Source organism: Catharus ustulatus, chromosome 2 (genome assembly GCF_009819885.2).
Source record: "Catharus ustulatus isolate bCatUst1 chromosome 2, bCatUst1.pri.v2, whole genome shotgun sequence".
In the NCBI taxonomy this organism is placed as follows: domain Eukaryota; kingdom Metazoa; phylum Chordata; class Aves; order Passeriformes; family Turdidae; genus Catharus; species Catharus ustulatus.
In genome coordinates, this window is record NC_046222.1 from 73746737 (window position 1) to 73818825 (window position 72089).

At 38.3% G+C, this 72089-nt stretch overlaps 1 long non-coding RNA gene across 1 annotated transcript; it reads right to left on the reverse strand.

The window, feature by feature from the left end:
• Positions 1 to 29114: 29114 nt before the first annotated feature.
• Positions 29115 to 41996, reverse strand: LOC116993109. Its single transcript, XR_004417186.1, has 4 exons — positions 41715 to 41996; positions 39168 to 39378; positions 38158 to 38441; positions 29115 to 29240 (listed from the first exon to the last, which is right to left on the reverse strand). It is a non-coding gene; the product is annotated as an uncharacterized LOC116993109 (long non-coding RNA).
• Positions 41997 to 72089: the final 30093 nt, after the last annotated feature.

The window sequence follows — 72089 nt, forward strand, 5'->3', positions numbered from 1 at the left end:
TTGGGAGCCCTCCCAAAAGCCAGCAATAAATTAAGAATACCAGGTTTTTAACATAAACCTTGGGGCTGGTCTCATAAGGTACCTCCTAGCAAGTACTAAATGCTGTTTAAGTTTCACCTACTTAAAACAGATATTGCTTTCACCAAAGCAGAAAAATGGCTGCTTTCTTCAGGGTTTGAGACCTTGGTGGAGAAAAGCGCATGTGCAAATAGTAAACTGCTTATGCACATCCACATTCCAAAGCCCATAAGCCCATTGTCATTAAATCTCAATTTCATAATTTACTCTGCATAATTTACATTTATGCAACCAAGATTTTGCATTCGTGCAAATAGGCTGTGTCTGGGAGAGTCCCACTGGGCCTGTGAAGGGAAACCCATAGAAGGCTTCACATTGACATTTCAAAGGCTTCAGCATCTGTGCTCTATATCTTTGAATAGATATCCCTTGCTCAAAAATTAGTTGCCCCTTCCCCCTCCTCATCCTGCCTTCTTTTCAACAATTCATAATATGACTATTTATATATGAAGACCCTTTGCAAATGATATTATTACTCTCACTCCCTCAAGAAAGCTTAACTAAGGCCGTTTGGCCCATTATGGCATGTACCTTATTCATACCAATTTCCATGTAAAAATATCTTTTCCTGAGGAGATTACAAATTTGAGATTAAAAAATACATATCAAGGATAAGAAAAATGTAGCTAGAATTCATGTTTGGTTTTCATTAACCATCCGTTGACCTCTGAGTCTTACAGTCACCTTTTAAATTAACACCCTTGGAGCCTGATTCTTTAGGCTTCTTTTAGGTACTTGGTGGAGGGGAGGGTGCAGGGGAAGGTAAGGTCATGCCTAGAAGCAATCAGTTGTCTTCTTAAAGAGCATCTGGGCAACTCTCTTGTCCACACACTGGTCTGGAATTCATAGGTAATGGCAGGGCTAGAAATGAAGCCCAGCTTGTTGCCTCTGAGCTCAGGCTACAGAAGGAAAATGCTTGGCTATAGCAAAGGAGCCTAAAAGAAAGGCAGTTTGCAACCCTTGAGTTAAAATGAGCAAGGCACTACAGATTTCCATCTATGGTGATATGCTCTGACAAACACTTTAAGTTTAATTAGCAGGACCAAATTTGGCTTTAATTTATGCAAGTGAAGTTCTATTGGTTTCAACGGAGTTAGTTCTTCTGTAATTGAGAGAAGAATTTGGCCCAGCATCTGTAATAAATCATTAATGAGCATGTAGTAAGATAATTTTTAATGATTAATTAACAATGTATTTTTTGGAGAAAAGTATTCTTAACATGCCCTTAATGTATCAAGTGATAATTACAATATTAAAAGCTTACTGATTAAAGCAATTAATTATATGCTTAATTTATTTACTAATTAAGCTTTAATATATGTATAGTTAAGTAATTGCTAATGAGTATTTCACATTTGCTAAACAGGTCTGGCAGTAATTACATGGGAAACACCATAAAATGATTCTTCTAGTGATTATATGAAAAAATACAACATTCTTTGGAGGTTTTTTTTCTTTCTTTTTATTCTTTTTTTTTCCCCCTAAATGAGTTTCTTGGCTTGTGTTTTCCTCCTTGGTGAGCGAAATGTTTACTAGGATGCAAGTTTCATAGGTCTGAAAGGTCAGTGTTTCTGCATGCATATGATGAAATGTGCTTCTGAAGCACAACTCAGTCATGCCTAAATGAAAACAGTGATCTTACCCTCTTGTGCACACAGAGCTAAAACCTGCAGCTTTCTCAGCCTCTATTCAGATCTTAGGCAAAATTCTGGCTGAGGTTAATGGAGTTTGCTATGTTAGGACCACAGCTCTTTGTTCTTTGGTTATGCAAGAACTTTTGCCTCCTGAGCTGGACTCTTACATCCTTAACTCTTACATAATGCTGGTAAAAGATACGCATTTTTCAGTCAGATGTGAGTTGCTTCAATCAGAGCATATCTGGGTATCTGTTGTTGCAGTCCTTACTTTAGGTCCTAAACTTTTCACAAAAAAATCTCCAAGTAAAAAGCTGATAAAAGTTTTGTCTAAGCAAAAAACAGGGCAATGGAATCACTTTTAGACATAGCTGACTACACACAGTGAACTCCCAAGGTCTTTATTCATTTAAATTCCTATTGCCTCCTAAGTGAAACCCAGAGCCCAAACTTCTGGTCCTTGTCCAAGTTGTGCCACAAACTAAAGAAGTACAGATAGTCCCTCTTTTCTCACCTCTTTGCCTTTGTTGCTCCACACATTGCCTTCAGCAAAATAGTATCCCAGGGTAGATTCTGAAATCCTTAAAATTACAAATGGCAGTGGCATACTGCACATGGCGTGGTTTGGTGGAAAGATACTGCAAAACATGGAGAAGTGTTCGAGAAAGGGTTAGCTTTAGTATGGCTGCAATTATTTCTTAATTCACCCGGAAATAAGTGAACAAGACATCTACATCTACCCATTGACTTTTCAGGGTGAAGCCTGGTTATGTTACCAACCACTAGATTTTGCAGCATAGAGATCTGGAGATATTTAAGCAGTTTTCCTCCCTTTCCTAATCTTAAGCTTGCTTCTCTCACTCCAAGCTTGAGTGTATTTCTGAAAAATCCCATCTGCTTCCTCTGCTGTTTTCGAAGTTTGGAGCCTAGGGACACCATCCCCCCAAGTCTTCTCTCTGGATACATCTTCTCAGTGCTCTAATTTGTAGCTAGCAGGTGAAAGTGCATTTTGACCCAGAGCACATTCCTGGGAGAGCAAAATTAAATAGGTTCAGTAGGTCTGGGATGCCATAAACAGGCCTTAATGTAGTGTGTATTCTCATCACATGCATTAATGAAGTCGGAGATGGACTGAATCTCACCAAAGCATGGGGTCTTTGTGAATTCCTTATGCTGTCAGCAGGTCAGAAATGGACAGGAGTGACACATGGACTCAAGGGACTACACCCCAAACACAAGCTTGCATAGAGCCTTCATTTGTGCCAAGACTCCACACATCTACCTAACTGGCAGTGTGTGACAAACCCAGCACAATCTGTGTTAAAATTCCACAATCATTTCCAAAGAGAGACAAAATTGCATATATGTCATACACCATTACTCAGTTATATAAGAATGCATTCTTCTGATAAAATTAGTGTTTATATTTATTTTTGTATTTATTTAAGAGATAGCAAACAAGGGATAATGACATAAACTGAAGATCAGGAGTTACCGAACAAAGATTTAAGACTTGAAAAAGCACATATCTATTTTTACAAGAGCATTAGAAACGAATTTCGGCCAAATGTCCTCCCAGAGGAATCAAGCTGGTGGCTGAGTGACTTCAGCACCCACTGACACCAGGGAGAGTTTTGAGCACCAAGTATGTCCTAAGCCTGACAGATGTTACCTTGAATGATCTATTTAGGCATGTTCTAGAGAATCAGAGATGTTGCCTTCCACATGGTAACACCTGCTGTCAGGTTGTGACCTAACATGATCAGGCAATCAAAATTCTTCCATCGAACTTCATGGATTCCACAAGTTTGGGAGGAGGAGAAGGCAGGAGAAGGAAGTTTATCAACATTAGGGCTTTATCCAGATTGCATTAGTGACAGTGCTGAGACTCATTTTCAGTGGTCAGGAAAGATTTATTTCTTCTTTGTCTTTAGGGGTGGTCAAGGGGTTCACCTTGTTCTGAAGAAGTCAAGACTGACTATGAGATCTACGGGATTTTATGCAGGTCTTAATGAAGTTAGAAAAGCATGGTAGGATCAAACCTTACCTGAAATATCAGAAAACATTTTTTCTGACTGCTCACATGGTAAAATCCTAATCAACAAAACCGAGACCAGACAATTCCACAAGTGCTCTGCTCTGCTGGCACCGCATGACACGTGGAGCATCCACTCAGAAATACCCTTATATTCTAGGGGTATAGGGTCTGCTATAGAAGATGGGTATGAAGGGTTAGAGTCCTCACCTCATTTTCAGACCACTGGAAGAAGCTGGATTGGTGCTGACACATTTAACGCAGTAGGAACATAGCACTTGTTCATCTCCTGTGGTTTGTAAATCTCTGCAGGTGAAAGGTTCACAGCTGGACTGCAGAATGCTTTGTCCCTAGCTGACTTTTGAAGTAAAAACATGTCTGAATGGCAGGCTGTCAGAATTGTGATCCATGGTTCAAATTGTTCCAAAGAGGAGTTTAATATTGGTTAGAGTATGGTTCTAATAACACCAAAGTTGTGGGTTTGGTCCCCATATAGGCCATTCTCATGCAAGTCTCTTTTGAGGTTTCTTTTTCTTTTTCTTTTTTTTTTTTTTTTACTGCAGTTCTTCTCTAATCGAGGTGCACATAAAAATAAATTACTGGTAGTAGGGTACAAAATCATGATGCCCAGAAAACTTGATAATTTCCTTAGAAAATTCTTGCTTTTACCTCACCAGGGCTTTTTTCTCAGTAAGGTCTTTGAAATGGTCACTAGGAACTGGAGATCTAGGAGAACAGAAAATGGAAAGTTAAACCATCTGCACATGGTCTTCTTCATCCAATCAACCTAAAGAGCTCATCGAATTTTTAGAACACCTTCATAGTCTTGGTTGGTACTAATAAATTAAATGGAGGTCTCTTGGACAGTATTTTCCTTGCTGTCCTGTGAAGTGTATTTGGCATCTGTAAGTTCTGTGAAAACTTTAAAGGAGGAAATTTCAGGAAAAGCAAAATATGTCGGGCAAAGTTTAGACAGCTTTAGATTTCTCCTAAAAGGCTGCAAGGAAGCAAGCTTTCCACAACTCTACATTTTTATACTTTTGTTCCATCTCAAGTTCGTACGGAGAACGCTTTTGTGCTCCCAACACATGTGTAACCCTCACAGCTATATGCAGTGCAATGGTCATTAGCAGAATGTATCAGAAATAGCTACAGAGGCTAAATAAATTTAGCACATCTGCTGTTAAATAACACAGGTCAGGCATTGTTCCTTATCTCTGAGGCCAAGTGTCATGGTAAGACTTGCATCTACCAATTTAAACTTTCCAACAAAAAAGGGTGACCATCTTCACACCTCCTTTAGGGAAAGTTCTGTAGTGCTTTCTGTCTCTTGAGCAATACCCAGACATTATTCAGCACAGCTGTAATCAACACAGAGCAAAACTATGCCAGGCTGAGTGTTAATGGTTAAACAGACTCTCAGACAGGCCAGTGCTTGAAGCTGTGCCTCATCACTCTTACATTTCCCAGTATAGGTGTAGCAACAACTATGTTATGGCGGAAGATATGTTGGAAGAAGCATGTAAGAAAATCTGCAGTGAGAACTGTACATTCATCGTACATAATTGCTCACATAGCCTTCAGAAATATGCTCCATAGGCAAAATGTATTTTACTTAGTTTGCTATTTTTATGCTAGTTATGTCAAGAACTCCTTTGTAAAAATCCCACTGATTTAAACAATGGACATTCCCTACAGATGTCAGTCTCATCTGAGGAATTAATCAGCTCTTTCCAGACAACAGCCTGAAAAATTACCTAAAAATTAGTAAAGTGGTGGTGATGGTGGTGTTTACCCACAGAGGAGAAACAGGAAAAATAGGGCAGAACAGTGAGAATTGTCTGGCTTAAGACCCGAGACCTCCACCTGATCAAAAATAAATCAAAGTGACCTTTTGCTTGCACATCAATGATGTAAGCATTTGGCACTGGGTCCTGAATTAACCTTGCAACTTTTGGGATTAAACCTAGAACAACTTCTGATTAAAATGGCTTAGCAAATGGATTGATTTGCCTTCATTTAAGTAGCTGGACACAAGGCACAAAACACATCCATCCCTGTTCCTGATTTAGTGTTACACACAGCTCTTTAAGACACTTTCCCAAAAGAGTATAGGGTGGCTAGCAGCCCAGAGCTTCAATACTCCTGGAGCAGCTTTGATGTGTGGTTTTATTGGAGATCTCTTTGAATGGAATATTGGTTGGGGTGTTATTTTAGCTCTTTCTGAGTCCTCTATAAGGTACTTTGGAAGCATTGGTCACTCATTTAGTATGTAATGCAAGCATCTATGAATTTCTTGAAAATAGCTTTTGTTTAGCCGGGGTTCTCTTTTGATCACTGTGCAGCATTATGCATTTGGAATATGAGCGACAGAAATCATAGAAATTAAAAGCCATCCTTGAGGTGTTATTTCCACTTTTTTTTCCTCTTAGTTTTGTATTTTTGTTCTCTCCACTAGTTTTAACAACAGCTCAGTAATTCAAAAGGGAAGGCTTTAATATTTGCATTTTCAATGATATAATTTTTTTTTTTTTTTTTTTTTTTTACTTTCTAATGGATTAATTTAAAGGCTTTATGCTCACACAAAAATTTTTTATTTTTTTATTGTTGGCTTGATTTAAGTGTATTAGCCTCTGGTTTACTACATGTAGGAGAAGGAAACATTCAAAGTTACCAAATATTTTACTTCCAGTGACTGGTTTACCACTTATTGCTGGCTTCAGAAAGGGTCACTGCCAGCACTGTTTTTCCCAAAGGCAAGATAGTAGTTCTCTCATTGAGTAGAGCCAGCTTTTTCCCCGTCTCTCTCTTTTTCACTGCCAATTCCACTACTGATCTTGTGCAATAAAATGTGCTTGTCAACGAAAATGTCAACTAAGTTTAAAAAGAATAGTCTGAGTAAAACTAAAAAGTAAATTATTTAAGTAGAGTTGTAGTTGAAACTTGAAAGAATTTTGTTTGGTGGTTTTCTTTACATCATTCTGCCAATGGAGGAGGAACTCTGAATTCCTAACTAGTGAAGCCCTGTCATAAGTGGGGATGACAGTTCACATTGAAAATTCTGTTTTCTTCTTTCCCAGGAAAGCAAGTCAAAGTTAAACCAACAAACTATTGTTGGCAAGTGCCTTACCTTTGTTCTGTGCTTCCTTATAAATTAACCACTTCTGTTTTCTAGGTTGCCTGTAAATGAAATTCCTAGAATTAAGGTCTCATATTAGCTATATTATTTTAAAATGCTAATGAATCCTTTTAGACAGTGACTGGATTTAGAATTTATAAGAATGTCTATCACAGCTTGCTCACAAATGGTAATGAATAAAAAGGAAATAGACTGTAAATTTTGGTTAGTAGATTATGAAAGCACTTAGACATTGGACCACCAGCTCTCAAAGTTTGTAATAGTGAAATATCAGTGAAATTAAGATATTTCTGTGAAGACATCAATACTGTGTCTGATCTATCAGTATGATGATATACTGAATTTTGTACTTGCTTGCATACAAAATTTCACTGAAATGGTCAAGACTGGACATTTGCACATTAGAGTTAGAATGTAACTAAATGTAAAAATTAGCTGAATTTACTGAAGAATTGCTCTTAATAGCATAGTATGCTTGGAACTCTCTATAACCATACATTTTTTTTCTATATATCTATATATACATAACCTCTATTCTCTACTAATTGACTTATCAGTATATACTACAGTATATACATGGCCAGTTCATTAAGGTTAATTTGTTCAAAAATATTAGAAGCATTAATTTCTGGCTTATAGCTAATGTCTGCTCCCAGCCAGTGTCTTGTTTCATCATTAGTGTCAGCTAAATTATAACTCACACCCAACTGTTTTTACACTATCTAATAGAATCAATTGATGCAATGGTTGACAAGATGCTGTTTTGCATTTTGTCATCTCACTAATGCACATGGCTTAAAGGCATTGGCATCCATAATGTGGGGCAGTTTTGTAGGAGGCACAGAATAGGCTGAAGCTGCAAGGGCCATTTTCATAAAATATTAATGAAATTGAAAAATACACTGGGGTTGAAGGCTTGTCTGCTAAATGTAAGGTAAAATCTATTCTGTTCTGCTTTCTGATGACTGTAATTAGCAGCCCTAATTAAAAATTCAAACCTTGTGTATATTTGAAAGCATGAATCTTAGCTCTCATAGTGTTTATTTCCTTTACAAAGTATTTTATTTTACAACACTAATTGAACAGGATCCTTCCTAGCCTGACAGCCGCAGCTGGCTGGAGCCAGTTTATGTATCCAGTCTCTCTAGACTACTTCCTTTTGTAAGCAATAAAACATCTTTAAAAAACATGTATATGCTCTCTATGAGCCATTAACTCTGTGTCACCCAGTGTGGAACTGGCCATCCGCACACATGCATTGTTGTTTCCTTCACTTAAAAGTGACCTCTTTGAAAAGGCAGCTTTTTTCTGATCTTCAATATTTAATGTGGATTTACTTACATTAAATGACCACCTTTCTTAAGGGGACTTGGCCCAATTCTGACATTATTTATGAACAGCATATGCTGTGCAAAACAACGGAAGGAATCACCATTAGTTCCAGTAGAAAAATCTACTTTCTATCATCACTTTGTGTAGTTATTTTGAAATTCATGGTCAAGATAGTAGGGCCCCACTCGGGAATAAGAGACTGCAAACCAAGTCCAAATTGATTATATGCATGTTACACTCTGAAATCCAATGTGCTGAAGAAGGTGTGAATGGGTTAAATTTTCACTGTTATATTTCCTCTTTGCACTGTTTTCCACTGTAATGGCTCTGAACTCTCCTATTTCCTATTTTCCTCTCCATTCTCTGTAAAGAAGACAACAACCAGAATTTTAATGTCTCATATAACATTCATAATCATAAGGAATATTTTCCCTCAGAACCTTGTATTTTTGAATGGGCAGACTTTCTAACTCCTCAAGTCAGACCAGTGGGGCCACAAGAGGAGGGAACAAGGTGAATTTACAGAAAAGGATAGTGGAAGACATTCTGTGGCTTTGTTAACTTAGTTCTTCACTGATTTATGTGAGAAAATGAAATTTGATGATGCACCCTCTTTGTGACAAGGATCTGATCTTGCAATTCCTGCTCAGGTAAAATTGACTTCAGTGGGATTTTAGCCTAAGTAAGGAATGCTGGATCAAGTTAAAAGATCAGCAGGAAAATAAAAATAGTCAGGAGAAACCCAAAATTAGTCATTTCTGAAGAACTGGGATCCACATGCCAATAGTTAAGGTTATAAAGTTACAAATGTAATTGTATGATACTTAGCACTAATTTGTAGTGAAAAAATGAGAGTTTAACCTGAAGTATATGTCTAAGTGTTAGAAAGTAATCTAGACCCTGTCAGCACTGTCAGTGTTTAAATTTCTGAAGACTGTTTCCACTCTGCATTGTCATACAGCTGAAACTTTCTAAATAGTTTTCACAAAACACTTAGAAATTTTTAAATTAAATTCTGTTTCTTAAAGTTATATTTGGATAGTTTATTTTTATCTTTCATGGTCATGCTTGCACAATCTGTAGCCAGTGAGCATGTGATCACGAAGTCTTTTAAAAACCTCATTCCCATAGATCAATCTCCACAAGCATTTCAGCTCAGGAAAAGCAGCACATGTCCATGAAATTTCATTTTGCTGAGAAACATTCAGACAAGTTCAGTTAGGTTATTCTGAAAAATCATTGTGAGATACAGAAAGGGGCTAGAAGGATGACACAAGCCATGTTTGTTACCATCTGGTCCTCCTGGTGGTAGGATGTCTTCCCCTTTCAAGCATTCATAGTTTTGGGCTGTGAGGCACATCCATTATTGGTGCTGGGATGTCATCCAGGCATTTGAGTAAATGATTCAGACATATCACCTGTTTATCAGAAAGAGAATAGGATTTGCAGTTTCTTTGTCCTTCCATGCTCTATTTTCCACAGGCAAGGCCAGAGAGAAGATGCAACCTGCTTTACCTGTCTGACAGACCATAGTCTGAGACACCCCACAGGTAGATCTGGAGGCATCCAGGCACCTCGTCAGCACACTTGTCCTTAGCACTTGTGTTTATTGCTTCCTCTCTCTTTTCTTTCACTTATCTGCCTTGAACTTAAAAACATGTCCAGGATCTAATGAAATAAACCACAGTAAGTTTTCATTGAAGTTTCACAGGGAGGTTCCCTGAATCCTTTCTAAGATTCTTAGCAAAAAACCCATACTTGGGTATTTGGGCCAAAATCCCCTCGCTTCCTAAAAGCCAAATCTGGATCCAGACATCAACCTCTCACTTCCTAGAGCCAAACCTGAAGTTTCTAGGTCATCTTTGATCTAATCATGGGCATCTGGTTTAGAGTAGTCAGCAAGTCTCCCTTTGTAGTCAAAGGGGAGTGTCCCAGGGAGCCCATCTTTACTGAGCACTTAGCATGGCTCAGCTGAACAATCCTCCCAAGAGAGTGCTTGCTCTTTCTACAAACATAAACCACAACTTCTAGATGATCACAGGTAGGTGCAATTTATCAACCCTAATGCCATTTCTCTGGATGAAAACCACAGCTTTCTGCTCTCATGACAGCTGAAAATAGTCCACTAATCCTTTAGATGCTCCTCCACTTGTAGAGGGCCTGTTCCTATAAACATCCCCATGACTTCTCATCTTGCAGGATCTGAAAATCACCAAAAAAAAATGAACAGTTCAAGATCAAGAACAATCCAACAAGTAGATAAACTGGGTAAACTGTGAGGATTTTACTAGTTTATTTAAATTTGAAAATTATAAATTGTTAACAGGAGTCGACCACAGAACTATCTTGAGTTTTTTGAAACCATTTCAAACATGAGAATATCTATAATTTTTTTCTGGTACTTGGACTGTGGGTTGCCCCAGTACAGAATAAAATTAAATGTATATAAGTACCCAAGAAAAATGCATTCATTAGTTTAAAAAAAGTACAGAGCTGTATAAGTTAAAGGATGCGGCAGTGTTATGAGTTAGGTGATATTTGTTAGGTGATTTGTTCAGTAAGCTGGATTGAGAAATCATTGGCGGGGTTTGGCACACCACTGTTAATAGGTAGAGTAAAAAGATTATAGTCCAAGTCACATAGAGTGTGCTGTCCATGGTTTTAGATGATTATTTACTGATTTTTGAAGAGGTGGCTGCCTCTGCAGAATTCAGTTCCAACATTTTATATAAAATTTTCTTGAAAATGATATTTTGCACTTGACTGTTAAATTTTTGTTTATTACAGTGTTTTTTGAGTAACTATTAGTGCACTAAAAAATTCCCATACTATTCTTTTTCCTACAGAGATTCTTTTGAATTACATTATAGTACAGCTGTTTATGTTAAAAATTATGGTAAACATAGAATAATATATTTCTCAGTGAAAGTCAAAATAAGGGACATACTGAAAAATTGGTGCAGGACACACCCAAGGATAAACTAGTTAAATGCCATAGTCCAAAGGGATGAAGCTTAATATTTTCAACACAAATGCCGCTTGTTCTTACAACTCAGCGTTGCGCACCTGTGCTATTGGTAGTAGAGTGGCCTAACACTTGCTCTGGTGGAACTCACATAAGTTTAGTTTAAAAGAGAGATTTTTGTTGTTGTTGTTGTTGTTGTTGTTGCCATAAGGGAAAACTAGAGGAGAAGACAGTGAAACTTAGTAGATTTTAAATTATGGTTCAGGGATTAAAGCAATTACTTTTAAAGAGTCGTAAACTGATATGTTGCTGAATTCATCTCTTTCCTCCCTCAAGCTGTCATACCCCAGGCAATTGCCTTCATGTCATGTATATCATTGCTTCTCATCTCTCCGACCAATGAGAGCATCTCCCAGGCAGGGACACACTCAAAATGAGCAAAGACTTTCAGGGCATTTCCAGTCCATCCTTCTTTTTCTGTTCTTTCTCCTAACAGGACTGTGGTTTATAATGTTGTTTCCCAACCAGTAGGTACACATTACCCTTGTTAACATGTTTTGCACTCGCTCACGTAGAGAAATAGCTCTAAGGATGAGCAAAAGTGAGGAGAACTTGACCTACTGGCCCAAGCAACTTAGCAAGGTCATCAATTCAGTGCTGACATCTGCCTCCAATCCACAGATGGTGTTGCTCTAAGGATTTTTCGGAACCTATTAATGCAGGGTGAGGAGGGAAGCAAGGTCTCATTACCCACTGGTGAAAAGGGAAATAGTCATATATACTCTTGTTATAATTCATACTCATGTCAGAGAGGTGAATGGATCATTTTCTCATATACAAACCATAGATATGGAACTGTTAGGACGGGTAGAAAGACTTTACTGTTCCTTTCTGTGTCACACACCCTGTTTTATTTTCTGTTACAGACAAGTCTACTCACATATGCATATACAGAAACAGACAGAGAACATTGCAGAAACTAGACTAATTCTGTGACATAACAAAAATCCCTGGGAAAGTTTTATTGCCTAGTCTAGTAAGGGTTTTCATATTTTAGGTGGAGAGAAAGCATTTATCTGGTGGGCTTTTTTTTTTAAAGATAATGATGCCTGCTTTGGACTTTGTTAGATAGCGGATGAAATTGTTCAGAAGTGGTTCTGGCCAGCCTGGTGTAATGGTAACACACTGTGCTCCATGCGTACGCAAGTGCAGTGCTTACATTAGGAGAAATAGGCAGCTGAAAATTTACTCTCCACCTAGGTGAGGAAAGCATAATCTCTATCTTTAATGTTTTGTAATAAGCCATTCTTGATGTGTCTTTTCCCTTGCTTACATGTTTTCTGATGGTAGGTTATGTTTTCAGACTCTAACATTTACAATTTCAGGTCATGTTCAAACAGTCATCTTATTTAAACTATTAAAAGTAAATTCTATTTACCAAATTTTTTTTTTCTCCTCTCCTCTCCTCTCCTCTCCTCTCCTCTCCTCTCCTCTCCTCTCCTCTCCTCTCCTCTCCTCTCCTCTCCTCTCCTCTCCTCTCCTCTCCTCTCCTCTCCTCTCCTCTCCTCTCCTCTCCTCTCCTCTCCTCTCCTCTCCTCTCCTCTCCTCTCCTCTCCTCTCCTCTCCTCTCCTCTCCTCTCCTCTCCTCTCCTCTCCTCTCCTCTCCTCTCCTCTCCTCTCCTCTCCTCTCCCTCATATTACCTTGCTAAGAATTCAAAATGCCCATACCTGTTCAAAATCACAATTTCTTACACAAGTGTTTGTATCCATAGACATGAGGGGTGTGAGATCCTCAGAGATCTGATTATGAGTGTGGAGTTCAAATAAAAGATCCTTTTCATGCTTTTGAAACAACATCAATATTATGTCTGTTACATTCACTCAGCTCATGAACAAAAACTGAATCAAATTAAGAGCAATGGCAGTAAAAATGACCAGCCCACATTGCTTTGGAGTGAATATAGCATGGGTAAGAATTCTAAACGCAGCCTAATGTAAGGCTGGAGAGGCTCTGGGTGGTATATTAGCCTTTTCACATTCACTCTGTATAGCATATATTCCTACAGATCTCTGCTTCCCTCCCTCCAGGGTTTACTCTTTTTCCCACTACCCTTTTCTTTCTCTTCTCCACCTCCTTCTGCCATTTATGGATTTTGATTGACGAGAGTTAAATGGCACACAGCCAGCCTCTAAAGCAGCAGCTGGGACTGGCAGTCTTCCGCTTGGACATATAGGGATACCTTGAAATACTCCATTCTGTGGTAAATCAGCATCCCAGCCGCCTGATGCATGAGTGATTGGATAATGCCATGTGTCTGTTTTGACCCAAAGCTGCTTTTGCTAAGACTGTCTCTTTCCTTCTGCTGCCCCCAGCTCCCAATTTATTTTCCTGATGTCTGTCATTTACATAGGTACAGGTCAGTCGAGATGGCCTTTCCTCCTCCTGGTGCATTGTCCCTGGCTCCTGTGGGCAGAGGCAGCTGTGGCACAGAGCAGCTGTCCACATCTGGGACTGCAGCCCTCCGAGTGATCAGCACAGCCCTTACTCCCAGCTGCAGCTTATGAATAACCCTCGCTGAAGTCCACTGGAGTTATTTGCATCCCATGAGGAGGAAACAGGGCCAAACCTCTCTCAAACAGCCAGAGGGAGACCTGTAAATTTCCTGACACTGCAGGCAGATAGGCACAGCAGGGAGAAATGGTGTTGTGTGTGTGCACCCGGGCTGGTACAAACAGAGCACTGCTCTGCACTTCCAAGGTCATAGCTACAGTGCACAGTTGGTTCTTATTTAAAAATTAAAAAAAAAGGGAAAAGGAAAAAGCCCCGTTAACCAAACAAAAAAAACTCCCTCAAATTAGGACTTCCTCTTTTGTTTTTGCAAAGGACAGAGTCAGTCTTACAGAAGATTTGGACTCATCATCAGGATTTCTGAGATTTATGACGGGGCTTTGGGGGTAGCACAAACAGTGCTGTTGAAGCTTAGAAGAAAAGCAAGAATAATAATTGTGCTAATCATTTTTTAACTAAAAACCACATTGGTTTAATGTATTTTTAACTGTTTTTTTGCATCTCTCACCCAATAAATAGATCTCTATGAGGTAATGAAATCCAAAGTACTATCTAACGCTTTCAAATCTACTCACAGCTTGGTGAGAATTTGGGAAATGGAATAAGTGTACAGACTGTTTTCTCCTGGATGTTTAAAAGGCATCTTTGATTTTCCAGACACATACACCTTTCAGAAAACATAGGCATGTTATTATATTTTCAACTTTAAAAATTTTTGTGAGTTAAAATTATGCTTACTGGTGTTTTTTTAAAAATCATCTATCTTGAAAAGTGCTAAATAAGATCAGTTTGGTAGATAGCCAGGGCAGGAATTCTTTGATAAAAACTTACCTGGTAAATATTTTGGGTTAAATAATTGAAGCATTCTGCTATGGATTTTTAAAATCTCCTGTATCAGCTGAGTTGTGTAGTCTGAAAGTCCACTGCACCATCAGGAAAGAAACCACTGATGAATGGGCATTCACTGTCAGGATAGCCCAGCTCCATATCCATGGAAAATCTCCTCCATGCATTAGGAAGGCTGTAACTGTATCTTTGATGTTTTCAAAGAAGAATTCACTTTGCAGAAATAGTCCAACTCTAGGTGTCTAGGAGTGCAGTAAGAAAATCCCGTTGTACTAGAAGCCAGGGTATCCCAGCCAAGTTTAGCTGTAACCTTCAGATTCGTACATGTCTTAACTGCATTCAGGGGGACTCTGTAAATTACTATCCATCTTTTTTAAAAGACAAAAAATATGTATATTTTTGTCTAAGTTTTGTAAAATGCAGGGAAATGTGTGGCTCCTGATCAACATATGTATGTGACACATCCATCAAAAGCAGCATCTGGGTTTAAGGGATCAGAAAGAAAACCAAATCTGTTGTCAGAGCCTGGAGGTCCTAGCAAGAGCTCATGGAAATCAATTGAATGTTATTGATTACCTACACCAAAGAATATGTTTATTTTGCAACTTTCAATTTTAAAACCAAGACCCATCTGGAGGACCAGATTCACTGGTCTGCCTTGGCTGCACTGCACTGCTTGGGTGATGTAAAACATCTGTAAACTTGAACTGTCTGGGCTTGTTGGGGTTGGCTCCCTATTGGGTGTACAGCTGCTTCACATTCCCAGAGTAGTGCAGAAAGTCCAAGCAGACAGGTCTGTCTCTTGCTGCTGTGAGGCACAGGGCAGGGCAGTTGAGAATCAGAGCCACCGGCAGGAAGTAAACATTATTTCTAGTGGGAAAAAATAATTATATAAGGGTGGTGCAAGAAAAAAATATCACTGTTGTGTGCAATTTTAGGGAAGGGAAAACAAGTTAGTAAAACTTCTCTGGAGAATTTTTCTAGTTTTAAATAAAATCACAGACAGCTCCAGTACACTTGTATGTTCTCTGCTATTACATACACAGTTAAAAAGAAATGGATGGATCACACTGGAAATTAGCACCAGAATCTGTCAATGGCATTATGTTTTGACTACCTCCAAGAGCAGTTCCTGAGGAATTTTAATATCTTTGTTGTTCCCAGGAATGTCTTGTTAGGAGGTCCCTATATTTTATGAATGGAGACATGCAGCCCAAATGTCTGCTGACAGGCAAGGACAGAAGGTGAATATGGGGAAAAGTCACATGCCATTTCATGGCAAAGGACAAACATGTTTGTACATGCATTAAAAATGAAGTTGCAGTGCACTGTGTCAGTACATATATTTTAGATTTAGTGTGAGTACATGTTTCAAATTGCGTCATTCTCTTCTTGGCTTTCTTTTTACATCCGGTAGCTGCTGTTCCATAAACAGCTCCCAGCCTTACCAAAATTTACTTCCAGTCTTCTCACTGCAGGCTTTAGGTCACTCATTGTTAATGAGCATATTAGATAATAGATGTTAACTTCAGCACTCTGCAGCGTTTCAGCAGAGTGCATTCCCCAGCAATGAACACAAAGTGTCACTGTGACCACACACTAATAATTCCAAGAACTATAGAAACTTTTGCCTAATTTTAAATTTATTTACATGTCATATGTGTGCTCATTTGGAACTTCTAGCATTAATTATCTTTGCTCCAAGTTGGGCCAGGATGGAATTCTAATTATCTTAAATTTTACAATTCATGTCTCTGAGGTCTTAGTATACTCTGAAACTGAAGTCTAGGCTGTACATAATCAAGGCAGAAAAGAGACAGGTGGCAATATTGTACATTTCAATTGCCTTGTCTGATGTGCCCCTTTTGTAGAATAATGAACGTTGGAGAAACAAATTGGTCTGTCAGAGTCAATAACAACCCAATGCCCTGAGCTGCTGGTCACTAATGCTTCCTGTACTTAATCAATGTGCTGCAGGAGATGTTCTGTTCAAAACAGTTAAAGATGAGCAGCAGCAGCAGATTTGGCAGCAGTACTGGGAAAGCGAGTGAAAACATCCACAGGGTTGGAGTTTCCTTGTTCTAGGGAAGAGACAAGCCGAATATAAACAAAGTGCTTAAAGGAAAACCTGAAAAGAAGCAAAGACTCTCACAGTCCTGTTGGCAGGGAAGGAAGAAGCCATCAGCTCTTTCCTCCAAAATTAGTAAACAGAAGATTTCTACAAGAAAGCATAGCAGGAAAAGACCACACCATACATCTCCACAATTAAACCTTTAAAACAATCAATACAAGAAGTGAGAAGTTGAGAAGAATATTTTTTTTCCCTCCAGTCACGATCAGAAAGCCTGAGTTACCAATGCAATTGGTGGTGGTAGCAATGTTCAAGACAACAAATTGCCATTTGAAGCAAACTGTAAGGAAAGAAAAACAAATAGGAAAAATCTTGTCGTGACATAGCTTTTAAATTATGTCCATAAGTAGCTTCTGAAACAATTTAGTAAGCAAATAGAAACCAACTTCTGAGCAGGAAAAGGGTAAAAGGTGATTTATGCTTAACACACTATATCAACAATTTTTCAATCTGTCTTATGATATACATCTGGAGAGATGAAGGGTACTTATGGTTGTGCACTCAGGAAAAAACAGAAGATAATAAGAATAGATAAAAAACCTTTTCTTAATCAAAACTAAAGCTCGAAAGCAGAAACTTACACCTGTGTGTTATTTTCCAGAAACACAGTCTTAGTGGTCAGGGCAGACCACTAAGAAAGTTCTTTTCAACTCTGCACCTTTCCTGGACAGTATGTTAGGGGCTTCCAGATCTCTTAAAAAAGGAAATAAGTAACTCTACATCAACTTATTCCTAGGAGTTTGAAAGCATCTATGTGCAAGCTACACTTTGACTTACTTGACAGTGGGAAACTCAGCTATCACAGAACTGAGATGGACCAGCCCTTGTCTTGGAAACCTGACAACAATGGGAAATAAAAATAGTTGAAGCAAGGGAAGCTTGACAGGAGTTAACATTCACAGAGAAACTCATAAAGATTTTCAGGTTGGAACTGGGATAACTTTATCAGTCTGAAGTCAATAGTTTCTAATCTAAGCTAGACACGCACTCAAAATTGACTGAAAGAAATAGATATTTTCAAACGTTAGCACATCCTTGGTAATTTGTACAGATTTTGTAGGATGAAAAGTACTTATCTTTCTGCACTCAGAGCCTAATCCCATCTTTTCTGAATACTCAGAATTCAGAATAGTCTGACCTTTTCTAGTTTTACTTTAAACTGAAGTTTTTGCCTTCTTTCATATCAGATAGATTTTATGGATAAGGATGACATTTGATGAAAATTTGCAGAAATAGTCTAGTGTTTCCCAAAGAAAATAATAAGGATTGTGAGAATTGGGTAAATTATTCTTCATATGATGATAACTTTTAAAACTTGTAAATAATTCCTATGAGTAATTTTTCTTTCATTGGAGCAGGATTGGAAGAATAGATGAGAGAGCTGGATCCATGGGTCACAGAGTTTGACAGTTTATCCTGTTATAAAAAAATGTTGGCATAAGATCAGATTTTAAAATTACTCACTCAAGATGGGTTTGGGTTCCAACAAATTTAGAAGGAGTATAGAAGATTTTGTGAAAGATCTACAGATTTAGCTCCAGCTGTATTTTTATCCCTTTATAAAATCCTGAGGAAAAAAAATGTTTATTTTAGTAACCATTCCTTAAGTATGCTTGTTGTTAGTTGGCTTGATAAATAAAGAAGAAATGATCCAAACTAACTGGAAAATACTACGGCCAAACTCCTCTTCACCCTGGAGTATCACAGTTATTCACAATTATTATGCCAACTTACGTACCTCTGAACAAACATTTAAATCCAATTCTTTCATCAGTGGTGGAATAGCAGCAGCTGCAACTGACACAAGAGCAGAGAAAACTGTTGCAGATTCCCAGGACAGAGAACGAAATTAAGGAAACAGTATTTATGTTGAAAGCGGGAAAGCCTATGCCCCCGATGGATTTGCTGTAGAATTTTTAAATACATTTGAAAGTGAAATCATATCAGGCTTACAGGACGATGTCACCAAGCTTTTGAGGGGATCGCTCCCAGACTCCCATAGGGAAGTAACCGCCTTTCTGCTTCTCAAACCAGATTAGGATCCTCTGGAGGGGATATCCTTTCTGTAATTAAGGTTACAACCACAGTCCCATCTTATGGCTGATTTGGATATTCAATAGGAAACTTCTTTATGACCACTCGATAAAGTCCAACAAGGTAACCAGAGGATCTGCTCCAATCTTACAGAAATATACATCCATATCTCTTATTTCTAGCTATGATTACAAAAACACACTTGATGTACAATTTTCTGTCCACAAATGGTTAACACAAATTTCTCTTAAACAATTTAAAGGCACTATTTTCAAGAAACAACTATATTTAGTTTTCAGATACCATCCCACAAAAAGAAGGAGCAAGGACATGTCTGACTTTCAAGAGGTTTAAACTTTTACAAATATCCTCCAACTGGAAAACAAGAACAACAAAACCGAGCAGAAAACTCACATTTAGCCAGGCAAAATGTTTCCCCACTAACCTGAGCAATGATAATGGAAAGATGGAATTTACACTCTGTATTAACTCAGGTGAAATAAACAGTGAGCAGAACTCTTACACTATCCAGTAATTCTTATTAGCAATTTCAAAAATTAAGCAGAACAATATGCTCCCTTACCTAGCCTCAAAACTTTTATGGTGGGATTTTTTTTTTTAATAAAAACAAAAGATTTAAAAGTTTCTTTCCAATAATTATGGACTGCACCTCAGGCTGACAAACCTCATTTACAGGCACATCTCCATTAAGTCAAAGGATCTACCTCCTATTTTTGGTGGCTGTAAGAGAATAGCAGAGGACCTCACATCTTCATGTCGTTGATAAGAATTTTCTAGTGCCGTAGAAACACACGTGTGAACAGGAAAGATTTTTGGAATTTACTAAGGCCTAACCTGCCAGCGTGTGTATAATGTCCTGAAGCATTTTAAAGCAAGCCAGAGTGTGTCTTCTATTTGTCCACTTATTAACAGCCCTCTTCTCCCTGAGGCCCTTGGAGGCAACCTCTATTAATTGAGGAATGATTTTGACATGATGACTCTCAAGGATATTTGTAATGAAAGAATATTTTGGCCCTTTGAGAGATTAGTGAAATACAAGCCATACACCAAAACAACACGTTTATAGATATTTACAAATAGGACATTATCTGTGGGAGATAAATGGAGGAACTTTTGTACCCCTGATTTCATTCCCTTTGAATGCTAGTTTTTAATTATGGATAAAGACCATGAAAAGGATCTTCACTTGATATCCTTTTAGAATGAATAAATTCAGGGGAGATAAAAGCTAAGATGAAGTGCGAAAGCAATCTGGATCAAGAATTCTCTGATGAAGAATGGATTGAGATATGTAATCAAACAAAAACAATCTCCATTAGTCTAAGATACCAAATGTTTATATTTAATGTTATTCATAGAATATGTATGACTACAGAAAGTATGTGCTAAGTAAATAGTGACAATGATGATATGTATATAAAATGTAATTTTGAAAAGCAGTCTCAGCATGTGTGATAGGACTCAAAGCATTAAGCAACTCTGACACAAGGTTACAGAATTTGTCAGAGTTATTCTACGAATTTATATGTTCCATATATTAGCTTGCCTCATCATCTGTATGAACTCTTCTTTAGACAGAGGCAAAATCAGGTTTGTGGGCATTGTGTTGCCTGCTGCTAGGGTATTTATTATGAAGTGTATATCAAACACTCTGTTTAGGGGCTGGAAGGGGAGTGGAAGAGGTTGAGGTGGGGTAGTCAAAGCTGGCAGAAACATTTCATCTGGAAAAAAAACTAGTGAAGAAGCTAGAATTCCTAAAATATGTTGATAAAATATGGAATGTTAGAATAATTAGAATTAAACAGAGAAGATGATCTATAGACTACATTACCACCCATGCTTATAATAAAAAAAGAAAGACATCTGTTAAACACAATAAACTCACACATGTTTTTAGTTAGCTGTGTTGTGGAAAAGGTTTCTAAGGCCACCTAAAGCCCTATAGCTTTTCTATATACTAAATTAATTTTTCTGTATTTGCACCTAAAAAAGTCTTGGTCCTCGTAGTTCCAGACATGCAGAAATAATGACAAGATGTGAGGGATGTGGTTTAATTTGTCTGCGACTTTATTAACTGAACTCACCTGGGAATCATTCAGCAATAACATCCTCAGTGCAGGTCATCATTTCTTCTTCACTTGTTTCCACACATTTGGGGAGAGCTGTCACTCATAGCAGGGACCTCACTGCCCTCCCCTGTAAGGAAGCTAAAGAGCTGCAAAGAGGGTGCTGCCTGTTTGCTGCAAGAGCATCTTTTCTTTAGCCTCTTTAGCAAGCAGCTGCCCTTTGATTTTCTTCTAACCCTGGTTTAGCAAGGAAGGAGATGCTCTGGGGAACAAACACAGGCATTGGTCACCTGCCACCAGGTAACACCAGCAATAAATTGGGCTGCCCTGTCCAGGTTCCCAGACAGCTAATCATTCTCACAACAACCAGAAATACAAGTGAGGAGGTGGAACCCTCTCCCCTGGATGGCTTGTGTATCCCAATGATTGTTGTTTCTTTGTAGGAGTTCATAAGAGGTGATCTCATCCCTGGACACATTCAGCTTCTTCATAGTTCATGGAACTTTGAGGTCTTGATCAGCTGTTCAGACCTTTTGGACTCATAGCACACATCCTCCACCACTCATAAAAACATTCTCATTCACAGCACTACCTTTCAACTTCTTTCTCCCTTTCCCAGTTCCTTTTTATACAAAGTTCACTGGAAATACCTTCTGGCATAAAAAACCCTTTCAGGGCAATCCTATTGAACTGGCTAAAGGATTATCCAACATTCAAGACCCACCTCTCATCAGTTAATTTGTCTTTAATAATAAATAAGTTCTGGCAAGGAATAAGGAGTTTGCTGTATCACCAGCTGTCTTAGTCGATGCCCGAAATCTTGCCAGTCTGTAAAGAATGAGCAGAAATACCTGCTCTGTCTTTAAACTGAACATGTTATTTGAAGGATGGAGTGAAGGACTATTTCTTTCACTGACAGATCTCCCTGCTGGCAGATGTGTTGCACGTGTTGGGTTGTATATGCTCTCCAATCTACCTCTCCTGGAAAAACCATTAGGCTAAAGTACCTCACAGAAAGATTGGCATCCACAAAAGAGTAAGGCCCAGATCATATTTACTCAATATCTCATGGGGAAAGGATTCACAGCACCTCCTTGAACACCAGGTCATGGGCAGCATGGGCTATTAATGGAATATTTTGACCCCTGTTGCATGATTACAAGTGCCTCAGTTTACCAGTGACTGCCTGAGACCACAGCTGCTCTGGCACTCCCCATTTTTCAGTTTTACTGCTCAACATTGAGAGCTTAGGTGGACTATTTTTATTTACCCAGGGCTTGGTTCACGTCTTTAACCATAGATAATCTATTACCATCTGAGATGCTGAGATTTTCTAAGGCATTCTGCTTCTCCAGAAAGGCAAAAGACTTCTTGTGTCACATCCATGAACTCTGAGAGAATTCACAAAATATTATGGGGTGTCTCAAATGTACTGGGTAACTCTACAGGCAGCTGTTAGCAAACCCCTAAACTCCAACATCTGCATTATCTTTTAATCTGCTGCATTAATCTTTATCATTGCTTTGCACAATCATAGCTTGCTTTGTCCAAGAGTGGATATCTAATTATTGTGGTCTGGGCAATTTTCTTTGCACTTATCCAGTGACACTGCTTTCAGAAAACAACTTTTGCTCAACCCTCAGCCCAGAAAAAGACAGGCTTTCACCTATGGGTATGTGCATCTTTCCACATGAACATTCCATGTAAGCAAAGATCTCTGAGAGGTCTTTTTTCCTTCTCTCCCTTTTTCTCCCCACAACGGGATCCTAGATATTGAAATTTTAACGTTTTTCTACCTAAGCTGACTTTTGCTCCACCTCTCTTTCCATCACCTTCACACCTGCCACGGGGCTACTCTTTAGAAACTCCAGAGTGGACATTATAAGGGCTGGAACATTTCCACCTTTTCCAGCCCACACAGGGAAAGGGAACAAAGAGTCCCATTTTATTGTACATTTAGCTTCCTTTTGTCTGTGCATGTGGAAAGTTTTTTCTTGATCTGCTTAAGACCTGCTACCTTTTCTGCACCCAATTTCCTGAACAGATACCTTCTGACCCAGAGCTAGAAGAAAAACAAAAAAAAAAAGTTCAGGTGAAGTGCCAGCCATGCTGCTTTTGTTTCTACTTGTCTACCCTCTAAGGAAAGTTCCTATTTAAATTTTTCTTTGAGCCCAACTGCCATTGTGGAACAGCCACCAATTCCCTCACTCCAAACCCACGGAGGGCTTCAGCCAGGTCATAATTTATATTCTAGGGAACCCTGAAGCCTGATGTAAGAAGCATTTGCATCTGGATGCAGTTAGTAAGTTCCTCTGCTGCCTCTTTGTCGGTAGTTGCTGTATTTATTTTCTCCCAGGTGCATTGAACAAACCATTTATTTACCATCTTCTCCTCTTCCCTCCACCTATTCCTCAGCACGATGTCAGCTCAGGCACTATATCCCTTTCTTCTCATTTTTTCAGATAAACTCTCTTCCTCCACAACACTTCTGCTCCCTCTGAAGCTAACTGGAGATTGGCCATTTGTCCAGGCCAACAGGGAATGTGAAAACTAAGAGCAAAGCCTAATGAAGCTTGGAGAGAACAACCATGTTGTGCCTAATTGCATTCAGGGTTTTTCAAGCATTTGCCTTCCTAACTCACACTGCAAGAGCAAATTCATTGGAGGCATGCTCTGCTGACTGATGCACGAGTTACAGCTTACACACAGGTTTCCATCTAGGGCTGCCTTCTGACCTGGACACTTGTGACAGAGAGAGCACACACGCACGCCAGCTTAACAGCAGCCACTTGCAAAGCTCACAGAAATGGGAAACTTTCTACTGCTGCCTGCGCAGTTTGGACGGAGTCCCAGAGCAGACATTTACAACAGACATAGCATTGCTCACAATTTACTCCTTGGTAGGGCTCTGAGATCTCTTTTTCCCTGAAAGATTGTAGGGGAACATGTTTTTCTTCCTCCTCTGAGATCTTTAAGTCTGTTTAACTAAGAGATTGTCTAGAAATCTGCCAGCACAAAAATATTACTAAAATACTGCACTTGTCTAACAAGGATACCAGAGACCTCTGAAGAAATGCTAGGGGTCTGCCAATATCTATTTATGTTGAAGGTGCCCATGGCATTCATAATGTACAATAAATAAGAGCAGTCATTCCAAAACACTGTAATAAAATGTTCACAACTTAAAAGTAAATACTAGGCAAAATTATTTGCTGTGTTATTACTCTCATGCAAAGGTATTTGTAATTGGTGCCATAATCAAAATTCTTTATTAAATATACAATTTTTTTTTAATAAGATCACCCTCCAAATACAAAAGGTTTTGCTGTGAAATAAAAATGTTAAGAACTCATTTCCAAAGGATGAGAAATAGGAGGCAGCTACCCCTCTTTTTTTTTTTTTTTTAAATAATGCTTAATTCCTGCTACATGAATTAAATAGATACGGCTGCAAGCAGCTGCTCCCCACCAAAACACTTCACAGTTACATGATAAAATGTAGGTGATAACATTGCAGTGCTGTAAAACAAGGTTGTAGAAACGTGGGCATGTACTGACAAATTTGCCTTTAAATCTTCTTTGCTAATATTTATAGGCATGAAATCTTAAAGCACCTTTAATGTGCCTATAATCCTGCCCATTTGACAGCTTTTACATAATTTTATAGGGAAAGGTGACCCGATCATCCCAGGCTGTTGACAGTGCAGCTGAAATGGCCCTCCAATAAATGAAGCAGGATTATCCAGACACTATGGCAAACAACAGCTCATAATATGCATCAAGAAATTTCCATAGCACATTGGATCTTTGTCTTCAATGACACACGGATCATGACGGGATTTCAAGAACACATTTCCCCAGACACTTGATAAGTTTTAACGTAAAAGTATAGCATAAAAGGCTCCTTCAGATAGGTTCTGTTTTCCATATTAGAAAGAAATTGCTTTCAATCTGGGAAACTAGAAGCATAGTTTTAAGCTGAATTATCATGTTAACTTATGCTGCTTAGTGGTTCTGAGTTTCCTGACACTTTGAATACATTTATGAGTTTATTCAGTTAAAATTATAAAACATTACAAGAATTATTTTTTTTTTGCTGTGGTAAAAGTCACTATTGACAATAAACAAATCTGGATGAAGGCTGTGATAAAACCATGCAGAAGTTTTTCTGAAGCTCTTATGCTTCTCTATAAAATACCTTACACAAAATGCTAGCTATATGCCTCCTAGGTTTATGTGATAATGTCAAGAAAAGGTTTTGATGCCTGCTGCCAATTCATACCAAAGGTACCATGTGCTATAAATTTAGTTTATATTGGGGTAATTATCAGTGACATGGCCAGATTGTATTAATACCTCTGCTTCTATTGCTTAGCCTAGGTACTTTACAATTTGAATGCCACAAAATATCAATACTGATGCTTTATGGCATCATGCCAGAGCAGCCTGAGGACAAGCAAAGTAGAATTGGTTGACAGTTTTTGTTCGAGCATGGAGTTTGTTTGGTCTCATAAGACATTTATGAGGTCAATTGGATGTCATTTAGAATATCAGGAGAGAAACATATTTAAACTACACACCATGTCCCACTAGGAACACAGAACTCTGCGAGAAAATACTAAAAAGGCATTGTGAGCGCTGCAGAGATAAGAAAGAAAAAAAGACTGGGCTAAGGGTGAAAAAAAGAAATCCTCCCCAGAGTAATAACTATCCCTTTGACAATCCACAGAAAGAAATTAGGCAAAAAGAAAAGCAACACCATATACAAACATAAAAAAGCTTTGAAAACAGCAAACATTAATTTTCCTTTAAAATAAAGTTGATACTGATGACATAAATGCTTACTCAAGACTTAACAGGGGTCCAAGACTCTGAAACACCTAGGGAAAAACTCTCAGTATATGTTATCCAGAATTTTCCTTGGCATGGGAATAGAAATGAACACTGATAGAAAGGAAAAACTAAAACAACAGATTGTTCCAGGTACTAGGCTGGAATTTCCTGTCAATAATCTGATATTTGACCTCCCTGAAAAGTATTGTATTGTTTGGTGTCTCTGTTCTTTCTTCTGTTAAAAAGTAAGGTGAATGGAATTTAAGTAGCTTATGAGTACTTTGACAATTCTGTGTTCATAAGAGACAAATATAACATAATAAATCGTTAGCATTCACTGCTACAAAAAGACAGCAGTCAAACTCTATTGCTGATTTTTAAAGATCATCTAGTTCCAAGTCTAGTTCCAAGTTCCAGGTCCCATCCATCCTGACCTTGAACAATTTCAATAATGGAATATCCACAACTTCTCTGGGCAGCCTGTTCCAGTGCCTCACTATGCTTATGAAAGTTATCCAAGATTTGTGGGCTTTTTGTTTTGCTTTTTTAATTAAATATGTTTAAGAACTGACTACTTCCCTTGGGTTGAGCTGTTAAAATCAACACCAATATTTATCAACAGAAAAAAAAAAATCATATATAAATTGCATGTCTTCACATAAGAATTTGGAGATTTTTCAGCTGTCCTCCTCAAAAAAAAGGGCAATGCATTATGGCTGATGAACAAGTGTCCACCTCACCTAGCTACTTTCTCTATTGTCGTGTCTATTGGTTGAATCCCAACCAACACTTATTTATATTTCTTCAAACGTGATTCTGTGTCCTTCTGCAGTACTTTATGCAATACACATAATGTTCTAAACAGGTTCCAGCAAAGAACCTGCGAGTTTACTACCCATGGGTGATATTCACCCCATCAGTCAAGGGTAAAAGTTAGATACTTCCAGACTGTGATTTTCCCCAGCCACCTAAGGTGGGTGTTCTGGAAGTGCCAAGCACTGGCTACAAGTGACCTCATACACGGCACCTGACTGTGGAGATGACTTCAGTAAATCTGTTTACAGCATTGCAGTGGTAATGCTTGTTGTGGTATTTTTCTGGGATGTAGAAAAATAAAGAGACTTGAGGTCAGGTGTTTGACCTCAGGTGTTTCTGTCCTAGCCTGTTGTACATTTAGACTCTGTCTATTGCCCAGTCATCTCCACCAAAAGAGATGAAACACTGAAATAAAATATTTCTATGGGATACAGATTCATGGTTCTGCTCCTCCTTATTTTAATAACGAACCTGAACACAGGTCTTCCTCTTATCCAATGATTGGAAAAGGGATCAAGTTCTCTACTACCCAAAAAATCCCCTACAAAACACCACATAAAAAACAAAACCAGTTTCAGAAAATCAGAATTGTCCTAACAATGAAAAGGAAAAAATCTTACATTTTCAAGAAATCACACAATGAAAACTGTTTTCTTTTACAGTTCTGCTTAACACTCTGCAGCAATATATAAGGTATTTCAGTGTTCAGATGCCAGGGGAATATATCTTCTTAGATGACCTAGCTGCTGGCAATTCTGGTACTAATTAAATAAGCTACAGTGATTTAGCAACACAAAGGTAATCCTACCAGATATGGTAAAAGCTTTACACCAATGACTTTGCTGAAGGAATTAAAGTCTCAAAATCACTATGAAAACTGATTTTTCATAATCACTCTTAATTGTATTACTTTTCTTCTTGTTCGTTCATGCTTCATATTTAGAAAAAAAAAATGATGTTTTACAATAGATTCGGAAGCTGTAAGAATTTTTTATAGACTGGTAATCTGCTCTTTATTTGTCTGTGAGAGTGCATAGTGTTAAAAGCGCACAGAGTGAACCCAAAATAAACTGAAAAAAAATTTTTATAATTGTCTTCAGATGCTACAATACTTATGTTGTTAGCACATTTAGTCATGGTTTGGGGAAATAGTGTGTGACTATTTCCATGAAGTCCAACAAAAAATGAAGACTTTGTAGATGCAATTCTTACCCATATTCATATGTCACAGAACTACTCATGTATTGCCTTTAATTTTCTCAGAACTTAAAGTAGCATTAATGCTATTGTAATGACAAACTAAGATATATTTCAGGGTATTTGCAATCATTTGTCCTACCTAAAAATTCTTTGTTCCTCTCTTACATGTTTGTTATTGTTAGATAATAGTCATTAATTTAGCAAAGCAGTACAGAAAATAGGGACTTACATTCTGTTATATAAGAAAATAAATGGGAGTGATATTTGTTTTACTTTTAATAATGGGTGTAATGATGAAAATATTCAAGCAAGTAGATGGGTCAGCAGTCTCACCTTTTGCATGGAGAATAAGGAGTGAAGCCAGTTAGAGAAATCATTACCATTCTATTTTAGGTACTATTTTTCCACAGTAAAGTACTTTGGACATTACTACAGATCTGCAACTTGGACAAGACAAATCCAGAATGGTTTAAATATTGTAGTGGTTAAGGGGAAAGAGTCTATCATCTCCAGAAGATGGGAAGTCAGAGTTCAGAGCACAGGGCTATATTTCTGATCTCTCTTTCCATAGTGCCAGAAGAATGTGCCCTTTGACTGCATTTATCTGCCCTGTACTACATATCTTTATGTATAGGACCACCTGTGTAAGATCACCAGGTTTTTTCTACAATCCGCAAAAGGAAACAAACACCTCTGGAGGATACTTCATAAGCACTTTTGATGCTCATGTTGTGGAAATATGAATTCCTCTCTGAACATGGCACACAGGCTGTCACTGCACTAAGGCACAGGCTGCTCCTCTGACAAGTGTGCACTGTGCCTGCAATAAGAGAGCTCTGTCCCTGGCTACCCCTAGCATAGTAAGATGTGCTGCAATGGAAACTTTTCAGTCCTGAAAGTGCTAAGATCAGATTCCAATGCCTTGGTAGGTTTTGTAGCAGCAAGCCCTCTGAGAGACTGGGAGATGATAATTTTTGATTGTGTTAATAAAAGCACTTAATTCTTTGAAGCTAAGAACAGTTGGTAGGGCAAAATGGAATTTACCAAGACTCCATGATTAACATCCCTAATCTTGAAAATACAGATGATATCACATATTCATTTAACAGCCCTTTGATCACTTTTGTGATGATTGTGTGAAATAAAAAGGCTGGAAAAGACGTCACAGTGAAAAAATAATTATAATTAGGAACTGAGGGGTAGTAAATAAATCATCTTCTAAATCATCTGCTTTCTTCTTTTCTCTTTCATTTTGGGCATGTTTTCACACACTGGTTCCAGGATTCATTTGCATTCCAAGTGTTCTTATTAAAGCAGCACCATTTATTCTACAATATATACAAGATTTTCTATTTTTGAAATTCTATTTCAAGCTTTGGCTTACAAAGTCAAATCCCAGGAGTGAGTTCCTTCTTTTTCCTTTAGAACATAATAGTAAAAAATTTTTCATTGGAACAGTTTTAGGTTACATGATGGGAAAAACAGAAGATGGTACTTTCATCCACTTGCTACTGTTTTCTTCCCCATTCTGTAACACACCATCTGCAAAAATGAAAATAAAAAAATAAAAAGTATGAAATTTCCCTCTTTGAATATTTTGAATTCTTTTAATGTTTTAGGCATTCAAAGTAGATATAAATATATCAATGAACATACAAAAATTCAGAATCCAATGTACAACATAATAATTGCTTTCAGTGTCTAAACCTCATGCACATGTACAACACAACACTGACCTGACATATTGTAGGGTCCAAGTTAAACTGATAGTCTATTTGGTGGAAGTCTACATGCCAAAAATAAATTTTAACCATTATTATTCAGAAAGTTTGCTCTTTGCAGCGTTAAGGTATATAACAAAACAAATATGCTTCCTACCAAAGAGGAGCTTAATTTTAAAACGTACATTCAGATTTACTCATTAGAACATGACTCCACTGAAAGTTAAGCTCCATCTGGAGTTAAAAGCCTATGCTTTTCAGGGATTGAAATGAATGTTAACTTTTACTTACAGTCTGGAGTAATTTTACCACAAATATATTACATTAATTTCTTTGGAATATAGCAATTTAGTCAGGCATATAACCTCCCACACAATCAGGAAAGAAGGAACATGAGAGTAGAAGTTGTCACTATTTGTCCTACGAACAGCAAGAGAAAATCCCGGCGTGCCCATACAGATTCAGCTGTCCCTGATAGCTGCTACCACTGTTCCACCTTCAGAGACAGATAACTCCATGTGTGAGAGCTGACTTCATCAGCAGCTGCAGAACAGCAACACATTTGTGTCCATTGGGCTTCCATTACCACACTATTCAAGTACTTCATGAATAAGAAGAAACACATTTTCCTAAAAACTGCAAAACTGGAAAGTATTCTCTACTTCTTAAAAAAAAAAAAGAAAAAATAAAAGTGGTCAAGTGGAGTTCACAGTGATTAAGCACCTACATTTCTGAGGTAGTGGCTATTTTCCATTCATATCAACTTTACCCAGGATTTTTGTTCCTTTACATTTCTTCAGGTTAGACCCTATCAAATGAGTTATCCTTGATTGATGTGAAGGTCTGTAGCAAAGCTTGAATGATAAGCCAGATTTACACAGGTCTAGCTGAATGATTTAATAAAAGAGCATTTGTCAGTATGAAGAGAATTTTAAAAATGTTTGGTGTAATTTGTAGGAAGAACCTTATGTGTTACCATGAAACACCAAATATAATGGGAGTGAAAACTTATATTTTAGTGTTGACATTTATAATTTAAATTTTTATTTGGCAGATTGCGAAAAAAAAAGCAAAAAAACCAACAAAACAAGAAATTACTTGCTGGCACAATAATTTGTGGTACTTGGGGTGGAAAAGGAACTGAACTCTGCTTTCAGTCAAATGCCTAAATCTCTATTCAGTTGCAGAAATTATGTACCAGGGCCAGAGTTCAACTATACGAATATTTTCTTCTATCAGTGGAAATATACCAACATCTGTATGATATTGTTTTCATATTTCAATGGTTTTGACAGTGAAAATGGGAAACCTTCCATTTTGATTCATACTCTGTTGATAATCTGCATTTAATTTTATTACACTTAAACTAAACTTAAATAATTATCCTTCAAAGCCTATGCCTGGATGAAAATTAAATGCAAATAAAAGTCTATATTGGTTTATGGTGTTCACAGGTTTCCTGGGGTTTTAGCAATATTTTTATTCAAGCAAGTATCCCTAGTCACAGAGGACTCTAAGTACTTTTAACAAATCTCAGTGTCAAATGCAATGAACAGATAGGCATTAGAAGTTCTTTTAGCTGTGAACTTACAAACAATCATAAGATCTTACCCATACTTGATTTGATCCTAAGTACTGAAAAGCCTGAGCACTCACTTTTCCCCCTTAGTTTGTTTTTTAATGCCCAAATACCACAGGCAAGGACTCAGTTCAGAATCCTGATCTGTAAGTTTGTAAAATTGCTACTTCCAGTTTCTCGTCCTGAAAAATGAGTAGTGTGGCCAACAGCCATGTTCTGCTGAAGGTGTTGTTAAATCAAATCAAAGGATTTTGCTAATTTTAAGCACGTGTCATAGCCTTTTTTGTCATAGCCAGTCATAGCTGTAAAATAGAACAGCGCTCACTTCAGGTAGTGGAAAATGTAGGAAACCGTTTAAACAAATCCCTTTGGAAATGTGGTACCAGGCTGAATGGCAGCAGAAAAAGCAGTGGAAAACTACCAAATACTGTGCTCAAAATACTATATTCTTATTCCTCTTACATCCCTTTTCACACACTATGAAGTTATGTTCCTGAGGGATATCATAACCCATTCTTTCAGGAGTTACTTAAAATTAAGTGAACAGTTTAAAATTGCAACTGAGCCTTCCTTTACAATCAGTAGAGATGGAAAACACCGACTCATCTCCCTGCCTTCAATACTCATCCTGGGATGGGTTGAATTGCACTCTGGTTATGCCTCTCCCTCTGCTGATTAGAAAGTGAGCCTTGGAGAGCACTTGAAGTGAGAGCCCTGACTTTTACTTAGCTAATTTTCAGTAAATTAAATCCCACTCTTGTGTTAATTATGCTCCTAGCTGCAGGGAAAATGGAAAGGAAAGGGAAAAGGTAGTTCTAATATAAACAGGATCAAGTCTACATCCTATAAAGTTAATAGCCAAACACAGCAAGGGTAGCAAAAGTTTTTGCAGCTCCGCAGTTGAATATGCTAACTTTGTATTTAGTCCTAGAAGTTTTAGTCTTAACTTTTTAAAAGAGCACAAGGCTGATTATAATGGCTGTGGAGCTAAGAGGCATGGGACCATTTCCTTTCCAAGGAGTACATATTTTTTTCTTTTACTACAATCTCATTCACTTCAATTACACAAAAACATCTGAGGCTGTTTTTCACTAGCTTCAAAATGAAGATGAAAGTCAACGGGGTCATCACTCTCAAAAAAAATCCATGAAAGATAAAGTGTAAGAATTTTAGTGCCAACCTTAAGGAGATATCTTTGCTTCTTTCTTTTTCCTTCTAATGTATGCATTTTCCTATTGCAATAATATTTTTTTCCTGAACTATATCCTCCAGTTCCTTTAGATCCTTTCTTAAAGCCCACAAGTCAACTGTGCAGCTGAGTATGAATTTGCTCTCTGGTATTCTGCTCACCTTTGCTGGAACCTAATCGTTTTGCCTATTGTATTTGCCTGACTTAAACTGTAGTTTTTTCCACAGCAGCGAGTGTCTGTTATGCCTTTTCAAACCATGTGTGGATTATGCCAACTACACAATTCTGTATCCTGGGTTCAAGAAAATGTTGTTGAATACATGTTTTTTTAATGAAGCATGAAACATTAGTTTTAGGAAATGTCTTTCAGGAAAATAAGATGAAATCACCATTGAATTTTTTTGGTACTAGCATTGAAATCTCCACAAAAAAATATTACCTGCATTTGTCCATAAGAAGTGGAAATAGCTGCAGTTATAGGAGCAAAACACAAGACCCAAATATTTTCTTGCCCTCTTTCCAGCCCTCTGGGATCTTGGTAGTATGAGACTTCAAAGGGATAAGTAGCTTATATAATCAAAGATAAGAATACAAAAGGAAGGATTGTGAAATGCCCAATCGACTCCTTAGGAATGCATTATGATCAAGCACAATCAAGGAACAAAATTAATAGGAATAAATATAGTCAGCAAGAAACGTTAGATAAATAATAATAATACAGTTAGGAGAGAGAATTAGACATAATTGCTGTATTAGTGTATTGCTAATGAAGCTGGAATGAAACCAGGTGGAAGAGATATATTTGTTGCCCAGTGACTCCTGCAGACTGGAGATAGTAATATGGAAAAACACTGAAGAGAGAGGAAAATTTAATGAAAGTACACTGACATGCCAAATCTGCAGTAATATGTTCTTTTCTGTATAAGAAAGTGTACATAAAATGACATTACTCTAATAGCAGTAAAATTATTATAGCAGTCATCCTATACGAACACACTTTTGCATATTTAAGTGACTTTTTTTTTGTGTTTAGTTGTTTGGTTGGTTTGGTTTGCTTGTTTGTTTTAATTAAGAATGTTTTCCTGGATAAGGAGCATGAACAAAAATAATAGCAATCAATGCTCTGGTAATGACAGAATTATTATTTTCTTCTGCAACATATTAATAAAAATCCTTCAGTTCATTATCTATAAACTGATGATTCATTGTCTATAAACCTTTATTTACACCTATGGAATGGACTAAGGAATTTGACTAAACATGCTGTGGGTAGGGTATTTTCTTCTTTGTTATCAAAACAGCTTTTTACCCCCTCTCCCTCTTTGTTTCCTTGCCCCCTTCTTTCTCAAAAAAACCAAAAACCTTTTCCCATTGCTGTTAAGCATGTGGTTACAGGGGGAAAAAATCCTATTCCCTAACTGATTTTCATTTAGTGCACCAGGAGCCTTAAACCACTTTGTGTGCAGATTTCCAGTTTCAATTAGAATGGGTTTGCAGACATCAGATGATGTGAAAAATTATCTCATTTGAATCACATGAAACCAAACCACTATGACACTGCTGATGAGGAAAACAGTGGTCTCATCTTTCCTGTGGTGTGCCATCTCTATTAGACTTTGTAAACTGCGGCAGTTTGAAATCTTTAACCAGCCATTACTAATAAGCATATGTTAATTGTAGCAGAGATCATAAGCAGGTCAATTAGGAGGCAAAGACTGGAACAGAATGAAACATTCAGCTGGAGGGAGAATTCAGGGCAGGTGTCGGCCAGCATGCGCTGCCCTGGCAGGAGCTCTAAGCATCTTGGGTAGAGCTCATTTAACGTTTTGATTTGCTGAATTTGCATTTCAGATTTCCATTCCTAATAGACAATATAGTCAGTCTTTGTTAATGAGGACTCTGATTACATGTGCCATTATAATTGGGAATTAGCAGACCAGCCTTGTTTTGGAGATTAAATCCAAAGTAAATTGGATTAAAGACAATCCTGCTGAAATCCCTTTCTTTTTTGTTTTCTCAAAGCAAAGGTGAGGAAGACTTAATTTGTTTTGTACATACGGCTCTTACCTTGATTAGCAGGTCTTGTGGTTTGTTTATGCTTTTTGAACATAGCATCTATTAGTGGTTCCAATATTAAAAGCAAGTATGAAATTACTATGTTTACCTAAATGATCCTGACAAAGTGCCTAGCTTTATTTTTGTGCACTCATGAATGGAATGCCAGGAGAGAATTAAAAGCATTATGAAATGTTATTTCTTATTATGGAGTGAATGTCTCTAAATGTTCACATGACAAGGGTATACACTGGTATTTACCACTAACTTTAACTCTTTGTGCATTAGTTTATCTCCTTTTCATTTACATGAGTTTGACTCCACTGACTTCAGATGAGCTTCTCCACTCTTAGAATGACTAGATTAATATGTTATATAGTTCCATAGGTAGGTATTTTGATATTTTGATATTTTTTTCAATAAATTCAGAATCAGAAAAGCAATTTCTTTCTATTTGACCTCAGATATTAGCAGAGAGTAAGACAAGTTCTGTCATTGACTATTTATATTAGGTACAGTACCATTTTATTAGCTGCAGACATATCCAGTTGTAGTTCATCTTTCATGAATATTATTCTGTGGTTCATTAATTTAAGTAAAATACAGTTCATATTCCTTCAAAATTCTAAAATATTTTAGTTGCATAAGCTAGCTATATTCAATTTTTCATTAATAAGTTTGCAGAGTAAACTTTTACTTGCAACTGAACACTGACATAGGTTTGCCCTGAAATCACAAAAAAAACCAGTCCTGCAATTGGAGGACAGCTTATTCATTGTCATTACATTTAGCACCCGACAAGAATAAGTAGCTTTTCATGTATAGGTCATCAAAGGCAGAAAGCAGAAAAAACTACCACTACAGTTAAGTCTAGAGATTCAGCCATGTTCTTGCTCTTTCAGGAAAATGAGGAATTTCTGCCAATGTTTTTGGGGTTTCATACTTATTGAATTCATAAATCCCTTAAAATATCTTTCTGTCTATTATTTCCTTTGGACAAGCTCCTAATCAGTTACCAATGTTGCCCTGGTAACTCAACATGTCTTTGGATATGCATTCATTAAGTATAAAAGTTAAGTTGTATTAGTCTACAAGGAATCTTTGAGCATACTCACTGTCTTTCTGATGCTTCTTAGTAATCAGACTCTAAGACAAACATGTTAAAACTAAATATGAAGAAGAATTAACTTCTTCCTTTTCTCTCTTTTTTTTTTTTTTTTTTATTTTTAATTTACTTTTGGGTTTACAGAAGATTGGGGCATATGACTTATTCCAACAAAACAAAAACAGATTTGCTGTAGTCTGAGTATAGAAGGCATTTCCAGGCTGTGGTACTTGAATTGTCCAGCATACATATTTAGGCAGCCTAAGCTCCAGAGCAGAATAAAATACTGAAGTTTAAATGTCTTGTGTCTTTTCTATCTGTGAGTAATTTAGATCAGAAAATATTAATTATCCCAGAAAAAGATGTGATGAATCATAGTGATATGCAAATAATCACCTTCTATATGTGTAAGACACTCTGAACATCCTCACTCAACATTTACTGCACCTTCTATATCAAATAAATATTCTTCTTACAACCCTGTCTCATTTTTGAGTGTTATGGGTTTTATAGAAATACATTCCTCCATGACTTCTCTCTATCTGAAAGGGAAAGTGAAACTGCACAAGAAAATTTGTCCAAGGAGATAGCAGCGATAACAGTGACCCTGTGTTTGATATGCTCTGCACTGACATCACGGTGTTACTCTGCCTGCATTGCCAGTGTCAGTCTCCCTCAGTGGGTTTCAGATACTAAGGCCTATTCTTTCAGTGCTACCATGAAAATAGACTTAGTCATTAAACTGATGACAGGTAAAAGATTGGACAAATTAATGTCATTTGTTTGTCTTTGGCCATACATATCATATGCACAAATATGTGTTTGAATATGGCTCTGTGCACGTTTTCATGTGTAGAGACAAAACTTGCTATGGAAGAGAAGAGATTTTTAAAGAAAGGTTTAAAATTTAGCCTTAGATACATGTGATATTCATAATATTTTGCTTGGCATTTACAAGACATGACTTCTTCAAATTAGAAATGTCGACATTGTGGTAAAAGGAGCCTATAAAATAGTCCTCCTTGAAAAGAAGTAATTATATAGGACAACCCTCTGGAAAACAAAGGATTTGTGACAGGACAAAAAGAGCCTCACATATGGTAGAAAGCCAGGACTGCAGCAAAACCTACTGAAGAGCTAAGTACATATTAATTATTATCACACAGCAACTTTAAAAAGGCTTATGTAATTAACCTCAAACTCTTCCTCACCTGACTTTTTATCCCCCAGGCAGAGGCTTTGTCAGGAAGTTCAGCAAATCATAGATGATTCAACATTTTCATAGTGGAAAAGCCTTTGAACCTTAACTAAAAGACCTCATCTCAGAAGATTTTTATTGTTTATGATCCCATATTTTCCAATGTTTTTAAGGGCCTTTTTAGATAAATATAGGGATACATAGGTTCTATCCCAAATAATTTGCAAATTAAGGTAGCACTGTTGATGAAAGTATGACTCTCTTCATTCTGCCAAAAAAAGCACCTGCATGATTATCCCTATAGGTTCCTATAGATGTAATCACTTGCTAGCATTTATAAAGGATACAAATTTCAACAGAGATCTCAATATTTAATTAGAGGCAGAGTATAAACATAAGGGTTTTTGCTACTGAAGCTACTGAGACATTCTCTGCTATTTCCAGTGCCATTTTTCTTCCAGAACCTCTCCTTTCTGTTTGTTGTTATTTTCACTTTTGGGGTAGATGTGCATGGATGTGATGAGAATGTGTGATATGATCTGGTGGTGGGCTCCAAGATCTAGAACCAAAGAGAAAAAAGACATAAGTAAAGGCAAGTTAAGGGAGACCAGGCAAATGGACAAGGGAGACTAGGAGAAAATGGTGAGAAGGTTGATATGAAGGATATCCCTGAATGGCTGACATTGGTGTGTGAAGAGAGACTCTTTTCCTTTGTGATCTTACTGCCTGCACTGGTTTTGGCTGGGATAGAGTTAATCCTGCTATACAGCATGAAGGCAGGGGAACAGTCTGGGAAAGGCTGTTAGACCTCACAGCTCCCCTGGGTTCTATATTGACACCAGAGACATCCAGGGGTGACTATGAGCCAGTTCCTTTTTAAAAGTCGGAAATGTCAATACTGTTAAGACAATGCCCCACAGTGATTTGGTTCCTGCTTGAAGAGTGAGAGAGCTGCACTCAGAATTTCTTCCTCTCAGGGCATTGCATTGACCCATGAAATCTGATTAGGAGGACTTACCTCCAGGTGGCCTTGATGGTAGAAACTGAATGTAGTTTCTGGTAATACTCAAGACACTTGAAAGTCAAGAAAATGGGAACATATGCCTGTCTGCCTATCTCAGAGTACTAAACTAAGGAGTACTAAACTAAGGATCTTAGAATTCATATTTAGAAGAATAAAGCATTTCTTTTCTGGATAGTCTGTTTTGCAGTGTATGTTGCTGTACAACTTGAAGAAGATATGCACTTATTTTTAATGTGTTTAATAATTGCAATTTATTTCCCCAAGTGCAAGCTTGGTCACGGTTACCAAGCTCTTCCTGAGCAAAGACCCGAAAGGAATTTGATATTCTGAAATTAGTAGGACTTGTTCAGTCCTGACATGGGCAGTTGAGTACACCACTGGTATTAGTGGTGCTGCTAACACCCTCACGGGTTTGAAGACAGGCCAGCAAAAGCATGAATATTACCGGGTAAGATCTCATTTTTTTCAGAGTACCCGAGGGTATAGATAATTTGGAAAGAAGAGGAACAAAAGAATTAAAAGGAGGTTATCAGTACAGAAAATTGAACCTCAGTCAGATTCAATCAAGCAAGCAATAGGTTTCCTCACCTCTTTTGATATAGATTGGCTACCCCAATTGCATGGGCCTCTTGAGGCCTCACCATTTAAATTAGTAACTTAGTCTAGCAGGTAATGCACACGCAATGACCAAGGTTTTCCGAAGGCAAATTTCGTTTTGCAGTCCCATCACTCTGGTCAAGTTCTGTCTGATTTCCACTTTGTTCCTCGACATTGTTGACTCCATGAAGATGCCACTTTGCTGAAAGTTGGCTCAACAGGCTTGAAAGGTTCTTCAGTTCTCTGATGGTAGAATGGCACAGTTGTATATGGTTCTGGGACACAAGAGCAATAGGAGATATTTTTTGATAAGTGGATAATTGTTTGTATACTCTTTCACACAGGGAAAACATATGTTTCTGATCTCAGGGTATTACCCTGTATTTGTACAGTGTCCCAACCTCTATGTTTTTCCCCAGACCAATCTGTCTAAATATAACTATCACTGTAAAGACACTTAATGAGGTGCTCTTAAGGGTTTTTGTAAGGTAGGTCAAGTTTCCTTAAATTGCAATACCAGACCAACATGACGGTTTCCATGCCAGGTTTGCCCCACATTCTTCTTTAGGAAGACCCATCATAATTCATCTTTTTATGCCAGTGGTTAAGTATTATTTTTCTCCATAACATTGGATTTCTTCCCTTTAACCACCTTAAATTACACGAATCTCCATTCATGGTAGGAATTAATACAGAACAAATAATTTATCCAAATGCACATCATACATATGATTATATATATGCATTGATATTCATATGTACACCTCAAAGAAAAATCTTGGTATTTATGTTTACACTCAAAATACTGAAATACACACTTTAATGTCTCAATATTCCCTTTTATCATAGTGTCACTCTCCTTAACAATAAAATAAAAGATTTCACAGCAAAAACCTGCAGGCAGGGGCTAACAAGCAGCAGCACCAAAGGGCTTTCCAGACCCACCTCCTATTACTGTGCACAATTCATGGAATCAGAGGCTGACTGCTACTGTCGCTTACCTTAGGTCTCCATTGTTATCCACTCCACTTGGTGCAGGAGAGCCCAGAAGTTCCAGGTTGAAGCTTGGGGGTCATGTAACAGCTGATATTCTGGAACCCAAATTTTCCCAGAGTTAGCAGATTTTGTATGTTATCTATCCTGATGACTCAGCTTGCTAGTTCCTTTGTGAAGGCAACGCACAGAAGGTACTGATGATTCCTTGTTTGGGACCTGCTGGACAAAAAAAAAGAAACCGGGAAAAGCTTGGAAAAGAGTAGCATAATGAGAACTGTGTCTTTTGAAACTCACTTTATGCTAAGTCTCCCTTGGAAAGTGCATACACATTTCTGCACCAGGCAAGCAATACACTGCACTGTATTCAAAGCTGTTGCCAGGTTTTTTGTTTAAGTGTTTTCATCAAAGAACATTGAGTTGGCATCAGAATCAAAGGGGTGAATGTCTTTTTTTTCATGTGAAAATAAAAGAATAGCTTTAACTGAGGGGAAAAGTTGCAGAATATGTGTGCATATGTATGTGTGTTTGTATATGTGTGTGTATGTGTGTGTGTAGGGGGTAGCAGAGGGTATGACATAGCATATGAAGTCAATAGTGTAGTTGTTATTATTTATACATGAGTAAAGATTACAAATGCAGGCAATAGCTCAGATCTCTCACCCCCTGGATCTGTGAAACCTGTCACTCAGTCTCCTGCGGTGTGTCTTCCTGTCTCCGAGCCATTGGACCACCTGCTGCCATGACTCTCATCTATTGCATCGCCCGAAGGCCTCGATGATAACAGCATTGATTCCAATGTACATCTAATTACTTCTCATAATCTATTCATTTCACAATAGTGTAGTGAAACATCTGTCACATCATAAACTCTTTAGTATCCTTATCAAACCACCAAAACATACTCTGCTGCCAGTTGGCAGCTACCTTGCTTTCTCTTCTTATTAATATGATGCAAACATATCTATGTTTTTTTGGTTGTTTTAGAAGAATTTCCCTGATGACCACTGAAAATGAATTGGGCAAACTGCAATTGTAGCATCTACTCACAACTTAGTGAGGTACCATTATTGCTGTCATTCAAATATCAGCAAAAATAGCTTTGTTTCTTCCAGAGATAAAGGCTCTAAATAGGGTATTTAACATTTATAGCACGGTAATAGACGGCTCCCTTCCTTGATTCAGTGTGACTGATTCATTTACTAAAATAAGCATCTCAGGGATTATTACATTTGAGCAGTGTATTGCATGGAAAGGCCTTTTACCTTTATAGTTTTTTACTTCACCTGTGGGTAAATAATGCCCACTCTTCCTCTTTCTTCGTGTAAGAAATCAAGAGCAAGGAGACCCATTAGCACATGTTTTTATCATCAAACTATAGAGAACCTATCTGTCCCACTAGGATCATGAATATACAGTTGCATCTAATAGAGAGGGCTGATTAGTCCACCGGAAGGAACCTCTGATATTCAGGGAATATCAACAGAAAATAAACTCTGAATAGTGAGATGTTGGTTTGCTATTACATACTGAAATATGATGAACAACAAATCCCAGCTGAAAGAAGTGATGTATTAGTTGCTTATTCTCTCTCATGGTCAGTGTTAGCACAAACTGGTGCATGTTCTTGTTGTTTTAAATCTGTGATGGAAATTAAATTAGTTTTGATTTGATAGCTATAGAAAGGTGAGTCTTTTGTGCATCTGCAGAAGGGATACAGCACAAGAAGTTATTCTGGAACTTCCTCACGTTTCAGACCAGCTTTTGAAGGAGCTACTTTTCCATGGCCTCTCAGTAGCTGGTGAGGAAGCTAATTTGGATTCTCTGATAAGGCTGTAGTATGCTGCCTATCACTGTAGTTACTTTTATTATGGGAACATCTGGCAGTAAGGAACTGGACTGCCATTGCCAATTCAGGCCACATTTTGTTAGCTCCTGACCTTGCTGGGATTCACAAGGGTGACCTAAAAGTAAAGGAGTCCATATCTCATTAAGAACCCCCAGGACAGTCACTTGTCTTTTATCCATTTGTCAATATATAATGCAATCCCATATATAATGCAGCCTGAATAGTTATCTGCCCCTATTTTCATCACTTGTGCATTTTCTCGTTTAAAATAGATATAACTTGTACACACTTATTTGAAGTCCATTTTTTTTACATCTAAAGTCACTAGTCTAGCACAATAGGAAGCATACAAAGATTTTAGTGCTCTTGACATACCTTGCAATAAGCAAATGTTCAATGCATAATCACTTAAAAGTGAATGTTTGACCTATTCAGTCCTTGATGCTGCCTTATAGGAGGTTTTTACATTAGAGATCATTCATCTTCATTAAGGGTAAAGAAAGAAGCATCTAAAGAAAAAGCTTTCAGAAAAGCTCAGCACTCATAGAACAGGTCAATGCCAGATAGAGACTGATCTCCTGATATTCCATTCCAAGTACCAAAACTACTTTTATCATAGCTATTGAAGAATTCAATTTACACCTTTTTCTACCTTGCTCACATGAATCTACAGTCCATAGTTTGTAGTGAAATAGAGAAGCCTCACCTGGCCAGAGGAGAGGGTGGTGTATTTACTCAGCACTGTAGAGTACAGCCACTGAGGCTAATCCATTTTTGGATTAGGTTGCCCCACGTGTCTCCTGCATGGGTGACATTTGCTGTTCATGCTTCTCCTGCTGTGGTTTCACCATGGGCCAAAATTGCCATACGGACTGAGCAGAGAACATGAGCCTGGTAAAAGGATGTTGCCACTTTCTCAGTTATGCTTCATCTGTGTAAGGAAACTTCCTTGGCTTGTCTGGTACCTGGTCATTCATAAGGGGAGTAATAAGATAATGTAAAAGAAGTCAATTTGAAAAGAAAACAAAGATACATAATGTTTTCCCATAAACTTAGAATATTCATGAACCCTTGGCAAGGTAATACTTGTTAGACCAAGAGAATAAAAAATTAAGAATAAAGTAAGATTGAACTATAGTTTTGAGATTTAAAGGAATACTTTGCAGAAGATAGAGTTAATTTAATTTTTGAGATTTTCTTCATAAGCTTTATAGCTAAGGCTGATGTTTTTTTCTTCTGAAATATAAACTGAATTCTCATACTGCCACATGAAGACAGGACATTGATTTTTTAAGAGTTTCAAGAAAATAGCAGTCAAATCACTCCTAAAATACTCAATGTCAGATTTATTGCAAATATTTTTCCCACTACACCATCTAAATTAGGGATTGCAGTTACCAGTCAAAGACTAGAGCCAGAGTAGACATTAACAGGAACTAGAAATTTGAAGTGGGAAGTTTGCAAATAATAAGTTATTTGTCAAGAAAAAAATTTAAAAATCAAGTGTACAGGGAGCTAAGATTAGCATCTATGAGAGTAGGGAAAGAATCTACAATCAGTGCTACACTTGAGAACTTTCCCAAAACAAAGTGGATAAAAGATACTTTGACACCTGCATTGAAAGGGGAATTCGGGGAAAAATAAAACAAAACAAAACAAAACTGAACCAAATCAAACCAAAACAACCCCCCACCCCCCATAACATAAGGAATATTTAATTTCCCAGTTTTAGAGGGGAAAAAACAATTCAAAAATAAATATAGATTAAACTTCAAAATTTTTTTCAGCATAAACAAACAGGGATCTTTTAAAATACAAAGTGGTACTGGAGAAGATATAAATATTCACTTGTTTTTTCTAAATCAAAGGTTAATTTTTAAGTAAAATGAAAAAATTCAAACAAAAAAAAATCAAATATTTGTTTTCAAATACCAAAATAGGATTTTTAAGCATTATCAAAATGTAATCCTTAGTTCTCTTCTGAAACCATAAACTTGACCTAGATTTTTAAATACTTCAAGTTCTTCCCAAAGGGAATTTTTCAGCAAATTTACCGTCCATCAAAAATAAGTAGATAAATAAACGAATAGAAATGGTTCAGTGTTATTTCAATGTAAAATTTTGAATAAGGGACACTTAGAGACAACATAACAGAAAAGCAAGTTGTCAAATATGTCTTACAGCAAAATTGCACAGTGCATTAACCTTGGATTACAAGGCAACAGATAAAAAAACCCAAATTCTCTCCCAGCTACTCACTCACTACCTCGCTCAAAAAGGGCGAAGGGAGGAAAAAAGATGAAAAATCTTGTGGGTTGAGATAAATACAGGCAGAACAGTCACCAATTACAATCATGGGCAAAACACTTTTGAGTTTGGGGAAAATAATTTCTAGACATTTAAAATAGATCTGGGGATTGAGGAACAAAGCCAAAAAATAATGCACCACCTTTCTCCCACTCCCTTTTTTCTCATGCTCGCTTTCAGTGCCTTGTTCCCAGCTCCTGTACCCCTTCCCTGACAGGGATGAGGATTGAAATCAGTCCATAACAGCTCCTGTCTGCTACTCCCTCCTCCATATCCTTTTCCCCTGCTCCAGTACGTAGCTCTCTATGGGCTACATTCCTTCAAGATCTGCTCCATCATGGGCTCCACAGGGGCTGCATTCCTTCAGGATAAATCTGGTGCACTACATGAGCTCTTCCACAGGTCCCAGTTCCTTGAGAAATATTCACCTGCTCCAGCATAGGGTCCTCCACTGTTCTGGGAGGGTAGTACCTGTTCTGATGTTCTCTCTTACACAAGATGCAGGGAAATATTTACTGCGACACCTGGAACACCTCATCCCCCTCCTACTCTCTGACAGAAAGAAACCCAAGTAATTTCACGATTATAAGCCGCATGTTTGGGTGTTGGCAACTGTCTTGGGCTACAATACAGAGTGTGATAAAAGGTATCTATTCTATCACCATCTGTTGAGGGTGGGGGCAGTGATCCTTATCTCGACGGCAGATATTCTGCTAATGAGCCATCCACTGAAACCAGACAGGGCATTGTTCTTTATCTTTTCACAACCCATCCTTCCTTCAGGGGGTCACTTTCTGCTAATGGCCCATTGAGTCCCACTGTGTGACTGATAAAATTACTGCATCCCATTGGAAGTTGCTCCAGCCAGGGGGAAGAGCCCAGCATTTCTTACCAAGATAAAAACAGAGGTTTTAGGACACTAAGGGAGCCCCTTTCTCCACTGGACTCCAGAGGAAAACCGGATTTCTCCACATCACCACTGGACCTTTAGAGGGAAACTGCACCTTCTAAGGCAGGAGCACTGCTTCAACTGAATCACATCTGTCACTGCAGGAGGATGCAGCCACCATTTAATGGGACTGCTACCAACACCCTGCCTGACGGGGTGTCAGGTTGTACTCTGACTTTGTCAGGGTTTGGAGTTTGTTTCTTTGTAGTACTGTATTTCTATTTTAATTTTCCTAGTACAGAACTGCTATTCCTAATTCCCATATTTTTGCCTGAAAGCCCCTTGTTTTCAAAATTATACTAATTTGGAGGGAGGGGGTTTACATTCTCCATTTCAAAGAGAAGTTCCTGCCTTTCTCAGCAGACACCTGTCCTTCAAACTAAAACAGCAACTTTTCGTTCTTTGTCCATATATAAGCCGCACCTGATTATAAGCCGCACTTCTGGATTCGGACCAAAACTTTCATCAAAATGGTGCAGCTTATAATCGTGAAATTACTGTACTTGCACTGCTGTTTCTCACTTATTTCCCTCTTTCTCTATGGCATTTTTTTCCCTTTTTAAAAATGCATTTTCCCCAAAGTGCTCCCACTGAGGCTGAGTGGTTCAGCTGTGCCTTGTGGTGAGTTACCCTTGCCACCTATACCCAATACAAATCTGATGCTGCTTCTGAGTGCCAATATTTTGTATTTTAGGTTCTTTTCTTTTAGCTGGGAGCTCCAATTTTTACATGACCACAGTCTTAATACAATAAGGACACACACTACAATTAAAATCCCTGACATTTCCTACAGGTTGCATTGTTTCTAAATCAGTGACAATGGACAGAAAAAAGAGATCAGTTTTGTATTTGTTTCAAGTTTGTTTCAAATCTTTCAGGAGAGACTAAGTGAATACAGGCATTATATTTAAAGCATTATATACACATTATTATTATAATGTATATTATATATAGATTAGATATAAAGTAGAAGAGCTCTGTTGAAGCCATCTGAGCTATGTTGATCTACCATAGCCAAGGAGTTCAGATACTCAGTGAACAAAAAGTACCCTACTCTTCTTGTACAACCTCATGGGTATGATACCATGACACAGTCAACATTGCAGTTCATACATGTGCAGCTCTGGCAGCTATAGGGGCAGGAGGAAAGGAGGCAGGCTGGCAGCTAAAGCAAGCATTTAACGACTTTCTGTTGTTTTGGTTGTAACTACACAGGACCAACGCTAGAAAGCTGGTGTTGCCCGCATTCCTATGTCTCATTCTTCAGAGACTGCCTCTTAGAGCTCAGCATCTTCTTAATGAGCACAATTTGCATACCTCAGATGTAGAATTAATTTCTGAATCATTGCAATAGTGGAACCAGTGCATAGTATAAAACATTTTTTTGCTGCTGCCAAGATGAGAGTGTGAAAGTTTTTCATGTGTTGGTTGAGTTGTACTTCAAGGATCTGCAAGGTTGAATAGGGACAGCTAAACCCCACAGGGTCCCTGTCACAAAGTTAAATTGGGATATTGAAGGAATTCATAGTATGGGGAACACTGTCAGCTGGAGAAGAACAGGAGAAAACAGAAGGTGCCAGGTTGGCCTAATCAAAGGCTACCTTTCTAGAACCATCTTTATTTATAGATTTTATCTTCAAAGCCATGTTTAAAAAATTAAGAAATGCATGAGGTCTCTTTCTATCTATGTGTGAGGGAACCTGAGACTCGTGTTAAGATTATCTGTAACCTGAAAAAACTTGAAGCTAACTTCTAAAAATCATAACAATGCCATTGGGTGGGATAATTAATAGCTGTTGTATATTCCTGCTTTGAAAAAAGTACAATCAAACTTTCTATTAAGTCCAGATAACTTTGAGTGCCCAGCTGGGTTGACTCAGGTCCATGAATAGTGACACGAACATTTCCAGAGATCAAATCCACTTATATCAAACCACCCTCTGAAGTAGAATGTGGATTTTCTACCTCGGCCTCTTTTTTGAGAACTATACTGCGTGCCTAAAGTCACTCAGATCAAACTTATCAGTAAGGCTCATAAATTTACGTGGAAAGGATCTGTCCACATGTGGATTTCATTCAAGCAGCCTGCTATGGTTCCTCACATTCTTTTCTGTTTGTTTTTTTTTTTTTTCTGGTTGTTTGTTTCTTTTTAGTTATCATGTTTTGGACTCAGTTCTCCTTTAAGTTGAAGTGGTTATTAGCCTGAATCACACAAACTAAATTGCAGTACTCAGTACTCAGGTTTTAGTCTTGGAAGGACTTTGGTGAACATATCCCTGGTGTTTAGGGCAATGAAATAAAAATGTGGAGAAGACCTTCACAGTCACAGAAACACTGATATTGCTAAAGTTTTTATGCAGATGAACGCAAGAAGAGAAGAATCAGTTATCTGCTGGCATGGCACCAAAAATATTGTCCCCCCAGTTTATTTTAAAATGTTAGAAAAAAATTTTTTTCAAAACTTGTGGTTTCCTCATCTGCTGACACAATACAAAGGGTAACAATGTATAAAAGAGTCTAATTTCACTGACCACGTATATAGCCTTATGTTGTTTCCTAGACAAGTTTTTATAATCCCATCTAAAATAACAGATGGTATGTTAATGTTGCCTTTAGGTATTTAGCTTCAGGTGTGTTTGACTGATATAGTCATAATTACGAGCTCTGAAGCATCTCCTGGAAGAACCTGCTTTTTTCTATTACCCAAGCAGGAAATGTAGGCTGATATTTTAGAACACTGAACAAGATCTGATGTTAAGTCCTTAAGTCCTTCTTTTTGTAATACTGCATAGATACAATTTGTTTGGGAAAAAAAAGCTTGTCTATAATTTTTACAAACTTTTAGGTCTTTTCCAGTCCATATAAATTTGCGGAAATAACAGTCCTACATAACCCTATCATATTCCAGGCAACATTGTGTATTAGAATTGGGTATTAGAATTGTAAATGGATTATTAATAAAATGCACATGCTACACAGTATTGACATGACTCACTTACTGAATGCAGTTGAAGACTACAATCTGAATGCCCAAGCATTTTTTAGCTATGGACACAAAAAAAATAATCTCCAAAATTCAGCTAAGGCTCCTCCATCCCTTGATACTCCATCTCTCACAAGGGTCAATGCTCACCTCCTACAGGGGGTACATGTGCACAGGTTTTGCAAGTGTGTTTGAACACACACTCTGTTGAGGTTTATATGCCAGGCTCAAACCATTGGAACCAGCAGTCACATTGCCACTATAGCACATTCCTGTGATCAAACTAATAGCACCAGTCTTTTAGAAAGTGGTAGGAGTGTTGCCTTATTGGGTACTAAGCTTTGAAAAAAAAATCTAGGACGAAACCAGTTTCATTCATCTCTTCCATTTTTAGCTGCCTAGTTTCAATGGCATCTGGTAGACTAAAATTAGATAAATAGATTAAAAATTTTAAGGAAACACATTCAACACTTCACTTTGGCTTGTGCTGAAGTTTCATTTCACTAGATATTTTGGAGAACACACACTGCAGTCAGATTTTCCCGGTAAAATCTTATTTCACATGATTTCCAGTGCACATATTAAACTGTAGTGCAATGAAAAGAGAAACAAAACTGTCGTAGGACAAAGTCACATAACCTGAAACCCCCAGACATCACAGTTGTATGTTTCTGATAACCTTCTTTAATGGCTTCTTTCTTTGCTCTACTTTGAACAAAGACAAATCTCCTTGATGGTTCTTCATTTTTCTAGTGTGTGGGAATCTAGAGGAAGCAGTGCTGTGCAGCAAATGTGGGTTCAGGAATATAGTCCTCTCTGTTGTAGCTCAGGGCACAAAAGATCACAGAATCACAAAACTAAAGAATCATTGAGGTCAGAAGGAATCTTTGGAGACCACATGCTCAAACTGACCCCTGCTAAAGGGAGGACAACAAGAGTAGGTTGCCCAGGAACATGTTTTTGTTTTTGACATCTTTTAAAACTGGTGCCTTCACAACCTCAGTGGACAATCTGATAGTGTACCTTAAGGTTAAATGAAAATTCCTGTGTTTCATTTTGAGGCCGTTGTCTCTTGTCTTGTTCCTAGGCATCTCTGAAAAGAGTTTGGCTCCATCTTCCTCTCACCATCTTTCCTGCAGGTGGATTTTGCTGGTTCATGGTCAACTTTGTGTCCACCAGAACACAAATCATTGCAGTCTTTCCCTGCAAAACTGCTGCTCAACTGGCTGGTCCCCAGCCTATATTGTTGCATGGTATTGCTACTCTACCCAAAAACAGGCAGTGTCCATTTCCTGCTCACTCTCTGCTTGATGAGATGCACTTTTTCAACTGCCCTCTGAACTTTAAGACTTGTCTGTATTAATGGTCAACAAACTATGATCACTGGCAGGATCATCTCCAAGAGGAGGGTTTTTTTGCAGTACATTAATTTAGGTTGCAAAAGTTTCAGTTTTTTATGTACACCCATAACAGTGAGCGTCACTTTATCCAAACAAAGATCTTGCATTGGCACTCTTTAGAAACTATGACATCTTTGCATGATTTTAGACTGAAATGGTATGACCTGCTGTTTTAGAAGGTGCTTTAGAACTCTGAGTTAAATAGGAAAATATCCCCTATTGTTTGAAAGCATTTTTCTCCTTTTCTGCAATAGGCTGATTTCACTTTGCAATGCAAAATAGACTTGCAAAGGGTTAAGCAGCTACACAGCCAAACAGTTCTATTAGTTGGGTTTTTCAGTTGTCTCTGAAAGATATAAATTCAAAGATTTAAATTCAACCTATGTGCATGTACGCATGCTTCTGACACAACATTCATGCTTTGATAAGCATGTTTGTATTAATTCAAGGTCATACATGCATCACAGTGTTGGAAACATGTACTTTGCAGGTTCCTCTCCCCCATACTCCCTTCCCTCTTTGTAATACACACGCTTTGGAATACCACAGAGGGGAATTGCTGGCTTGGTGCTAGCAATTCCTTTCAGAGAATTGCACTGTCTCATGTGCCACAGTGGAAAATACATCAAGATAATTCCCTCATCACTGCCTACCCACCCACCCGCTCCCTGTAGTCTGAGATGAACTGTCTAGTCACATATTCTAATGCTGCTTCTGGTAAAATGTTTGATTATTTTTTTCCCTTCGCTCAGACAAAAGCTTTTCTGGAGCCTATATTTATTCTATTTCTTTTTTTGGTACATGCACATCACCTGTGAGGAGTTCTTAGTATATTGTCATTACTGATACCATAAGAAATTCCAGAAGTAAAGAGTATTTAAGGTGGATTTGTGTGTGAGGGATTTTATAGGTGTCTTTTTTTTCAGAAGTTTCTTGCTACTCTCTACTTAGCTCGGCATCACAATGATTTAAGAGAAATATACTTATGTATAGGGTGTGTTCTGTGGGATGGGAACTAAGAAAAAAAATTAACCAACAAATGAAAATCTTCTGCTCTTAATGACAGAATATAATGGAAACCTAATCGCCTACTGCATATTATCATCAAGCAAATTAGTTACACATATAATAAGGTTTTGCTGTATAAATTATAAATGAAATAAACAATTCTGTCACCATGGTGGGCAATGAATACACCACATGTTATATGTAAATATATTAGTCATTTGCCTTTTGTTTATGTGTCACAGGAATCCATTTCCTTCATTGTGTAGTTCTCATTCCCTACGGGTTCTTACTAAAGTCATCTCAACCCTTCCTGTATATGTTTTTAAAGCAGAATTACTTTCCTTTTTTTTAGTTTTTCAGCCCAGTTTTAATAATGACTGCTTTTGTGCCAGTTTCATTTAGTGCTTCAAACTGTAATTTTATCTGAGAGAGAGGAAGAAATAATAAGAAAAGCAGAAAGGGTCTACATGATATATCAGTACAATACAAAAAATATATTGAAACCATTTTTTTATTTTTTTCCCTCAAAAATTAAAATATGTCCCATAAAGCAACTATGCATATCTTTTCTCTTACCGGACCTTTCATTCTGTAATGAGATAATCTGTTTTTAAGGAATGCATTGTTCAATCTTTCTTTTCAAAGGTGACATTTTTATTTTCCAAGCATTACACTATATGCAAGAGTAATGTAAATTTGGGCATTTTCACTGAGCACTGCAGACCAGCCTGAGAGCCTCTTGAAACCAACACAAGACAGACACAGCTACTCTCGGAGACCAATGGCTTTAACATACACATTCCAATCAATAACAGAGAGTTTTATATTCAATCACATTCAGTTCACACTCATCGAGGATTATCTTTTGGGCTCCCATAGGCTTTTCCTGTTGTCCAGAGGGAGACAGAGTTCAATTTAATATACCTCATTATATTTGGGATGGTTGTGTACCCTAATGGAAGAGGCAATACTTAGCACTTAAGCAGACTAAACTTTCATGATCAAGACCAGCTAAAAAGGATATTTGTCATTGCTATCTTTGTTTCTCACAAATTGTCAGACAACACTTTCTGCAGGATGAATGATTGTGCTTTGACAATGTTTACAAAGCCAATTATATCCTTATTTTGAGAGCTGTTCCAAAGGCTATTAGGAAATGTTTTTTTCAACTTGTATTTTTATAAGGAGCAGAGGCAAGTAAGGATGCTTCTTTTTGCAGTTTACTTGCAGCTATATTTCTGGGGAAGGTGTTTCTCTTTTTCTTTTTTTCTTTTTTTTTTCTTTTTTTTTTCTTTTTTGTTTTTTTTTTAAACTGGAGCGCAGACAGTGGTTAGCAATGGGATACAGAAAAGCAATTCTACTGCCTCATAAGCCACAAAGTGGACTATGGAATTAACGTATGAGATGTTATTTCTAATTTATTTATCAGCTCTCTATAGTACAAGTACTCTTGAAAGCACTTACGTATTTGAAGTCTCACAGAGACATGCCAGATAATGGGAAATGGTTTGCTGTGAGAAGTGATCTACTTGAGTGCATAGAAGAAGCTTCTTTCTATCAAATATTTCACTGGTAATGTTTTACTGTTTCTCCTAGATGGCATGCCATAGAGTGTAATAAATTTCAGTTTGTTTATATTCTGTGTCTGTATTTGCACTTGGGTGATTATATTTGAAATAATGAAAGATCCTCGTTTTAAAAAAAAAAAAACTTTAGCATAAGCTTCTCATTAATACTGTCCTGTTTGTCTGTTATTAATAGGCCACTGTACAATGTATTCTGCTGCAAAACTCCACCAGGCATGACTAATTCAGATAATTAATTTGCTAGAACATTAACACCATCAAATGAGCCTGCTAAACCGGTAAATTTAAAGTAAATTAAACTTAATTTGCAGGTTATTGCAATTAAGTCTGCCTTGTCTTTCTGAGGGATTTCAACATCCTCAGTATTTAAGAGGCAATCATAATGCATGCAAGTGGGCGGGCTTTTTCGCTAATTAACACGAGTCTAATCTGCTTTTCAATTAGAGTGGATGTTTATAATGTGCTGGTGACAGTGTTGCAATTCAGTGCAGCATAACAGGAGTGCATGGCATAATTATAGCTGAAAAGAAAAGCTCATGCAGGGCCTGTTTAGGGGTTAATGAGACATTGGCAGCTTCCAGCTGAGGAGATTGAGCCAGTTTAGTGCAGCTTCAAGAGGAAACCACCCATAGGGGTTTCCTTTGAAGTGTCAAAAGGTCCCCTTGTTCTGGGTGGCTTATGTTTCATTTGTCTGAGTGGCATATCAAAAATTGATGAGCTGCCAGCAGCAGTCCTCATGACATTAATTCACCAATTGTGTTTCTAATAGTTTCATCCTTAAATACATTTGGATGATGATAATACTACGAAAAATCAAGGTTCTGAAAACAATGAGAAGGTCTATGCAGTTCCAAGAATTGTATACACACTACACAAATGCATCAGCTGCAAATGTTAATGATGCAGATGACCTACACAGCTCGTTACGAGCAGGAAGAAGACAAAGAGGTATTGTACATCTGTCCTCTGAACAGCGTTAGAGCTGTGACGGGGATGTGACATTTATTGTTAGTTAGGTTCTTGAAAAGCACAAAATGGGTCACATTTATCCGTGAAGTAACTTTACTGGCTTCAGAGCAGCTCTATCAACGATGGATTTGGTCATTTATAGTCATAGTAAAGGAAAGAAAGTGAAAAAGGAGAGCTATAAAGAGTACTAGGCATATCTAATGCAGATGCTGTTTTGCCAGTCCACTCACTGTGAAGGTCTGAGGTCCCAGTCTGAGCATTATGGTCCCATATTGAAGCACAGGAGGTTCTCAAAACTTCTGCACAAAAATGAGTGTTCAGGGACAGAGCGTACTGCTTGTCAAAAGCAGCGATAATGGGGACATGAAGGAATGTTAATTACATGGACAAGTAAAAGTTGTTAATGTACAGGACTCAATGATCCTGATGTATCTCTTCCAACTCAGCATATTATGATGATTCTATGATTCCATGATTTAAATACATTTTAAATCCTGAAAGAGAAAGCGCTACCAGTGTAAGTCTGGCTACATTAATCATAGAATTCATGATTTACAGAGTTTTATTCTACAGAGCTACAATCACAGCATGCAAGAATTCCATGTTAGAGGAGGTGCTTTAGTTTTTGCATGAGATGCCATTTTCAATAGATGGTGTGAGCCAAGTACCATGCTACTTTCCTTTTTAAACCTGTGAACTGTGAACCTGTGAACTGAGCTTTACTTTTCTCATGTGATGAACAGGAAAAAACCACCTGATGTTACCACTTTTAAAAGTGTTACTTGAACTGTTTGAAACTTTATGAAAGTTTTTTATGGAGATTGGTGCACACAAGGAAGATTCAGTTCATCTCACTGGAGATTATTAGACCTGTATCCAGCCTAATTTCAGGTAGTATGAGATAGCCAAGTGGAAGTACGGACACCCTGTACTACCACACATCTACTGTAGATGTCATTCAACCTACCAAAAAATCCCCCTAAACCATTACCTGGAAATGCTCTTCCTCTGCCTTGTCTACAAAAGAAGTTTGGGCTGATTGGTGATCTAATTTAGGTGCTTGCATTTAGTCAGACAGAATAAAGGTCGTCTGTATGGGGAGGGAACACAGGCACCATTCTGTAGAAAAGCTGGGTGTTCTCTTTTTGGGGTGTCTTCTGCTTATGAAAGATCAAGACTCTTCAGCATTTCCTTATAAGAAATTGATGCAAAACTGCTAAAGTGAGAGTGTATGGAAGGTTTTTGGCTGCTGCAGGGAGGAAGGGCTCTTCCTTTCCATAACCTGAAATAAATCAAACGTCTGAACAAGCTGAGGAGTGCACAAATAGTGCCTCCAGTGAGAAAAGAGTGTATGTTTATTTGGTACTGTACACTGTACTGTAAACATATATATAGATCAGTAAGACTAAATCCTTGTTGAGATTTTTGTTTTGCTTCTTTGCCTGGACTTTTGACTGTGACTTGTGGTGTTATCAGCAAATGGGGTATACTGAGATAAAAATACTACTGCTCGTGGCAGAAGTGGCTTCTAAATGACTGAAACGTTCTCATCTGAGAAGCACTTTACCAACTCAGCACGTGAAGAGCAGCTGAGAGATTTTTGTGCTTAAGCTCTATGACTGACTGACGAAGGAGAAACCAGGAAGTCCCTCTGCCAGGGGGAGTAAACTGTCTTCTTTCAGGGAGTCATTCAGTCTTTCCTGACCACCAAATTCAAGATGACACAGGTGCAGTTGAACCTGCACAGAGAGGAGTGCAAGTCCATCCAGGAGCACTGAAGAAACCCCATACAAACAACATTAAAAATATATAGATTCAAATGGCTTACAGTGCAAACATTTCTGTCATGCTGAAGGAAAACAGATTTTTAAAAAAGGAATGTATTATGTAGACTGTAATGGTAACAAAAATATATTGTAGTATTCAGTTTAAATTTTACAGTACCAGCTGTAATAACAAAGATTATTTGCCAAGTATGTAGCTTTATTACATAAAGAAGTATATCATGTTACACCTGCATTCAGGAGAAGGTTCATCTTTAGTCATTTGTCCACATATCAAGAGATTTTCAACCATTTGTAAACAAAGATCATGATAAATATGAGTGTAAAATCAAAAAAAAAGGGACACAAGCTAAACCAACTGTTGAAGACAGGACAATACCATTGAGATCAACCAATAAAGACCATATAAAAAGTGTACAACTGCTTATCAGAGATATGAAAAACTGGAACACCCCAATTCTATGGAATATAAGGCCTGAAATGCCTGTGGTCTGCAGATTACTCAGCTCTGAAAAAGGGACTACTCAGAAACTCCACAGTATCTGCCACTTCTCCTGGGCTCAGCACACTTATGAACACAAAATTCCTTCAGAATCCTGAAGCCAAGTGAGTCACTTCACTGGGTGCAGTTTGGATGCTGCTGGGACACTGACAGTGGAGATTAATGCAATAGCTGCTAGTTAACTGACACTGGTGAAATCCTTATCCTCTTTTTAACAGCCAACCTATAGCATTTAAGTGGCTATTAGGTAACCCAAGTTCTAAATAGTGTATGGGGTATAACATAGCACATTCATAGAAAAAAAGATCCATTAGGAAGATTAAAGTAGGCATTCCTCTCCCAGATGTCTACCTGCCTCTCCCCTGGGATCACAGCAACGTAGTTGTGCCAGGTCTAGTGTTGATTTTCAGTCTGTTCTCTGTGGGAGCCTTCCAGCATTCCTGTTTTAAAATTGAGGCAAAGGAGCAGAAACTCTGAGAAGATTCTTTTTTACACAGAGTGGTAATATTAGCTGAAAACATGATGGGGCATTACTTTTAGCTGCCTGAGTTTTTAAGGGAATTTGGTTCTTGGAAAAGATGGTGTACGAGAATTAACATTTTAAAATTATGGCTGAGGAAGAGACAATACATTGTCTTGTTACACTTGATGTGAATATCGGTGCATAAATTAACCAATGCACTTTACATTAGCTGGTTTCAAAACACTTGCTTTTGGGGAAGTTTTGATCAACTTTGACATGAACATACAGAAAAAATAAATGATTGTGCCTTTGAAAATGCCAGATGAACCTTCATAGAGTTTTGTGGTTATGTGTTGATTAGAGAAAACAGGTCTGCAAGGCAGATCCATGGTTGCTACTTTCTTTCCCCTACAACTTCTTAGGTGTTATAGAAAGTGTAATATTGCATGAATTAATGGGTGCTTATCTTCACAAATATGTTGAAAGTAGCTTCATCAAAATGTCCCCATGTATTGTTTAAATAAGTTGTTCTTCAAATTTAAAAATTATTGCTTTTGCAGAGTGAAATTACATAAACCTTGAGGAGTAAAGATATACATAGATATACATAGATGACTTTGTTTGTTTTCTTAACACAGTAAAATAAAAATTTGAAATTAAAAAATGGAGGGTAACTATAAATATCTTGGTATCTTATGTACCAGGAGGGGGAAGCATTAGGAAGAAGAGTAAAAGCACAATTCACTCCAGTAAAATCCAGTAGCTGGGCCAGAGTGCTTTGAAAATGCTTTTACTGGAAACATCATCTAGAGTTTGTGTGGATGGTGTTTATTGCATTTTTAAAAATACACAGCTCCATGACTGCTGAGAGGCAAACTGCTGAGGCTATCAGCTACAAATGCAATTTATGAAACACATGGCATTGTAATTTGACCAAGAGACTTCAATCCAGAACCAAAATTTGAAGATCACAGTTACTGTAAAAATTAAAGAACAACCCCATACAGCAAATAGAGATGTATTTATCCAATAAGTTAAGGAAATATGGGGAAACCAAAGTGCATCAGTGGTTTCTTGCTCAGAGGGAATCGTTAAAGATCACTTAACATTGTTAAGGAGAAATGTGCCATTTTCGCAGCAAGAGTTATTACTGGTTTTTGCTCTGAAAATAGTTTAAGATTAATTACGTTTGTGTTTTCCTGTAAGGGGTTTCCAGCCATTGGGTCATGGTGCTCTGCCCAAGGAGGTGATGGTTTTATCCTGAATCTGTAAAAACAACAATAGCAACTCCCCCCCCCACCGCCAAAATATAATTCTGATTTTACAGAGAGTTGAATAATTAATTAAGGTTATTAAACTCTAAATTTGTGTTTGCTGTTGATTATTTGTTTTATTATAGAGATATTGATGCACCTGTATTAGCTGGAAGCTTGTGACATGAAAAAAATATATTCTATCATATCACATGTATGAAATATATGCAGTTAAAAGTTCATGATCCAATCACTTAAAGGATATTAGCTCAGCTTAGAATTCAGACATCCCTTTTTATACTTTATTCTTCATAAAGTATACTTTCAGACATTCACTTAAATTCCATGGATTTTCTCAAAACCAGAAGTGAAAAAGTTCCAAAAAGTAAACACCAAAAGTATATCTACTGAAAACTGTCTACTAGGCACAGAAGAGGAAATGTCAAAATTCTAGAACAGCAGACTTATCTAGATCTTGGTCCATTTTTTAGATCCAAAAACCCCACATACATATGAGAACTCTTAGAATTACCTAATTAGGCTAAAACTCATGTGTAGTGTTGAGGCTATGTGACTGAGGATTATGTACCAGTATCTGAATATAACATGGCATTCCAAAGACCCCCATAGTATCTAAAAGTAGCTATTTATGCTAATAATTCAGTACCAAACAGGTAATAGACTTGGACACAAGACTTAGACCCTCTAAACCATCACTATGTTTTTTCAAGATTCAAAGTTTTCTAAAGAACAAGGTTTTCACTGTGGAGCTCTGTGAAGCTCTGCTGGTCCATCTGACCCTCTTTCTCTCACCATTTCTCGGAGTAGTGTCAGTCAAAACCCTTGTGCTGCTTTCCCAGTTTATGCCTGGCAGAACCCACAGACTGAGCAGACTCTCTGTGTTTTTTAAGATACCTCACATGGAAAGTATTAAAAGACTGTGCCTGCTAAGTCATATTTTGCAGGAGTTATAAGTGGAAATACAAGAAGCAAAACACCATTTATCGACTAACCCAGTTATTACAGTTGCTAGAATATTAAATAAATGTAAAGCTGACTTGAAACTTAAGCTTCTCTATGCTTAGTATATCTGTTTCTGTCTCCATGGGCAAACTCAGATCTGACTGCTTTATTGTGGCAAAAACATATAAGCTCAATCATCTCCAGTATTTTAGGAATCAATATATGGATTCATTAAATGTGAAGGAGAGGTAACAAATGATAACATGAACCAGGCAGGTAAAACAGTTTCTGATTGCCTCAGCTGTTATCAAAGAATTGACTAGTAAAAAATGAGGAACACATCTACCCCGCAGATCCAAATCAGCTCAATGCATTTTTAGAACAAGTTATTCCTCACTTAGTTCACATACAGTAATTTCACGAATACAAGCCGCACCAATTTGACCAAAATTTTGGTGGAAACCCGGAAGTGCGGCTAATATTCCGGGGCGGCTAATCTATTAACAAAATTCTAAAAGCTGCCAACACGGAAGTGAGAGCCCGCGGCAGCCCCAAGCCAAGCTGGAGCCCGGCCGGCCCCGGCAGAGGTGGGAAAGCCTGGCAGAGGCGGGGCCAGCAGTGTCGGGGGCGGGCGGCAGAGCCTGAGCCAGCAGGGCGGGGGAGCCTGGGAGAACTGGGGCTAGCAGTGCAGGGGAGCATGGCAGAAGCAGGAAGGCCGGCGGGTGGGGCTGCCTGGCAGCGGGGGAAGCCCAGCAGAATCGGGGCCAGCAGCGTGGGGGAGCCCGGCGGTGCGGGGGCCTGCAGTGCCGGCCAGGGCGAGGAAACGCGGCGGCGGTGCAGACGGGAGGGGGTGGCCGGCGAGCCTGGTGGCGGCGGCGGCAGCCCTGCCGGCGGGGCGAGCGAAAGCGCCGCCGCTCGCGAAAGCGCCGCCGCGAGCCGCGAACCGCGAGCCGCGAACCGCGAGCCACGAACCGCGAGCCGCGAACCGCGAGCCGCGAGCCGCGAGCCGCGAACCGCGAGCCGCGAACCGCGAGCCGCGAGCCGCGAACCGCGAGCCGCGAACCGCGAAAGCGCCGCCGCGAGCCGCGAACCGCGAGCCGCGAAAGCGCCGCCGCGAACCGCGAGCCGCGAGCCGCGAGCCGCGAGCCGCGAAAGCGCCGCCGCGAGCCGCGAACCGCGAAAGCGCCGCCGCGAGCCGCGAGCCGCGAGCCGCGAACCGCGAGCCGCGAAAGCGCCGCGGGGCGGGCGCGGCGCTCGCGAGGCGCGGCGCGGGGCGAGCGAAAGCGGCAGCGGGGCGGACGGCGAGCCCGGCGGCGGCGGCGGCAGCCCTGCCAGCCGGGCGAGCGAACGCGGCAGCGGGGCGGTGCTGACGGGAGAGGGGGGCCAGCGAGCCCGGCGGCGGCGGCAGCACCACCCGGCCAGCCCCGCCGAGCCGTGGCGCTGAGCTGGGCCACCCGGCCCCGTCGGCAACCATGAGCGGGCCGAGCCTGCCTGGCCCCGCCCCGAGCCAGTAAAGCCCGCTATGCCGCGATCCTCTTACTAATTGGCCAATTTGTGAAAGCTGCGCACGGATTCTCGCGACGAACGAAAGTGCGGCTAATATTCGGGGTGCGGCTTATCTATTGACAAAGACAGCAACATTGTCGAGGCACCGGGGGTGCGGCTTATAATCCGTGCGGCTTGTATTCGTGAAACTACTGTAATTTGAAAGAGATGAATTGTGTGACTTCTGCAACTCATGATGCTTCAGTTGATAATACTGATAGTACTAAGCACTATCATCGAAACCTTCTCCTGAGGTTATATAGCATTTTTATAGCATAATATTTTCAGAAATAATCCCCTGTTCTCACAGAAAGACTAGGTGATATGTACCAGATCGGTTTATTTCACCCTGATTTTATAGATACAATACAAACCACTGTACATGTGAAAGCTTGATACAATCATTATATTATTTGATGATTCTCACTTTCTCTCCATTGTCATTATTTGTATTCCAGACCTGCTTAGAGTTCACAGTCAGAATAAAATTCATTTGTGCCAGTTAGTGTACAGGATTAGAATGTGCAAAGCCTCTTTTTACACCAAATCCACAGCATTTGATGCTTCAGTTTGAGCCAGTTAAAATAACGTTAGTAATTTCCTCCTAATACCAAGGGTTTATAAAGCATCTAGACCCAGATATGGACATAGGCACATACAAAATATCTAAGTACACAACTGTGATTGAAATCCCCTTCCTGCCTTCATAACCACTATATGCACTGAGCTCTGTAGGTGCTCAGTTTGTTATGTCATGACCTAGAAATGTCCAGAAAAGGGACATTATCCCTGGGAAAATTGTGACAAGTCCAGGAGGAGTGTTTCCTCCTTCTATGGGAGAGTGGTATCATGCTTTTAAAGAAATGCTCAAAATCTTCCCTCTTTGTGGTTGCTATTTTTTGTTGTCTAGGAGTCAGAGAAAAGGAGATGGGAGAGTGAAGAGCAGTAAGAACTGTAATCTCCACCACAGCACATCCTCACCTTAACAGGTCAGCTTCTGACTTCCACATGTGAGTGGAAGCCTTAAGCTCCCAATGGTTGTAATGTACAAAGACAGGCTGGTTGACAGCTCATTCCCAGTTATTCTGAGTACTATCTTCTGGTTTTGTTACCTCCAAATAACTAATTTTGTCACTGTAAGAGGAAGACTGTAGATGACCTAAGGCATATTCTTAAATTGTAATTACTTTTACTCAAAGTACATAAACCAGGAAAAAACGCCACAACAACAGAATATATTTCAGATACAAAAGCACCACCATCATTTTTCATATAAATTCAACTATCTCAGAGTTACAAGTCTTTAATAGAAAGTTATCAGTATATCAGGAGAATGTCCAGATAATCTGACTAATTGGATGTTCAACTTCTTACACACTTTTCAAAGCAAGCACTTTTTTACCTGTTTGTAGGGTTTTTATATTTATCAAGAGATACTTCCTTTTTATCAAGGAAATACATAAAATATTGTTCTTCAGGAAAGAGAGAATTTGGAAGTAAGGAGAAATTACAGGCCAGGTATTTCTGTAAAAATCAAATATGTGGAGCTTTTTCTTTTAGAAAACTAGTAGAGACCAATAATGTTGAATAACAATGTGCACAGATTCAAGCCCTCAGTTACAGGATTAATCTGTTTGTAGGCTGGAGAGGGGAATTTTCTAGTGCTCCCATTGGAGTTCTGTATAAAACAATTTGCTTTAAAAGGAATTGATATATTCTGGAAAACTTTGAAATTAGTTGAAAGCACTTTGTCTGGGTGTCATGTAACTTTTGGTTTTTCTTCTATCATTTTTATCATTAAGGACATGACAATATTGCTGTTGCATGTGAGTGTACTGCTTCTTAAGAATTTATCTGTCTTTCACCCTAAATTAATTCATGGCATCATAGTAATTCCCACAGCTGTGGGAATACATCTGTGATGTAACAAGTAGAAGATCTGAGTTTTAGAGGAAAGATTGAGCATGGCATATATGAACACAAAAATTTCTGGAAAAGATTTTTTATGCTTACATACAGGGCAAGTGGTGTAAAGCAACCATCACTTGGGTCAACAACACAGGTTCAGTATCCTGTGTTATTTTTTATTCCAGACATTTTGCATTTCTTATTTGCACGATGATGTACAAAATTTGTTGAGAGAATGAGTCACCTTAAATACCGAGGCAAATTTCATTACTACCATTTGAGAGTGCTGGCTATGTAAGGTATAAAATGAGCTATTTGTAAAAATTGAAACAACCTTGTGCAAGTCATCAAGCTGGTCTCTCAGAACAGTGTGTTTAGAAACATATGACCATATATCATATATTCTGCAGCCTCATTAACCCTGACTTCTGTGTTTTGAATAGAAAATACCTGCAGATTTTGTGTGGATTTATGGAATATTAAAGAGGCCATTTACTGAAACCTGAAATGAAGCAAATTAAAAACATGACCATTCTTTACTCCCTGTAATTGACAGGCTCCTCAAGTGGTGATGAGGCAAGCTGCAGGTACCATTCCTTTGCTATAGACTACAAATGAACTCTAGGGTGACTGCATGCCTTTGACACCTCACACTTCAGCAGAATGAATTTGTGTCTGAGGGTCTTTGCATAAGGGTCCTCATGGGCTGCATGAGCTCAGAACAAAATTCAAGGAAAACAGTAAGTTTTCATGTTGGTCCTATGTAATGTGAATTATTTCATGCGTTATTTGAGCTAGTTGTTAACCTGATCTCTTATAACATATGTGCCTATCCAGATACAGTTAGACTCAGCGACCCTTAAGGTGAATTCCAAGGCCTTCTTTAGTTGCAGTGAGAACTGTAAAATATATATATGAATATAGAAAATGCATATAGGTACAGAAAAGTATATAAATAAAAGAAAAATCCCTGTACCCTTCTTTTGCTAGCCTAATATGAAATGTGTGCATAGGTTAGAGTATCTAAAAATATCTATAGGGCATTTTAATGATTATTGTCTTAGGAACTAATTCATTCTGTTGATATTAATTACCTCTTTGAAATTACATATTAATGTATCCCAGACCAGGCTTTAAAGGAAAACCCTATCCTGCAAAATACAGTCTAATTATGCAGCCACCTTAATACTAATCACAATATTATAACCTTTCATTTCAAATGTATTTTCTCCATAGAAAGAATTTTAATGAAATATGTGAGTCAGTTATCCTTCCCCATTCTCAAAAGCCGAGAGGGAGGTAGACAAAAAATAATAGGTCTCTTTTGCATGATCAGCTGTCAGTTTTCTTTCACATTTTTCACATTTGTTGCCACTACTTGACTTACTGTGTTTTTACATTTAAAGGAAAAGAGTGATATATTCAGACTCAAAGAAAATTATTAGCTGGATATGAAGAGGCATCTAGTCCAGTCTCTTACTCAGAGCAGAACTATCGATCAGGTGCTCTGGTTGTAGTGATCTATTATGTATTTGTCCTGGAATATTTAGGAGTTTGGTTTTGGTTTTGAACACCAAAATGGAACAGTAGCCTATGAAAATCTTCCAAGACTGGTGAGACTAATGGGCTATCATTTCATTCAAACTCTTATGGATTTAAGGACATATTCAAATAACACCTATCCCTAAATATATTTTTAAGATTATCTTCCTATTTAGGTTTTCCTTCTTTTGATTTCATCAGGCAAAAGAAAAAAAAAAAATAACACTGTACATGAAGTTTCCTATTCAAGTGCAGAAACCCCAAACAGTTCAGCCTATTGCAAGCAAACATTGGAAAGCTATTGATTAAAAGAAGGGGAAAAAAAAAAACAGGAAACAAAATAATCTAAAAAAAATAATTTCAGGAAGAATGGAATCAAAATAAACTAATTTTTATATCAAAGTCCATTTTCAAAAACAGAAGATATCCATAAACTCTCCAACCTTATCAGTCAAGCTGCTTCATTTATATCAGCCTTCATCAGCAGAGAAGAGGATGTTAGTTCTGCTATTCAATTTTGAGCTGGCAGTTACAGTAATTTTGGTTGCTTCTGACAAGAAGGATAAATGGAGAAAGAGTCAGATTAATTACATCAGGAAGTAGAGCTTTCAGCTTGTATGTTAGGGCTGCAAAGAAGTTGGATAATTACAGACATATGGGGCAGGAGGCTGTCCATAGCAGCTTTGGCACTCCTTTCTTGCCTGGCATGTCAAGTGAACTCCTTTCTCCACTTTTCAGACTGGATACTCCCCACACTGACATGCCCCCAGCCCTATTGCTAGAAACCATCCTTAGGTTGCACTGGCAGAATTTTTCATACATACTAATCCTTTTTAAAATTCTCTAAATTTCTAATAAATATTCATTGCTACAGATGGGGAATAGTCAAGCTTGATCCTCAGAGTTTCAAGTTCCTTTTACTTCGAATGTTCCTGAAATCAAGGCTCTTACTTTTCTCCCCCTTCTCTTTACCACTTTCCTGAAGTCATCAACCCAGTGGCATGTTCCTGACATTGTCTGCCCTTCTATTTCCTCAATGCTGTAATCCCTTTGTTCTGAGAATATACCTTTCCCAGATCCCTCAAAAGCTTGTTTCACCTACTTCCAAGGCAACCCCAGTGTGTCCCACCTGTGGCTCACTGGGCCCCGTGAGTACCGTAACTTCTGGCTCTCTGAGCTCCTCTTGTCCTGCCTGCTTGCAGACTTGAGGGCATGTCTGCACTGCTGAATAAGAGCAGCCTAGACAATGATGTTTGGATCACTTTGGGACACAGCGGTTTCAGATTTGTTGTGGTCTTGATCCTTAGGACTAAGAGACAGGGCATAAACTAAAGATTAGTAGTGACAGTGTCTCTGATCTTGATCTTGCCCTCTGTCTTGTCTTTAACAGCACAAATACAGCCCCTGAATCCCTGTCTACATCTGAAATCCAGCCCCAGCTTCATGCAGGTTCTGAGCAGCCCTGACCCAGACAGGGAGGTGTGTTGGAGACTGTAGTTGCTGTGTTGGAGACCTGCAGAGACAGAGGCATGGAGGGGCAGGAGAACAGGAGCAGAGTGCATGCCTCGGTATTACCCTGGAGAAGGAACACCAGCTGGGAGCTGGAGAGCACTCAAGGCACGGTGGGGTTGGATCCCTGAACTGGGGGTATTTCTCAATCTGCATGCCCATAAATGCATATGCTGGGGTGTGTGTGTGGGTGGGTGCATACATATATGTATACAGACATATATACACATAGCAGCTTCCCTTGGTTGGCCACAAGCATCCAGAGAGATAAATAGCAAAATGACAACAGACTGCATGCAAATTCTCTCATCCGAAAGCTACTAAGTTTCCACAAAGTATGAATTTGCAGGTGACATTTATGCTATATATACGACCTAGATGTGTTCAGGTCCCCCAGATAGATTACTCTTTGTGGATGCTAACTGGTTTTTGTCCTTTAAGAAAAACAGTGAGTTGCTCTAAACTTCTATCAATATCTTACTTATTTAATCGCAGATCTCTAGTAAATTCCTGATCAACACAACATTTCTATAAAGTAATTTTTCACTATGTTTCTTATATTTGCATCTTCCTCATCCTTTTATTCTTTCCCTCTTTTTTTTTGCAAGGGGTTGTATAAATAAAATTTTTAAAAAATATATTAACATAGTCCTTGAAAACTCAGGATAAACTGAAGGAAATAAAGGCAAGAAACAAACTGGGGGAAAATTAAATTCCTGCTATGGAGAAAACCCAGAGAATAAGAGCAATCCTATATTTAATTAAGAAACAGACAAATGTTTTTTCTCTGAAACTTTACAATCAAAACACGTTTCAACTGGGACCAGAAAATTGTTACACCTGTAACAATAAAAGAAGCAGCACAATTTAAAACTGCAACTCAGTAAATTACAAATTCTGAATGTCTTACATAACTCTATTATGAAGAAGGTTTCATTTCTGCTAAAAACCCTTGAGTAGTAATATCTGTTAGCTCTTCTTGCTCTTAGCAAATTCTCTTTTAATGGTTTAAATAAATATTACATAAATTACAGAGGCATTTTTCTGCTTTTGATAATCAGAATTTGAAATCAACACTGGCTGTAAAAAAGTGATTTTATATATGAATGTTTAAAAGGTAAAATGTGTGGATTCAGAAAGCAGCAGAATTTGCATCGTTCATTTGATAGCTGGGGGCTTGATGCCACAATGAATTAAAACCTGTGCCCAGCCTAATGCTCGTGGCCAGTCCCATAGTCCCCAGCTGGTATGGCCACATGTTTAAACTCATGAATTTGTGGGGGAACCAGAGCCCAAGAGGTATGTTAAACATCAGCCCCATTCTCTGATGGGATAAACTAGGCAGCAAAAGACTTCCAAGTGTTTTCATGAGTCACTGCAGCATGTGTCTATGTTTAGAGCAATAAACATTAAAATCCAAGCTAAAAAAAAAAAGGAGGGGAATCTGTAGCAGGTATTTATATTAGCCAGAACTCATCTTCTGCAACACAATGCACAGATTTTTTTCTAGGCCAAATAAATATGTCCTCAGGCAAATAATCTGTCCACTTAATAATTCAGTTACTGTACATATGGAGTCCCATTTCTGTGATGATATGGAACAGGTTTCTGTTAAAATGAATACTCTTTCCTACCTTTTCAAATTAGCAGACTGTCTCTGCAGTCTCTATTCTGGAAACATTTCCACTGGAAAAACTAGGAATTGGGACTAAGAAGTACCTACCATACATTTTTAAGATTTTAATGCGAGGGCTAGGGGGTTTGTGTTTGAAGATAAGTCTCTATCTCAAATAGACAAAAGCTCATTCAAAGAAGGACTTAAGGTCAAATTTGCAGTCCAGAAATTCTAGACAGCAATGAGCCTTCCAGATTCCTTACTTTTTACCATTTTCCTTGTCTTTAAAGAGCCTGTCTTCTGGCTACTGGCATGCTATTTAGAATGGAAAATCCCATCTCCTATCACATGTGACCCAAATCAGGAGCCAGATAACTAAATTCAGTGAACATGTCCAGAGTATGAACACATGAGACATAAATAAACATATAACCACAGAACAGCCTAGTTTCTGGGGAACTTTCAAAGATCATCTGGTCCAAATTTCTGTCGGAAGGGGAGACTAGATGGTATTGTCACTGTAATGGCAACCAGTGTCATTTCATCTTGAAAACCTGTAGTGATGAGGACTCTACCACATCCCTGGAAAGATTATTCCAGCAACTGACTGGAATCTCTTTCTTCTGTCAAGATGAAATTTTTACCAGTGCAATCTGTACCTACTGTCCCTTGTCTGCTCCATGTGACTCCTTGTAAAGAGACACACTGTCCTCTTTGCAACCATCCTGTAAGTACTGTTACACTGTGATTAAGATCCCTCAGAGATTCCCCTTTTCTACATAGAAAAGACCAATCCTTTTCTCTCTCTCTCTCTCATTTTTTTTGATAACTGACATATCATCGTGCTAGTGCAGGAAGCTCATTCAGAGATTGGTAGCTCCCAGAGCTGCCACAAAGAATTTGAACTCACAGCTATTCTTTCTCTGATTATACACTTTATCTCTCCTTCCATCTGATTATATCCTTTATCCCTCCTTCCAGTTATTCTGGAAATCCATTTCTGTTTTGGAATTTTCTCTCTGAATCAGGGTTGTATCAATCATTTCTATGGCACTTCCAGATCTTAAGGAAAGGTATTTGCTCAAGGAGGAGGAAACCATGACCCACCTAACCAGAAGGGACTGGAGGTTTGTGCAGCCCTGATGATGCAGCCTAGAAAGGGCAGGTTTTGGACACGTACCCTGTGCACTGTTAGCCTGACAGGAGTGGTTTTATGGGTGTGAGGAGCTATAGAACGGCAGCCCCATCAAAGTGAGCGATATCTGGAAGTCAGGATTTCATTTTAGGAGTAACTGCTGCAGTAACAATGCCATCATGGGAAGGGCACAGATGTTACCTCTCACTGGTATTTTCACTGAGATTTCAATTAAACTGTTCTTGAACTGTGCTTGGAGATGAATTGCGGATCAGGACATATTCTGAGTCATCAGAGGCCGCCTGAAAGGTTCACCCAAGGAAATGGCAGGACTCCTGCTCAGCAAAAGAGGGAAAGGGATCAGGACACACACTTCAACCAGTGATGGTATCTCTGGAAATAAGTAGGTGAAAATAAAGTTCCTGCATAAATTGTATTCCTGTGCTGTATCTATTGTGATTGCACCTTGGCATGAGAGAAATTAATGCAGGTGCTTTAAACATTTCACATTTTTCTAAGTCACTAGAATTATGGAAACATTCATAACCTAATTATTAATCACAGATTTCCACAGACATGTTAGAGTCTATTAGAAGTGCTTGCCCTCACTCAGTGTACTGTGGATCTGCTGTAGGTTTGTAAAAGGCATTGCTATGTGGGAAAACTTCCTATTTTTATGCCTGAGATGTGTGGGATTGGTCACAGGGTGAGTTCAGAATATCTCAAGTCTTGTACAACCTGGTTCCATTTGTCTTTTAGGCTTTCTTCTGTTCTTGCTGTGTTATCCTTTCTTGCTCCCACTGAAATGTTCTGTGAGCTTTTACTAGAAGACTGTTCCATCATCCAAGGTTAGGATAATTCTGTATTTCCTGCCCTTTTGTCCATGTATAATTAATTAAAATTCACCAAATATTCAACAACTCTTAAAAATATTCTTTATTATTGCTGCTGGGCTGAGAAATGGATTCAACATTGGGGTATATTATAAACATGTAGTGAAAAGGGTTTGAGACCCCTTTAGAGGGCACTTTGCTTTTTATTCTGCCTGCAAGGTACACCTATGCATCTTTGGTTAGAAGTGTTTAAAAGAAAAATCAGATGAAAGCAACAGACTTTTTTGTCAAGCTGTGACAGAAATCAAATGCAAATAGATCTCAGTTCAAGACTGTTTGTTAAGTGTCACGTCAGTGAGTATTAAATGCAGCACATGTCGTTTTACAATGAGCATACTGTATATGAATTTTATTGATTTTTTTTCAAAGAGGATACATTGAATAATGTACTCTTCCTTACCAGTGCCAGCTTACAAGTGTGTCTTCATACTTGCATATGCACATTCATTAGGCTCCTAAATGCTGCTGCCTTACTTAGCACATCTCGTTTTGTGGAGGCTGGGATTCAGGCTGTAGAAAGACCTACACAAATGATTCTCTCCCTCTGAGAAAAGTGGGACAGAGTAATTTAGACTTCCCAGCATGAAGCTGTCAATGAGCAGCTTCTCAAAATGATTCACAATTAGTGCACCAGGCTTACACTAGGAACAGGTTCTCAGCTGATTTCCTTTCCACAAAGGAGTGAGTCTGTGGCTTCATTTTGCTATTAGGAATCTTACAGATGTATAAAAAAAATCATCAGAGCTGGTTAACTCTGCTGCACTTGTGCTGAAGTCTTTGTACTATACTATATGATAAATCTGATTTCTTTATACTCATTCAGGCTATGTGTTTTTCCAATTAATATTTAGAAAAACCTGTGTCAGCATTAAATTACACGTGAAAGGTAACAACAGCAGTATCAGACTTATCTCCATGCACTAGAACAGAGCTCTTAATCATTCAGCGAAGGAGGCACTGCTCCATGGGAGATGCTGTGTGTGTCCATCTGTGTGCAGTTGCATCCCTATTTGAGCTGTATTTGGTTTCATGTGTGCACTGCCTTCCCATTGTTTGGTGTGAGATCTCTGATTCCACAACCATTTCCTTACAGGCAGTAAGGTCATTGAGCTGCTTAGAAAAGCATATTAAAATCTGTGTCAGTTAGGCAACTTGACAATATTGTACATACTGAACAATAGATGTTTAAATACCAGGCTAAAGCATGTTAAAATTGTCCATAAAACTAAGTTATTTAAAGAATTTATTGGTGATTTTAAGTATCTTACCTGCAGGCTCAGTGACACACACCCAAGGTCCTGTGGAGGCTGAGAATTATACAGAGCATTTGCAGTCCAGACTCTTGTCTCCTGGTATTTTCTCACTCACAGGAGCACAGCAGTGTTACATATGAGCCAAAGCAGAGGCCAAAAATCTGGACAATACCCTGAAATGCTGACTAACAAAAGGCTAATACTGAGAAAATTCTTCCTCACATGCTGAGTATTATGAAGGTCCAGATTTCTTCTGGAAATTTGCACTTCTGCCCTTATTCCATACACAGATACTATGGATCCTTCTGAATGTTTATGATCTTAAGGAAAGGAGGCAAAAATTTGTGTTTCTACACTGTTTTTCTACATCCATGTAAACTTAAAAGTCCCCAAGTTTTACATTCCCTTTGTTTGAGAAAGAGTAGATTTCTTAAGCAATACCTAGTGGTACCTAAATAGACCAGTATCACTGGTATTCTTAATGAAAGCAAGACTATTGTTAGCATGACCAAGCTGTGGCCTAAAAAGGGTGCAGAAATTAAAGACTCAGCTGCTGGAGTCCTGTGATGGTGCTGAGTCTAGTTATTTATCCATTCACTATCCATCTATCCTATCCATGTTTTAGAGAAAATTGGTAGACCATTAGAAAGCAGTTCCTTCTGCCTTGCAGATATTTCCTCCCTTCCAAGAAAGAAGGTACAAAGCAGTTTCCTCTGTAGTGTGATAGAAAACCTATGGGAAGGTAGCAGTTTTTCTGTGAGCTAGGGACCAATAGACTGCATAACCCATAACTTTTGTATGGAAAAGTTTTTAAAAAAAAGAAAATTGAGACTTGTTTCCATTTAATAGAGCTCTGAGTAAACGTATGTCAATTAAACTTACTGTGCTGTTTGTTACTGGTACTTTCACTATGGCTTTAACTGTCATTTCAAAACAGTTATTTGGTTTTATTGAAAAGCTTAAGTAAAAAATTGTTTTTTGAAACTGTATTTTAAGCCAGTCAGCTATATTTATAATACCAGGCAACATGATTTGATATAAAAGGCTATACCATTTGCATACAGCTTTCAGTTAAGTCTCAGGTTTTGAGGAAAAAAATTAAAAGATAACATCTACAATGCTTACCAAAAAAAAGGTTTCTTGGGTATGAAAAGCCTTAACCAACTCTATTTACTCAAATAAGGAAAAGTGTCTCATATAAAGGCATTTATTTCTTCCTCCTCTCTACCGACACTTCTCTCAGAGGTATTTTTTGATCCCTTCTTCATCTTCTTTATCTTTTGCGGTTGTCTCTTCACCATTTCGCTTTACATTTTCTCCAAAACCATTTTTTCTGTGTTTGCCTCCTTTAGGGAGTGCTGTTATTTTTTATTCTTTTACTTCTTTTTCACCTCTTTTATGATTTTCTTCCAGAGCCTTCCTTACTCATCCCAAAGCTTCATTCTTGCAATCTCAAATCTTCCTTGCATTGTTTGCCTTACCTTCTCTTGTAATTCTTCCCTATAGACCAAGCTCATTTTTATATGTTCTTAGTAATGCAGCCTGACTGCAAAGACAAGCAGTGCTTTGGCAGCTATATTAAGAAAACACAGGTACTATATCATAACTACATTTTTTTAAAACAACTGCAGGTCAACACCAGCACTTGGGATTAGCGGACAGTAGAAGGTCCATGTTCAGCAGTACTTGTGACATACTTAAGACTGAACTGAAGCATTTAGGAGGATTGTATCTATTTTTGAATGAGGACAAGGGCTCTGTATGTGTGCTGTTTTCATTGTATCCAGATATTTTAGTGACTTCACGCAGATATTTGCTCAAAAATACTCTTCAAACCTAAACCCAAAAGTTTACATTTTGCCTTATCAACAAACCACCAGCAGGCAGGGTGACTCACATTGATTTTATTTTCTAATTTAATTTAATTCAGGAAATGTGAAGAAAATACATTTTTTTCAGTGCTTTTGTCTTCACTTGTTAGTAAGAACCATGTTAAACCAGGGAATGATTAATCCCAATTTCTACTAGTATATGTCCCAAAGGCATCTGACTCTGTAGATAATTTACAGGAAATAATATGGTTATTGTAAAAGTCTAATTTAAAAGAAGAAAATTAATAGCAATTTCCGTCTTCCTCAGAGAGTGACTTGACAATACTTCCATTGAACATATAGGACTGTATCAAAAGTCTAAATATACAGCAACAAAAAATGACAATGAATCTTGGCCAAAAATATTCTAGTACTTAAGGGAATGAATTTTTCAACATGCCATGGCTGACATGTCAGGTTTGGAGTGTGTATCAAACAAAAAAAAAGCATATTCCATTTCCTAGACTTATATGACTTTGAGATTCTCCAGTGATGTCCACAACTTCTGGTTGATACCAGACCTTTTGAAGACCACTCATCTTCCTTAACTCACATCAATCCCAGACTTGAAGATAGACCAATAGCAAGTTTTGGGTCAGGATTCAGGCACTACATTTAGATCTGCATGTAGCTCTCAGCACACAAGCTACATTTCACTCCACTGTAGTCAGTAATGATCTAAAATTAGATGCAATTGTGTCCCTGCACAGGTAACTTGCGCCATTCTAAGTACCACAAGGTGTTTCAGTTGATCTCCAGCTGCTACAGAAGAAAGGGAAGGATCTCTTGAAGATCCTATCTGACAGCTGTCAGACCAAGAAGGCATCTAGGGCTCCTTAAAATGTCTCCAATGGCATTTGATGGAGTCACTGTAGTCTGGAGGGCTGTTTAGTTAAGTCACCTACTTCAGTCTCTCCAGAAACTACTGCATCTAACACAACCTGAGCACATCGACACAATGCAAAAAGAGTTTGTCATCTAAAGAAAGGATATCTAGGCAAACACAGTGAGCAAAAGTGGGAGACAGGAATAGTTGTTCTGTCCTCAGCAGAGGAAGAGGAAAAGGGAATTAGCAGGCAGCCAAGTGATGTGATTTGTTGAGTTTCACAGAGGCAGTGCTTGGCAGAGGGAATTTACTGCAGAGTCTTTTCTGCCAGACCTCATCTAGTTCTCCTGCTGTGGATGAAGACATTAGACAAAATTGATAGGAATTTGATGCGAAGCAGACAGAAGGGCCACAAGCTTTTTCTGTTTCCAAGAACTATTTCTGTTGAGCACAATAGGAGTTTTACCATTGGCTCTCCATGGCTTTAAGCATGTTCTGGGAGATTTCCCAAGAATTTCCACTGGTATGTAGAAAAATGTCTTTGTTCAGATAAAGCAAATAATAGTCTGATCTCCTTCCTGCAGTCAAAAAGCTTTGAATAGAGGTGAAGGAGTATCTGCCAATGTGCATGACCTGCACAAGCTCCCTGGATGTCTTACTGATTTATGGATTTCCCCTGGCTGCAGTTGTTGCACACAATGTAACATACAACATGCTGCTCAGAGCTAGAATCCTTTCTAATTACTTCAGATTGGAGATGTTCTTGCTAGAACGTCACAAACTGACGGTCGTTCTAACAGCGGCAGGGCAGAGAGAT